This window comes from Cyanistes caeruleus, chromosome Z (assembly GCF_971803275.1).
Source record: "Cyanistes caeruleus chromosome Z, bCyaCae1.hap1.1, whole genome shotgun sequence".
NCBI classification, from domain to species: Eukaryota; Metazoa; Chordata; class Aves; order Passeriformes; family Paridae; genus Cyanistes; species Cyanistes caeruleus.
The window spans coordinates 76971381-77043469 of record NC_141732.1 but is presented as its reverse complement, the minus strand read 5'-3'; the positions used below and the strand labels follow the sequence as shown (position 1 = coordinate 77043469).

Below are 72089 nucleotides of genomic sequence, written 5' to 3'. Positions count from 1 at the left end.
GTTATGCATCTGTACTTGCTGTGTTCACATGGCAGTGGAAAGGATTTTGTCAATGAATCTTTTCTGCACTTCTACCTTTTCTTTTCCAGTCATCACTCAGAAAATATTACTTCAGTCTGATTATTTTTCATTTTTTTTCTGCTTTTGAACCTCTTATGCAGCCTTTATTCAGCACTGGAATGCATTATGCCAGTTTCACTACTAGTATGCAAAATGCACTAGGAAAAAAACTTTGTACCTTGCCATTTAGACTTCGCCATTTTTGAAAGCCATGGTGGTTAAATGTAGAGTCAGTGACAGATATTGTGCAGAAAGACATAAATAGATAGGCAATATCCTTGTCACTCACAGAACATGAAAAATGCCTCATATGCCCAAATAAAAGCTTGCAATCTAGGCTCTGCAGAGATAAGGTTACATATGTGACATTTTGTCATTTTGTTCCAAGAGCAGTGGATATCAAGTTTTACTCCTATATCTAAAAAAAAATCTCTACTTTCTTAGTTAAATTACTGGAACTCGTGCTTGAGACTGACAAGATATTCAATTAAAACTGCAGTCTATCCTCATTTTATTCTCTTTCTTGAACAGAGTAAGTGTTAGGCCCCTCTCTGGCATTCCTCCTTTGCTTTATCCTCTTTACTCCAGATTGCTATTTTTTTTTTCTTTTTTGCCCCCACATCATCTCAGTGGTCTTGTGTCATGAGTTCTCCATTTCCCCATTCTTTCTATACCCTCTTTCCAGTCAAGCCCTCCCTGAGCCGCTTTACTTTTCATTCATGAAGAAAACAACATTTTTCTTCTCTAATTTCCATCTTCTGGTCTACCTGCATTGTGTAATTCATGCCCTTCTAGAGTTCTTATATTCTCCAAAAAGTTCCCAGGGTTTGAAAAACTTCTAACAATAGCTTTTAATCCCCATTTGACTCAGAATTGAAGGATGAAATGTACTGTTTAACTAGGTTCTTAGGTCTTAAAATATCTCAGAAAAATTCAATTCATTTAGGTGTAAAGGGAAGGACTGAAAACAAAAAGAAAAGTTCATTAATATCATTAATTATGTCAGATTGCACAGAAAAATAGTAAGTTAAAATCATACTGAACCTAGGTCTCCCCTTTTTCTAGGAATGTTAGCACATACATAAAATCCACGGCTGTCTGTGGGCAGCTCTCAGGAACATTTGATCTTGGAATTGTCATTTCCCCTGGCCTACATTTTTAATGATAAGGTCCTTTTATATCAGCTCATTTATTTCTGCAGAACCAGTGCTCTGTACTCCTTGTTCCTCTGCAGTCCTTCCTGCATACTTATTCCTCTGAAATAATTTCATTACTTTGAAATAATAGCATCAGTGCAGAGACAAACAATAATAGGCCATCACTGCAGCGTAGCAAGCTCAATCTATGTCCTCCTCAAAATCTTTAACAAAATATAACAGAAGAAAAACAGATGGCTTTGTGGCATGACCAGAAGGTGAACAAAGCCATGCCTTTTCCAGAGAGTTATAAGATTATTGTTTCTTTTCTTGCTAGGTCAATATTGATTATATGTTCCAATTTCATTCGGATATTGGATTTGTTTTATTGGGCAAACAGCTGCAGCCTCTGTTCCCCATCCCTTAGCAAATATTATTTCAAACTTCCTTTGAACTCTCATTGTGCAAGTGTGACTCTGCTGCACTGACAGAAGGTTTTCCATCATATGACCCTGGTCTGGGATCATGATTTTGATCTGGTGTTCCAAACACAAGTCAACACACTGATTTTACTGGAATAAGCCTCCCCTGTGTCTTCCTTGTCATGTTAAAGGAGCTTCCACTCCCATCTTCTCCACAGCTCTGGTGGCCCACCATGCAAGACAGCTGGGTTGCTGTCACTACACAAGAAAACATGCTGCCTTAATATTCTGGTAACAGTGTGAAATTTATGTTGTACCTCAAACCAAAGGACAACAAGCACTGAAATTAGACAGCCAGTAGTTTTCTGTCACCCCACTGGAGAATGCTGCAGTTGATCATTCTTCTTCAATCACAGCTTTAATCTGCTTTTTTTTTTTTTTTCTTCCTTAATTATAAATGCTTCAGAAATAGACCTTTTGACCACCATTTCACTTGTCCTCCTTTAGTTAATAATCTCTAATCTATTCCCTGATTTTTTCCCTCAGTTTTGCCTGACTACAGTAGGAAGCAGACATGGAACAAAAAAGAGGGTACAATTGTAGGTATATTAATGTCATGGAACTGAAGAGATACAAATCCAGCCATTTCCATTTCCATAAAGAAGAGGATGGGAATAAAGATTACTACTGCTTAGGATGTGGTTGTTTGAGCATTTTGGGGTTTGGAGATCAATCATGGCCACAAAGCAGCTGGGAAGTGACACTATGGGTAAGTAACACCACTCTGCTCTCAGGATTTCAGTCTGTTTCCTTAAAATTATAGCAAGTCTGAAGCATTAAGATGATCTCGAAATCATATTTTTTAATGTTTTGAAATGTTTAGATTTCAGCCTTTGTTTAAAAATTATGATATAGGGGAAGAAGAAAGGCTTTGAACAATTTCTTAAAAAACATGTTCAAAACATTTTACTCCTAAGTGTTCAAAGAGGATGCCAAAATATTGTCAGAGCTTCATCCCTTCACCCAACTACTCCTTCCTTGCAGTTTCTTTGAAAGAGTGTTGTCATAATGTGTCTCAGTTAGAAAAGACAAGTGTCCGCTAAGGAAGGCAGGAGCCTCCCTTGAAATGGAAAATGTAAATCCCCTCCCTCCAAATTATCATAACCTTGAAATTGAGGGGCTCTCAGGCAAAGACATGGGAATAGGAATAACAGTTCTTTATTAGGAAAATTAAAATGCTGTAGTACAAAAAAATAAATATAAAAGTAAAAATAAATCCACTGACAGAGTCAGGATGCACCCTGACACCCTGTTGGTCAGGGTGTTGGTAGCAGTCCAATTAAGTGCTGGGTGGAGTCCTCCTGGAGTGACAGATGTGGTTCTGTTGAGGCAATGATCCCATTGAAGGGTATAGTTTTCTTCTGAAGGTCCAGTGGGATCCTGTTTTCCTCTGGGAGTCCAATGGAGAAAGGCTGCCTGTGGTGTTCCGGCTGTCCCATCATATCCAGGTAGGAATGTTTGGCTCCTCCCCCTGGGTGGAGCATCTCCCAATGGGGTGATGTAATTTTATCAGTCCTGCAGTGAGACTCAATGGCCCATTAACAGAAGAGATCCCCCAGTTACGAGGGATGGGTCATGGAAGAGATAAAGAACACTGCCACACCTGGTTTTAACAGCAGGTAATAGAATACATACTTTTGGTTCATCTTGCATTGCAACCTAACATAATATAAAGATAAACTTTTGTTACCATTGGACTGCATTTTTTTGTTCGTGATTTCCAGGAACAATATTTCAGGAAGTTTTACTATCCCAGTCAAATGAATAATCTTTTGATTAAAGTTATTCCAGCTCCTGTGCAAAGCTAATTCTGTGAAATACCAAGAGAGTATAAGAAACATAATAAGGTAAAAGCATATATTTTACAATCTATTCCATTTATTTTTAATTTCATTTACATATCTTGTTGTTTTTTTTTCTCAGGCAGGAACTGATCCCAGAAAGTTCCTCCTGAACATGAGGCAGAACTTCTGTTCTGGGCAGTGACTGAGCCCTGAACAGATTGTCCAAAGAAGCTGGGGAGTCCCCATCAGGGATATTCCAGAGCCCTCTGGACACAATCCTGTGCCCTGTGCTCTGGGATGGCCCTGCTGGAGCAGGGAGGTTCAGATGAGCCCACCCTGGTCCCTTCTGTGGGGACCCATTCTGTGGTTCTGTGAATAATACTTGGATCCTCATAGCTACATATAGGAACCCTACAATTTATTTCTTAATCTCGCCTGCGAGGTTTCTCCAAACACATCTCAATTTTACCTTTTTTCAGTTTTCATGTATGACATTTAATTAAGCAAACTTCAAGTAAAGGATATTCTCTAGCAAAACAAGCTAGATAACTACCTGCTTTCTAACTAACTGATTTCTGCTGTTAACATTTTACTCTATAAGAGCACTCAAACTGCAAGTGACCATCTAAAAGAATTCTTAGAAGGTTTATAGGAGAAACTGAAAGTATTGTTAGGCTGTCTAACAGAGACTTGAGAAATCATTTATTTGAAAGGTTTTCAGTCACTGATAGAAAGCTAGAATGCTTGCAAAATGAAACAAATTGCTGTGGAAATAATCAGCCAGTACAAGCATCTATAAATTACTTGCAGATGTATAACAAAACTGCAAATCTTTGCCTCTCAATATGAAAGGGGACAGACTTAAAGTGATGTCTGTTTCCCATCACTCCTCTGGCATCTTTGTGTCCATGGAAAAGTACATAGAGGTGAACAAAGCTTTCATATTCAGAGTCACCCATGGAATATGAGACTCATAAAATTTGACAGATATAAAAATGGAGGAAATAACCATTACATTCTGAGACATTACTAAAGACACGCAAACAGGGAAAAGACCAACCAGGTTAAGTATTGGCATAAATTAAACAGAAAGCACATTTGCTCTAGCACTGGCCTTTCGAATTGAGAGTGATGACATGATTAAATAATTGAACAATCTCACCTTGCACAGTCAGATGGAATTCCAATAAGAACAGTTATTCCAAAATGGATATGAAGGCAAATCAAACTCTTCTTCAGCTAATACAGAAATCTGCAGCTTGACTTTTTTGCTGCTTTGTGGATGTAAGTGGGATGAGGATCAATGGGTTGTTTATCTTCCATTTTGAAAATGTGTCAATTATTCCATTAGGCCTGATCCTTTCAGCAGTGATTTTCTTAGCTAAGAAAATGTTTTGTGACTGCTCATGTCATGTAGTGCTGCAATCAGGTGCTACTAAATATTCCTAAGAATTAATTCCCATGTTCACCCAAAACATAATTCAAAACCCAAGCATCATGTCTGTCATCTTGAAGGCTTTCTTTTTTTTCTCAAGACCCTGTCATGAGCTCTGGCCATTGCACATGCTATGTAAGCAGCAGCAGTCATACCAGCCAAAGCTGTCCTGTCGCTGAAGTGGGCACATCCCCATTGCAGCAAAAGGCTCAGGATGATGTGTGAGAGCTCTTACACAGTCCTCTGTGGCACAGCACAGGTCCTTTTGAAAGTCCACAACTGAGTTCTCACCTCATATAACCTGTCCTTAAAAACATCCAGTGAATGAAATTGCTTCAAGGATAGTCTGCATAAATTTTTACGTCTCTTGAGTTCTGAAATGTTAGGTTTTTTGGAGTTTTTTTGCTAAAATTTAACCTGACACACTCTTCTTTAGTATTTTTGTGTTAAAAAGGGCACTTAGCAGGGGTTTTGTCTATATACTTGCAATTACAGGTAAGTATCTATGAGGATGAGCATAAAAAAAGAGGAAAGGAGAGTGCTCTGTACGTGTTATTACAGGCAAACAAGACTTTCACTCCTACTCTTTTACCCTCATCACTGCTTCTTGGCTTTCACTGGCTTCACTAAGCTCAATTCCTGGAATTTTATGAATGGGCAACCTTTCTCTGTAATTTTGTGTTTCACCTGTTGATTTGTGTCAGGCTGGGATGAAGTTAATTTTCCCCCACAGCAGCACTCCCACTGCTGTGCTGTGCACTGGGAGCCAGAAGGGTGTTGATGACACACCAGTGTTTTGGCTCCTCTGAGCAGCACTGGCACAGCATCAGTGACATCTCTCCAACATCCCCCTGAACTACTCTCCTGAAGATAAACAAGATATTTGGAGGGGAGACAGCCAAGAAAGCTGACCCAAAATGTCCCAAGGGATATTCCATATCATATGGCATCTGCTCAGGACAAAGAAAAAAACAAGAAAAAAGGAGGAGGAGGGGGTCCTTCATTATTACAGCATTTGTCTTCTGAAGCAACCCTTACCTGTACTGAAGCCTGACTTCCCAAGAACAGGTTGGACAGGGCTCTGAGCAACCTGATCTGGTTAAAAAAGTCCCTGGTCAGTGCAGGGGGTTGGACAAGAACACCTTTAAAGGTCTCTTACAACCCAAACTTTTCTGGGCTTTTCTGTCTCTGGACATCACCTTGCTGATGGGAAGTAAAGGATAAATCTTCTGCTTTCCCATGCTTCTGTGTGATGTTTTTGCTTTTGCTTTATTAAAATACCTTGAACCATAAATCATTTTTCATCCTATTTTCTTCCTCTCTGTCCAGATGACTAGAGGAGTGTTGAAGCACTTTGATGAGAAAGGTCAACCCACCACAGATGTTTTCTCATATAAATACTGGTATATTTAGTTATTCTTTCCAGCCTCATGGGAAAACTAATGAATCATTATTCTTTTCTAGCTATCTGTCTGCTTTTATCCTCTTTAAGCTGGCAAAGAACACTATCTATGGACACTGAAGTTTTCTGCATCAAAGAGATTTTCTGATCCTATTGCTGCTGTTCTTCCTCTGCACTAAATCTTTCTATAGTGCTGTTTTAATGACCACTGCATGAAGAAATATTAGTAAATCTCCCTCTTCAACCTCTTTTTTTTTCAGTTTTGCAGCTTGTTATTCATTCAGGGTTATTGTTTCTTTTTCAGGGTTTCTTTTCCCTCTTCTTTGGAATTTTATAGCAGTTTTCCTTTTAATCAATCTGTACAAAGTTCTTTCTCATCCTTTCCTCTCCCACGGTAGTCCAACAGAAGTCTGAATATGATATTTCCGTGTTCCTGTTAACCCAATCATCTTAGTATTCTTTATATTTCTATATGCATCTGCATCAAGCTGAGAATCACAAAGAATTATTTGTAAATTAATTGTTGAAGAGAAGTGGCCAGTGTTACTTGGTGGATTTTTTTTTATTTTATTTTTTTTATTATTTTTTTATTTCAACAAGCAGGAAGTATGGAAGGTTTATTTTAGACCAGAAAAGGAGGCTCAGGAGGGACCTTATTGGTCTGTAAATATCCTCAAGGGAGATTGCAGACAGCTGTGGGTCCATCTCTCCTGGATAACAAGTGACATAGCAAGAGGAAATGACCTCAGGTTGTGGCAGAGGAGGATTAGGTTGGACATTAGCAAAATTTCTTCACAGAAAGGGTGGTCAGGCACTGGAACAGGCTGTCCAGGGAAGTGGTGGAATGCTTGTGGCACTTGGGGATGAAGCTTAGTGGTGAATTTGGCAATGCTGGGCTGATAGTTGGACTTGATGATCCTAGAGGGTCTTTCTAACCTTAAAGATTCTATGATTCTTTGAGGACAGCCAAAACTTCTAATTCTTTAAACCACTTCTAAATATTGCCAAGATAGTTGAGTACCCAGGAAAAGTAAAGCACCACGGAATTTTTTCCTTTCTTCCTCCTTTCCCATTGTTACAAACTGAAATTTTATCTTCACTCTGTGATTTAACAGCCTGGCCTGTGCAACAGATACCCCCTGAGAAAAGATGAGGACCTCAGGCTCACACCTTTCCAATTAGATTGAAGACTGCATGACTGGAAGTAATCCTGCAAAAATATGGGGGTGGGGGCAAGGTAACCTTACTGTTCTTTCTTCTCCCTGAGCATTTAGGAGTTTGGGATGCACAGCGTGTTCCTCCTCTCTTTGTGATGCCTGTGACAGCTCCCTGGGGACAGAGCTGTCACCGTGCCAGCCTTGCAGCACTGCAAAGCAGGAGTGTCTCCTGATTAGGGAGTGCCTTGGCAACAAATCAGCACGAACAAAGATTGAGTTTATGGGAGCAATGGACTAAAATGGCAAATATTCACCTGGCTTTAAAGAAAAGGTATTTAAACTCCACAGAGGTGTTCACAAATGACATTGAAATTGCCCAGGCAACTACCGATGCATCATGGCCTTCTCTTCATAAAAGCCAATTATTTCCAAGGTTTGACATGAAGCAGTGTATAAGCTTTTGACATTTTGATCAGAATTATTGTTAAACAGAGAATTCTTTACACTTCTGTGTCATCTCCTGTAAGCACAAACAGCTCATTTGTGTTGAGCAGTGGCGGTGAATAGCCTACAAGAAGAAAATGTGGATAGTAAGGTCTTCTATTTAACTTACAGTTCACTTATGGATCTGTTCAGAGTTAAGAAGAAAGGATTAAGAAGCAGTCTGAGATCAAGAATTATGTCCTTTTCCTCTGTCAACTAGTCAGCTGGTGTGGGAATAAATTCTCAACTGCGGGCATTTAGAGAAGTAGCAGGTTTTGACAACCTACATCTTAGTTTCTAAAGCCCATTTACGTTTCACCAGAGAGCAGTTCAACTTAGCTGGCAAATTAAAGGTTTTCCCTCTTCTTGCACCAGGTGGTCATCTGAAACCTAACTACTAGCCCCATGTGACAGCAGACCTTGAGGACAGCTGGCAAATTAGGCCTTAGAGCTGCTTTTGAAACAGTGTGGGTATAATCTTATTCCATAAAATTTTAAGACAACAAAAGCAGTTCCCTATGGAGGAGAATTACTGTCAGAATATCTATAGAAATGATTCTTACAGGCTGAGCTCCAAGTGAGTAATTAAGTACAGCTTGTTTTATGAAACAGTAAAAAGCACGTTTTATTTTTCAAAATCTTTTGGATTTAACACTCAGAGGAAAATGAGTTCACAATCTACCTATTGTTTTTAAAGACTGACTCTAATCTGCTTGAGATTTATTTCAAGATTAAGACACCTAAATGAAGATGCTTATAATTCAATGAGGATCTTCTTTGTATATTCAGTGGAGATGGAGCCATTCACCAAACCAGTGATGGTGTCAGGATTCAGTTATCTCTGTGCAGGTCTCTGGGGGCACAAAACCCTTGTGGAGGGCGGCACCTGCTACATGGGACCATTTCTGAAAGTCAGTTACACAACACCTGAGGACACCTCAGATACTCCTGGATATCTGTGTGTGAACAACTGAGCTCTGAACCACCACAAATCATAGCAGGAGGTGCATCTGGACACCTCCATGTGCAGTGGCTGTTTTAATCTGGAGCTGACTATTGTGCTATTTGGCTCAAGCCCGTATGACTGTAAGAGGGAAGGGTTAGATTAGATATCAGGAATAAATAAGAACATGGGGAAGCACTGCAACAGGCTGCCCAGAGAAACTGTGACTGCCCCATCCCTGGAAGTATTCCAGGACAGGTTGGATAGAAATTTGAGCAGCCTGGTCTAGTGAAAGCGTCACTTTCCCTGGTAGGGGAATTGAAATTAAATGGTCTTTAAGGTCCCTTCCAAACCAAATAATTCTGATTCTCTGACTATGAATTAAGAAAATAGTTTATATCACAGAGGTGTCCTTAGTTTCCAGGTCAAAAGGGTGTCTTCTGAAACATAAAATCCCCAGTGATCTAGGTTTCAATGGCTGTGTTCTTTTAAGAGTGCACAGCTCAAGTACAGGGGGATTGGATCAAACTCAGACTTGGCTGGTGCAAGCTCGTTGCACATACATTGTGTGCAGAGGCAGAGCAAGAGCAGGAGTTGACTGTCACCTTTTTTCTTCTGCCTTTCTACTTGCCCTCTATGCAGTGCAGGACGTGAATAAAATTTAGGTAGCTCAGACTGTCTGAGCATTCATGTTGAAATCAGAACCAAGCCCAAGAAAACACAGGAGTTTTGTGTCACTTCTGCTCTTCATTTTCTCATCCACAAACAGATTCTGAGGGGTTTTACTTTCAACAATAATCTTTCTGAGTTTGTGTCAGCTATGCATTATGTTTTTGTGCAACATTAAGTGAGAAGAGCCCCAAGCACCTTTGTAAACCTTCCTCCTCATTCCACAGATAAGTCAAGGACATAAATTCTCCTGTCCACATTCTGAGGTGGTCTTTGTGCTTTGAGCAGTATCATTAAATCCCATATTTCCCCACCTGGTTTAGGACTTTGCTGATTCCTCCATGGTGACTGCTGCCTCTTCTCAGGCCAAAGGGCAAACAGGCAGACCCAGCAGCAGTGTCCAAATGACTGGAACTCCCTTATTTCCACAGGACTTTCCCTTTAAACAGACCTTTTTGCTCACTGCCTCTTCTAATTCACTTTTGCCAGCTGACCACATGGAGCTGAAGATAACATTTAATTTCAAAGGGCAGATGTCTTTGTGTGCCAGTTTACTCAAAGGTCTGTGCCTCTACCACATGCAACAGAATGAAGTACAAGCATGTTTCAAACTGGTTTGTATTGTCATGTCTACAGAAAGAGCACCTGTCCTCTGCATTGCTGTAATGCAACAAATAAATAACAGAATACAGAGATGGGAAGAGAAGTGAAAAGCTTAGCAAATTGCAGTTTTGTTACACAGAAAGAACTCCAAATCACATTTCTTAAAATTACAAAAGAATAGTATGATAGAATTTACACACTTATCTGAATCTCAGATAGCTGGAAATGCCTCAGTTATTGGATTCTATTCAGTGCATAATCAGGCCCTAAGCTGCATCTCCCAGTCAGTGTTGGGGCACCAGACACTTAAAGAGGACACATCTGGTTAATCATGCCTTCCAGCTGTATCTAAAATCACAGAAGGTGTTATCTATTAGCTTGCATTAGCACATCAATGAACTGGTAGTTGTTTGAACAGTTCTGCAGACATCAGAAAGAGCTATCAACACTTTAATAGGCTAATGGAGGCTGAGTGTCTTTCCTGCCTAAACAAAAAGACCCAGACTAGCATTTCTTCTCTTAGTAGCTAATGCTACACAACAGAAATTAAATAACTGGGCACATCAATTTTCCTGCACCCTTCTTAACACACAGTTATGATAACCTGTATTGGGAAAATAAACAAACAAACAAACAAAAAACAACAACAACAACAACAACAAAAACCCAAACCAAAAACCAAAAACCAAGAACAAAACAAAACAAAACAAAACAAAACAAAACAAAGAAACAAAGCTGTGCTATCACTCTCTTTTTCATCTGGGTTAACTTTAGAAGTATTCTGGTGTTATCACAGAATCACATAATGGTTTGCTTTGGAAGGGACACTAAAGCTCTTCAAGTTCCACCCCCTGCCATGGGCAGGGACAACTTCCACTATCTTAGGCTACTCCAAGTCCTGCCCAGCCTGGCCTGGAACACTTCCAGGGATGGGGCAGCCACAGCTTCTGTGCCTCACCACCCTCACAGAAAGGATTTCTTCCTTATATCTTAACTAAATTGTCCTCTTTTCATTTAAACACATTACTCCTTGTTCTATTGCTACAGCCCCTGATAACTTGTCCCCATCTTTATTATTAGCCCCATTTAGGCACTGGGAGGGGCTCTAAGATCCCCCTGGACTCTTCCCCAGGCTGAACACTCCCAGCTCACTCCACCTGTACCCAGAGGTGCTCCAGCCCTTGGAGCATTTTGTGGCCTCCTCTGGACTTGCTCCAACAGGTCCATGGGGTCCTTGGGGACCACAGAGCAGGATGCAGCTGATGAGGTGGGACCTCACCAGAGAGGAGCAGAATCCCACAGCTTTCTGTGCTGCCAGGGCAGGTGGCTGGGTCATGGAGCTTCTCATCAACCAACACCCCCAAGTCCCTCTCCCCAGGTTTGCTCTCAAGCCATTCTCTACCCAGCCTTTACTTGTGATTGGGATGGCCCTGACCCACCTGCAGGACCTGGCACTTGGCAAAGACTTCTCAGATAAGATGGACAATGGCTTAGCCATTAATTTCACCTCTTCTCTCAGGATGTGCAGCTGTATCTCATCAGACCCTACAGACCTTCAGCTTCCTCAGATGGTCTCAAACCTAATCTTTGACAGTGGAGAGTTCTTCATTCTCTCAGTTCCTGCCTTTGCCTTCTGCAACTTGGGCAGTGTGGCTGGAGCACTTCACAAGCAATGAGACCTCCTGCTTCATTCTGGAGAGAGAGCACATTTCCCCTTATCTCCCTCTAATCACCATCATACCTATAGAATCTTTTCAAGTTGCCTGTGATGCCACTGGACAGATTTAGTTCTTCCAGGACTTTATCCTTCCTGGCCTGGACCCTGTCTGCTCAGACAATCTCTCTGTACTCCTCCCAGGCTACCTGTCCCTGTTTCTACCCTCTGCAGGCTTCCTTTTTTGTGTCTGTGTTTGCCCATGAGCTCCTTGTTCATCCACACAGTGCTCCTGGCATTTTTGCCTGATACCCTCTTTGATATCCCCAACTAAAACATCAGGAGAATAAAAATCAAAACCCAGGGAACAGAAAAAAGAGTGCAAGATCATAACGAAAAGAACAACATGACCGGTTACAGGAGTGGAAAAAGCCTAGGGCATAAAAAACAAGCTTAGTCCTTTGTATTTGTGGTACAATGGGAGTTTTTGACGGGTTATCACTACTATACCAAGTATGTAGGAAATTGGTTCTATTGTAAAACTCTGAGCCTTCAGAAAGCAGCCCTTACAGGCACCTTTAATCTACTGAGGCACACAAAGGCTTCTTAACTCACCCATGCAGTGGTCTGAGTAAAACCTGCAGCTGCAGCTTATGTCCTCTGAGGTCCAAGGTAAGGGTCAGGCTTTTGATTTTGCTTTTTCCCCTCTCTGAATTTTTGCACTTGATTTTTGAAATAAAATAGAATTTTCAATTCACTTCATTATCCACAAACATGGGGCATTTAAAAGTAACCCAGCACTGATATCCAAGATAAAACTGTGAATGGTGGCAACAAGTCGTTTACCTATATCACAGTTCAGAGCTTCAGTCTGGTACAAAATAGGTTTTACTCATGCAGGTGTTCTTACAGATGTCAATATAGTGGGTCATCTTGTAAAAGGGTTACCAAGCCACCAGTGAAAAGACATTAATTTGGAAAGCAGGAACAGAAATATTTATTCTACTTTTGCATTTTTTTTGTGGTTTTTTTTAGCTGCAATTGAAATGGTAGAAGTTAATGTAGAAATCAACACAAGTCCAACAAACTCTTGGGCTTCCACATAACATTATCCAATGTTGATGTAAATAGGAATGAACCCCAAGATACTTTAAAGCATACATAGCTCCACGGAGTACAGTGAAAAGTAAGTTTGCACCAAATGGGGATGAAAAATGTGCCAAGAAATATCCTTGTTGCTTTGTGCTAATGCTGCTGCCTTGCAGATGCACTGGCAAAGAATGAGAGTCTGTTTCTGGACATTCAACCTCCAAACTCATGCTCATGTCATTCACCCTTTCATTTTATATTGCATTTAATAAGGAGAACAAACCTCAGCTGGGATTTTCTGGCATCAAAACAAAAATGTTAAACTATTTCAAACTATCCTGGGACTTTTGTTTTATGGTTTTGGGTTTTGATTGTTAGGGGGTTTTTTTGCAATTAAGTTAACTGAGTTTAATGTAGAGGTGTTTGTTTTTTTTTTGCTGTGATAGCACTAGGAGAAAGGAAACCAACACAACTAAAGGCAATGTAAAAAGGTTGAATTCTGGCTTGGTCATCTCAAAAGGAAACCTTGCACTGGCTCCAAAAAGGGTAGAATTTCACCCTGGAGCACTGTGAGAGATTGAGAGAAGAGAGAGAGAAAACATATCATGACTTGGGAGACAGGAAAGATCCTCACAGGTAATTTCTGCTCTCCTTCATGTACTGAAATCTGCCCACTGATCCTTGCTTTATTTGAAAGCTGCATTTAGCTGCAGTTGCAGGCTGAGAATGCTTCAGGAGATGACAAGGTTGTTAAAGCTCAAAGCCAGAGTGTAGCACTTGGAAGGTGTGCCTGAACACACACAAAGATGCAATGAGGTGTGATACGGACTTTCCAAGGGACTGAAGAGACACCATGTCACGAATGCCTTTTGTACAAAACTCCTAAAGACTTATTTGCTACTTAATCTGCTGATCAACATTCTGTCCCACACTCTTCTAGAGTTTCTTCTGCATTTGGATGTCATCAACTCCTGTTCTTATTCCAAGGAATTTTTTCAGTGAAATTCCTTCACTCTTTAATCACTAATTCCACCTTTTTGTCAAAAATTCCTGGTCCTGCAGGGATGGTAGAACACCTCGTCCTGCCTTCTGGAAACCACCTGCATCCCCCCAGTGACTGTAGCCACAAATCTCTGTCAAAAGCCATTTCCCCTGAATTTATTAAGACTGCAAAAAGATTGCATAGCAAGCAACCTATTAAACTTGCAAGACTTCAGCCACTGACACCTGAGAAATCATTAGCTCCTGTTCTGACACAGAAAGTCACAGGGTGCTGGATGGTTAATCAGCTCTCTGTTTAAACACATTGAAGATATTTAAACCTTAATTTAAGATAGTTAATGGAGAGCCTAATAGTCAGATGGGGAGCTGGTGTGGCTTAATATCACTCTGGTCTCTCCAAAATGTGTTTTACATTGTCAGTGAAATAACCATATTATATTGACTTTATGAGTATGGAAAATCATTTCTCCCAGTAATGATAACTACCAGTTTACATACTGACTCTTAACAGCAGAATTTAACCTTAGAAAATGTCCAATCTATTGAAATCTTCTGATACTGCCTGCAGAAAAATAACAGTTATCAAATACATCACATTTTCTTGGAAATATCTGTTTTACTCATGAGACTTTTTAAGATCAATCTTTACATTCTTTATCTTAAATTTTTTAATAGGTAGCTGGGGGTATCCAATTTTGTAATTACATGAATGAATGTTTTTGCCATTTTTTTCTTTACTCTAAATAAACACTGTAAAACACACACCATGGAAGCAGTAAGATCTATCATGAAAATTTTTGGAAACAAAAGTAGTGGTTGAGCTTTGGTAAGGTTCATTTCTTAATCACCATGTCACAGAATGGTCGGGGTTGGAAAGGCCTTTAGAGATCATCTTGTTCCAACACCTTTCACTCTCAGGGCAGCCTGGCCTTGAACACTCGACAAAGCCTGGCCTTGAGGATTAAACACCATGAGGTTTTAGGACTTTCCGGCTTTTCTTCCATGTCAGCTGTATCATAATTCAATCACAGTGTTTCACTACTCATTATTTACTTTCACAGACCTTCACAGATATATTCTTACTGTAGAGTACTTTACCTCTTAACTGCTTCAGTATGAACGACACTTTGTCTTTAAGGGTCATTTTCCCTCTTCTTTTTGTCCCTGAAATGGCAGAAAATGCATTCACCTCTCCTCTGAAAATACTCACACACACTCTTGAAAACACATTATTGAAATCAGCAGTAGTAGCAGCTACAAACTTTTTCTTTTCATATTTACAGCCCTGAGAGCTTCAGCCTACAAATTAAATGAGAGACCTACCATGGCAATCACTTATTTTATTTTTGACAAAGTTTGACTGTTGTGAGGAACATATCCATGAGATCTATCACAGCAAAAACATCAATTTTCTAATGATTTGCAGATGCATTAAATTTAGTGTAAAAGAAACTGATAATCATGAGACAAAGGAAACAACACAGAATAAAAACTCACCTAGGGAGTTGAAATTCCTACTGTTGTCAGCAGAGGTGGATAAGGATTATGATTGCAATACTTTTGTAAGTAATTACCCTCTTTAGATAATGAAAAAAAAACTCTTCCTAAATGGTAAACAAGCTGCAATGACAGTCTGCATTCCTGTAGCACATTACAGCTCAGAAGTGCACAATTAAACTTCATAATATCCTGGAAAAAAGATGTGTTTGGATTAATAAAAAGATTATTAGGTACTCAAAAGTAAACAACTTCCGGTTTTAATTTTGAAGAGTGAAACATCACCCTTCATTTCACAAAGACTCTTTGATTCTTTCCTTCCTGCTATTTTGTGCTTCAATCTATTTGAATTCTCTGCTCGAAATATTAAGTGAGAGAGACCTTACTTGGGCTTCCTACAGGTTTTTTTTGTTTGTTCGGTCTTTTTGGTTTGTTTTCTGTTTTTTTGACTATTTTCAGTGAAAAGCTTGGAACTGGAATTAGAAAATTCTTTAAGGAAAGTATTGGAAACACACAGAGTATTTTCTTATCAATTCCTCTGAATTAAAGGAGGACTTTATTACTGATTCCAATGAAAACATCCTGTCATTACAAGGATATTTTGAAATATTTGAGATATTTAATAAAAGAAAAACATTTCACAATTTATTTCATGCAGTAAATTAGGCAAAGTAGAACCTGGAGCTGAGTATCAATAAAAAAAAACTAAGCAATTAACAAAATAAATACTATGAATCTTTTCAGCTTTGAAATTTCTCCTTTTAGAAAACGAACCAAGACTGGTTAAGTAATGTAAGGGGTGTTTATGACATTCAAAGCATGTTGCCTGAGGTTGCCTTCCTGTCAAGCTGGCAGCTTGCAATTTCCCAACCTGTTGGCGCAGTCCTTAAGGAGGTTGTTCTGGGGGTTTCCAAAAGAGCTGCCAAACACTCTGGGAGCTTGACACCGTGCCCATTACCCCTGGCCTCACTGCTGGGCACTTTTTCCAGCGGCAGGGCTGTCCCTCAGTGCTGTGGGTACAGCTGCCTGATGGAGTGGCAGATGCCTGCTGCAGATCTGGCTCCCTCCTGGCATCCCCTGAAGCGCAGCCTCCACCTCATGGCAGTGCTGCTCTCAAATGCCCTAAGAATTGTGATCTGGTTCACCCTGATTTGAGGATTAATTAGTGCTACTACAGCTTGCTTTTGTAACTCCTAGGGGCTAATTAATTTTGGTTTTTTTGGGTTTTTTTGGGGGGTTTTTTTGTGGGTTTTTTTTTTTGGAGCTGACTGGAGCCACTTGGTGACTTGGAGGGGAGAGGAGAGTGAGACTCCTTCATGGTCTGGTAGGTTTGTCTCCTTTGGCTTTGGCTCTTATCAGAACTTTCCACCTACCTAAGCCCCTGAGTTTTGTAGTGGGTAAAAAAACCCCAAAAAAACCCAAGAGAAATAAATCAATAATCAAAACATTGCATAATTCTAAATTATTTATTGATTTGATTATTATATATCTTGAGTGTTTGATTTCTATTTTATATGTTTCTTTTAACTAAAAAGAATTTAATTTTACAGAATATGCCTTGTGAAACAACTGGAGTTTCCTTGCAAATGCTTGTTAATATTCACATTTATGCATTCACTATTTAGCTCTATCCTGAGACACATTGATTATTTTTTTAACTCGTGTTTCATGTTTCTGCTGTCTTCATTTCAGACTAGTTGTAGTTGAAGATTCAGTAACAGAGTGGAAATTATAATACCTTAAGCTTTAACATTTTACTGTCAAAAAAAAGGTTTAAGAGAAGGTTATCCCTGCTATCCTGTCCCACATAGGTGGGCAGCTTAAAGCTTGGCACCTGGGGAACTGTGTATCAGGAGACATGTAGATTATATGTGGCTCAAAGTACCCCATATTCAGCTAGCTGAAATGTCCCTAAGCTACACTGGAAACAACATAAATATGATTTTTTTGCCTGGTTCTTCTCCACCTTAAAGTACAAAGTGGTGAAGGAGGTCAGTACTTGTGAGGCATCTGATTTTATAGCAAGGGTAAAAGATTTACATACTCTAATCAAGGTTTTCCTGTGATTAGTGCTTGTAAAAGGAACAAAGGAAAATTAAAAGTGCTTCCAATATTTTTAAAGGAGCCAGACATCAAATTCAGAACTGTGTTGCCTAATGCACTTCAGCTAGAGGAAAACTGGAAGAAGAAACAATCTGTTTTCTAATATTTTTGGATGTAACCACATGGAAAGGAGATTTTCTGACAGCAGATGACAAGACTTCAGAACCTGACTTCACCCTGAAGACTCTAGAAATCAGCATCATCTGGAGGACTTCCCATATTTCACTTCTTTATTTCCAAATCTGATGTTTTAGTCTCATTCCACCCAGGCATTCTTTCTGTGCCATTCCTCTCAGGCAGCTGATCTAAGACAAGCTGATCTGAAATGCACTGCAATAGAAATACATTAGTTTTCATCCTATTTCTGCATCTTTGTTCAGCTAGTCCCAGTTCCCCCTTAAAAGCACTATCAGCAGACATGTCTCCCATCTTTTCCCATATCTCTTATTCCAATTCTCTAAAAGCAAGTGACCCAATACAGGAACAACCCTGGGGATGTTTCAGTCCATTGTTGGGCTGTGAAGTTTCTCTGTCTGTACTCATTTTGGAGCAGATGTGAGTCCCTATCTTTGTATCTACAAGCACTGAGCTGAGGTCACTAATGTAATTATTTATTTCACCGGGCTGTGGCCACAAAGTGGGGATGAAACTCTTTTTGTGTCAGCAAAATTCCATGAAGTGACACAGAGAAATGTGCGTTATGGCAGGCTGTGAGGAGCTTAAACTGAGGGATAAAGAGCTACAGAGGGCAGCTGAGCCCAGTCTTCCAGAAATACTGTCAACCACAGAGATGTTAAATCTCTGAGGGATGCTTAGTCTTGCTTCTGACACTCTCAACTGAATTTAATAAATGCTTCCCTCCCCATGTTTCTCAAAGAACAAAACAAGATCTGAACAGCAGAGCCCATTGTCACTCCATATGGTGAAGCAAGGCAAGATGGACAGAATCCAAAACACAGAGCAGATGATTTGCTTTGTTCTTCTTCCACCAGCTGCAAAAAGGAAAGTGTGAGGAAGAAAAAAAATCTATGCAGAAGAGAAAAAATCTTTGTCGGAAGACAAAGAAAAGTTGTTAGGCAAGCCTGTATTACAACCTTTCTGATAGTGAAGGCCTGGCTTTGTTACAACTTCCACTGCATAGGGCATAGAATCATTAATGTTGGAAAAGTCCACTAAAATCATCAAGTGCAACCATTCCCTCAGCACTGCCAAGCCCACCACTAAATCTCACCCACAAGTGTCACATCTACATAGCTTTTAAATTCTTCCAGGGATGGTGTCTCCACCATCACCCTGAACAGTTTCTTCTAACAGCTAACCACACTCTCAATGACAAAATATTGCCAATATCCAACCTAAACTTTCTCTGGTGCAACCTGAGGCCGTTCCCTCTCCTCCTGTCCCTGTTCCCTGGCAGCACAGCCCGACCCCCCCGGCTGTCCCCTCCTGGCAGGGACTTGTGCAGAGCCACAAGGGCCCCCTGAGCCTCCTTTTCTCCAGGCTGAGCCCCTTTCCCAGCTCCCTCAGCCGCTCCTGGGGCTCCAGCCCCTTCCCCAGCTCCGTTCCCTGCCCTGGATATTGTCCAGTCTCTCAATGCTCTTGCAGTGAGGGGTCCAAAACTGAACTTCCCAACAAAATTACACTAACTCTGCTGCCCAGCCAAAGCAAATCATGCAATGGAACTATTTCTCACTCTCATGGGATAATGAATCTTTTAATGGAAACTGGAAATGTCCTATCTACCATCATGCAGGTTCAGAAATTCTTAATGTTTCCTGAATAAAACCATTTCCCCCATATCCATCCCCCTTAATTTCATTTCTTAGGGGCAATAGGTTTGCATAGGCAGTTTTCCAAAGGAAATCTTATAAAGCCATAAACGATCAAAGACATTTTAAATCCTTGACAAGGTCAAAAAGACATCTAGAAAAGTCTTCCCTCTCAGTCTAGAGAAGCAGTCAGTCCCTGGGGACATTTTTCTGACTGCTTGCTTTTCCCTTGTCTTTTAATCAATAAGTAGAAGTTGTTGTTTTCTATTGCACTCACACATGCAAAAAAAATCCCCAGCCCAACACAAAACCAAAATAAACAAACAAAAAACCAACCAACCAAACAAACAAAAAACAAAACCAAAACAAAATAACCTTATGGAAGAATGACAAACGGTACAAGCAGCCAGAAGCCAACAAGAGGTTGTACTGAAAGTTAGAGAGCAGCACTTTCTGGCTGTCAGCTGGAGCACTGCAATTCAGTCCAGCAATGGCAGAGTCTGACAGGCTCAGAGATGTTACCAAGAAGGTTTTATCTATTTATTATTTATTTATCTATTTATCTATTTAGATATTTTATCTATTTATCTATTTATCTATTTTCTTCTGTGCAGAAGTTAGGGAAGATGCTGTAAAATTCTTTAGCACCTCATGTACAATCCCTATATTTGTGGGTAATGCCTAGTTTTGTACCACACAGTGGTTACTGCAAATGCCAGAGATTAATGTGGCCTTGTGTTAACTCCCTGCATTGTGACTAATAAGTCTTGTGCCAGCTAATGCTTCCTTGTTTACTTGTATCAGTGACTAATAGGTGCTCGCTGGTATCTTAGTTTTGAGAACAGAGATAGAGTGTCAGAGTAAAGAGTGATAAAAGAAGTGCCTCATAACCACATAACAGAGATACTCTCAAGGAAAAAAGATTCATCAGAGGGTGCAGTGCCATAGAAGGGAATTTTGAGGAATAGGATGTTCCCAAACCAGCAACACAGACCCTCAAAAGACCCCTACTCATATCAAAATAAGTTCATGGTAAATAATTAGCATGTATGCATCCAGGAAATGTAATGAGTAAGTGACAGAAATGTGATGAACAGGTTCTAGTTTCATTCAGGTTTCAACAGGTTCTATTACCTGGTCTGTCAGACTGCTGTCCATATCCAGGATAATTCCCCATGCATCCAGCACTGTTGGATTTCTAACACAGCAAATTGTTTGGAGAGTTTATTTCCCAGTTTTCGGTGCCAGACACACTGAAGCTGTCACCTTTCCCAGATTCACTAGTCACAGAGCAGAAATATTATATCAAGTTTTTCAATGTGACTGGCAATGGATATTGACTCAATATCATCCCTGTTCTAGTGTTTCTTTGTTATTTGGTTGGTTTTTGGTTGGTCAGAGATTTTTTATGCAAACGTTAGAAAGAAAAAATAGAAAAAATAGGTGAATGGAAAAGGTGAATGAAGTCAAAATCTTCATTTCTATCTGTATTTGGTTTGTGTGACCAGATTTTGGTGGGGGGGAGTGGAGGGGTGGGTGGTGCTGCAGAGAGAGAGACTACAAGTGTGGCTTCTTTGAGAGGCTGCCAGAAGCTTCCACCATTTCCGAGGCCAAGAAAACCCAACTGGAGTAAAGCCTCTGAGATAAGAGGCACAACACCAGGTATTTGAGAAGAGGAAAACGTTATTGCACAGATTTAATCGCAGACAGAAAAGAGCAGACTGGAAACAAGTTCGAGGAGCAGCCCTGCAGACAGGCAGGGCAGGGCAGAAGGAGGGGCAGGAGCTGCTCCAGGCTCTGGAGCTCAGATTCCCCTGCAGCCCCTGGAGCAGCCCATGGTGAGGCAGCTGTGCCCCTGCAGCACAGGGAGGGCACGGGGGAGCAGAGATCCAAGTCAGCCCCTGCAGGAGCCCAGGCTGGAGCAGGGAGACCACAAATCCACAAAGTGAACCTATAGGAAGCCCATGATGGAGTAGGGTCCTGGCAGGATTTGTGACCCTGTGAGAGACCCACTGTTGAGGCCTAAAAATCACCGTTTCCTGTTTCAAACACTATTAAGAGCACAGAAGGATTTTACTGCGAGTTAAGCATGGAAAGGAGCAGTGAAATGGTGATGACTCCAGGCCTGGGGAAGCCTGGCTGGCACATATGAGTAATATACCCAGAGAAGGGTCTCCACCATGGCAAACAGTGTGGAGGGGCAACTGGTTGTACACATATAATTGGCCAGGCAGGGTTGTTATCTGACCCTGAGTTACAGGACAGATGTCATCTGCAACCACCAATAAACACTGATGCACAATCTCTCACCCCTGAATATGCTTGGAGTACAGATTCCTGGAACTTGGACTGTAAATTAAGCCAATACATATTCATTCCTTTGTTTGATAAAATGTATAAATAGTGGTAAGCTTTGAACAAGCTCTGGACCCCCACCACTAAGAAGCCTAAGGTGAAGAAGGACCAATGGAACACTGCTGAATCCATGGGTGGTGATATCTCTTCTTTCTATTTAATCTGTCTCATTCTCCTACTCTGCCTCCCCTCCCCTCCTCAGCCCCTTCTTTTTTCCTTATTTCTCTCTAACTCGTATTTGCTGTTAAATAAAATTTATACTATTGGTTTTGGGATAAAGTGTTGTTTGCACCTCAATGAGGGTAGAGGCGTCTCTCTAAAAGTAAGGTCACAACATCCACGCTGGAGCAAGCTGTGCACAAAGGATCAGGGCCCACGGAAAAGTGACCCAAGCTGGAGCAGCTCATGGGTAACTGCTGCCCATGGGGAGAGACTCACACTGGAGAAGTTCATGGAAAACTGCCTGCTGTGGGAGGGACCCCACATCAGAGCAGGGAAAAGATTCCTCCCCCTGAGCAGCAGCAGGAGCAATGTGTGATGAGCTGACCATAACCCAAATTCCCATCACCCTGCACTGCTGAGGGGGAAGACCTAGAGCCCAGGAAGGAGGGAGGGGTGGGGGAAGGTGTTTTTATGATTTGTTTTACTTCTCATCATCCTGTTCTGATTTTGATTGGTAGTAAATTTAGTTAATATCCCCAAGCTGAGTCTGTTTTGACTGTGACAATAACTGGTTTGTCACCTCTCCTGGTCCTTATCTCAATTCATGAACCTTTTGTTACACTTTCACTCCTCTGTCCACATGAAAAGGGGAAAGGGAAAGTGCCTTTGATGGGTGCCTGGCACCCAGCCAGGGTCCACCCACCACACTATGAACAATAAAATCTGTGCTTCTTGGACCACACTACCATGCTGTTGAAACAATGGGCAAAGCCATGATTACAGCTATTTCCTTCATTTTAATGTGTGAATAAGTAGTTTTCTACCATCATTCTAACTAATTTACATTTTCTTAGGCAATAACCAAACATTTTTTAAGCCTTTGTACATGCTGTGAGACACAAGTCACACGTGTCTCTCAAGTCATGCCTTAAATCCTGCAGAAACACATCCAACCCAGCACAGCATCATGGAGTGATAGAGTATCTCATCATGAGGGTACAGACTGAATTGCAGGATTGGATCTTAATAAATCTCCCAGGATTTCTTACAAAGCTCCCCCAGCATCCTGTAAGGGAGGCACTTTGCCATCCAGACTCATCCAGGGCTGTGGTCTAGCTGTGTAGCTGTGACTGGCTCAGGCTTTCACGTACAGACTGAGTCCTACCTGTTGAAAGTTGTTTTGCAGAGGGATAAGCAAAAAGTAAATAATCCATGACTAACATTCCCAGTTCTGCGGGAAATGCAGCCCCTTTAATGATCCAGCAGCTGGAACAAATGACTGCTCACTCATAACATACACATTTCAGTTGTCATAGAAACGCACTTAGCAACAAAGAATCCTTGACCTTTTCCCCATCTGTTTTGAATCTTCACAAAGGCGCATTAATTTCTATATATTGATTTTTCCTGTTTTTTTCCCTTTTTTTTTCTCCACACCCAAATACCACACTCTGTGTGGCTTCCAGACGTCAGCAGAACTCTTCCATAACTTCAGGGGCAGTACTGAAGAAGTCCTGCCTCTCCTTACCCCTGTTCACTGCAGGGCACCAGCTAGCTTCTGACAAAAAGTTGAGAGTGGATATCAGAAAACATTTCTACACTGAAAGGGGTGGTCAAGCCCTGGCAAAGGCTTCCCATGGCAGTGATGGAGTCTCCATGCCTGGGTGCATTTAAAACCCATGTGGATGTGGCACCTGGGGATTTGGATTAGTGCTGGGCTTGTCAGTGCAGGAGGAATGGTTGGATTTGGTGGTCTGAGAGGTCTTCTACAACATAAACAATGCTATCATTCTATATAAAGATGACTGCAAATTAGGCTGTGCAACTGACTACTCCACCTGAACCTGGAAACTTGAAAAACAATCTGTTTCAGTTTGGGAGGGGTGAGGGAAGCTCAGGGCTCTGTGGTTTTGGATTAACCAGAACAGTAAGAGTCTGTAATTAAATCAGAGCATCCTCTTCAAATGGATGGAGATAATCCAGAAAACAAGAATATTATCAAAGGCCAACATGTATATAGCAACACCACCATGATGAGAACAGCCTTAATACAAAGGGCATCACTAAATTCCAGGAAGAAACAGAGATGGATGAAATTAATCCAGACTCTGAGTAATGGTGAAATCACTGCATGTTCTGAAGGCACAGAGATTTTAGATAAAGCTTGCCTGATGTAATCAGATTAGCCATCAAATTAGATCCCGAGTTTGGGTGTTTTTTCAGTATGTATCATCAACTCATGTTTGCCATTTGAGATAAATAGAATAAACTAAATCACAAATTATCTTAGATTTAAATAAAAAAATTTTTTTAATTTTTTTTTTTTTATATAAGTGATTTTGGGCAGGTCCTAGTGCTCAGTTTACTTTTTCTCTTTAATTCTACACTTTCCCTCAAACTGATGATATTTACAGCAAGATCTTTTTTCTCCTCTTCTCTCCCCAAACAATTATGAATGAGAAAAAGAAAATAGTGCTGCACATACATGCATAAATGAACACACACACATGAACACACACACAGAACTCAAATATCCACTAAAAAATAAAAAAAAAGAACTTTGAAACACCTAGTGTTTCTTGAGGAAAATTATTAAATACATCGTTTTCCCATTAAAACAGATTTTTGAAATAATTGATTGACAATTTTTATCCATCTTAAATGTTTTCCAAATTACACAACAGAGAAAGGATTGTGTAACAGCAATAACAAGGCAGTTGCAGCTTTATCAAATCTCTCAAAGCAGTGGATCACTGTTAAAATTCAAAACACTTCCTGCAACACCTGACACTTTCTTAGTGTCGGAATTTATTTTTTTTTACAAGGAACAGTATGGGTTGTTATGATTTGGGAGGTTGGTTAGGGATCACATCCTGGGTCATTTGTTGTCTGCAGACCTCAGCTTAAGTAATGCTGGTGAAGAAAACTTTTGTGTATGTTGGAAAAAGCAGTATGGATACAAGTCACCTTCCATTTATCTACTCCGACTGCACTAAAAGGTAAATAAAGGAGATACAGAGCTGTGAAGGCTTTTGGAGAAACAAACAAACAAAAAAAGAACATTTTTAGAATTGAGAAGTCCTGAGTTCTAAGTTCTAAGTGGCTTGTCTGTAGTTTAGCTAAAAACAGATGGTGCATGTCTGGGTCTAATGTATTTTTTTTTATGCATTAATAAATGCAATGAAAAACAAGCAGAACAGGTGAAAAAAGAGCATGGCAGTGTAGAGAGAGAAAGAACTGGTGTATTTTCAGAGCTGATGATTGCTGATTTTTACATGAGCTGGCTCGTATTCGACTTTTTTTTTTTAAATGTCTGGGTTTGTGTGTAAATGGAAATATCAAAATCATTATTTGGGTTCCCATTTAAAATTTATCATAGGGGTGTATCTGCAAATCAGTACCTGAATGTTGATTTTGGGCAGCTCCTTCTACAGAACTCATAGTCAGAATCTTAAACCCCATCAAAATTGATTGATTTGGCTAGCACTAGCATCAAGGCTAATTCCATGTGTTAATACAGGTCAGAATCCTCTGAAGACCTCTGACAAGCTGGATGGGGCTCTCACCAACCTGGTCTAATGGAAGGTGTCCCTGTCCAGGGCAGGGAACAAGATGACTTCTAAGATCCCTCCAAACCCAAACCATTCTGTGATTCTGTGATCCAGCTCACCTTTACATCACCAGGGGGCTGAAGCTGAATTTTCCATGTGCTTTCCTGGAGCTTGGACCACCCTCTGTCCAGAGATCTGAATGAGCCAATGTGCATTTTTCCTGCTCTTCAGCTCTACAGCACTTTTAATCTTGCTGGTGTTTAAGCTGTGAGCATAAAAAACAGTTACAGCAATTGCAGATATCCCTGTTTATAGGAATTTAATGAAAACCTTCAGCATAAAATTCACCAAGCAGCATCTTGCCGTTGGAGCAGTTGCATTTTAAGCACCAATAAACTTGATGGAAATCACAGCAACACCACCTCACATAAACCTTTTGGCAAACTTAAAATGTGGAGGCAAATTCCTCTCCAGGATGGGTGGGATATTTTTGGCACAATTTTCTTCACTTTTTGTCCTTCCCTGTAACACCTAATTAGTTAATCATGCCCACAATTAGTTAAAACATGTCACCATAACTTCTACTCACTTGCCCAACTCTCATTGCCACACACTCTAAGATATGTTCTGTATTCAGGCAGGTAACACAAGGCCACACAGAACCCTGTAACATTTAGTCTGAAACATTTTTGGGGACAATTTATTGGTTTTCTCCCTTTGGCAATGTTCAGAGGAGAGACAAAGGGATAACCCCTTTCCTTTGATGGTCTCAGGAATAACCAATTGTGTATCCTTCACCTCACCTTCTGCAGAGCTCTGCTTACCATCATTTACGGTTAATGAAGAAAAACCTAATAAAAAGGCCTAAAAACTCTCTTCCTAGTGCAAATAACACATAGAGAATCTGTGCTGGAAAGAGAATATTTGCAGTGGACAGTGAGTTCATTCTCTGTACAAACAGGAAAGGCCAGGCCAGTCCTGACATGAGATGAGTCACATCCACTGCCTGCTACCCCTCCAGGCAATATTTAACTGTTCAGCCTCACAGACCCATGCTCCAGCACTCCCAGTGGGGTCAGCAGAGCCACCTTGAAACAAAGTTCTTTGTTCCCTTCATCAAGACTTCATCCCAGACTGAAGGAGGGAAAGGTAATTTATTTGTCTGAAATCACTGTATCAAATAATTGCATTTAAAATGCTTGCTATAATCCTCAGGGCATGAAACATGGGCCTTGGAAGAATGGTCCTAGAGCTCTGTTGTTTTTAAGGGCTGGTGAGGGCACAGGGAATGGCAATATCTGTTATGCATGGAGAAATAGCCAAGCTTTTTGACACACAAGCTCTTCTCTTAACCTGAAAGAGAAGCAGCACCTGACAGTTTTAAATCTGGGTGGAGAACAAACTGTTCTGTGTTACATCTGATATGGTAAGCAGTTAAATCATCTGAGGGAAAATGTCACTGGTATCTGTACAGCAAAAATTAGTGTTCACAGGGAAGAAGGTGATAATCTTCCATGGGGAAAAGCAGAGCCAGGTGATTCATCATCTTTAGGAAAGGTAGGAGGAGGCAAAAAGAAGGAGGAAAACAAAGCACACCTCAAGCCAGTGTTTTTCCTGAATCCAGTATTTTTAGTGTTCAGTGCAGTGTTGAATTCCAATTCACACATTTGTTTTTTGAATGATTTTGTGTGGAGGTTGTTTGGAAGGAGTGGGGTGCAGAGTCACTTTCCCTTGAGATTCAGGATTGAGAAGCCAGAGCTAGAAGGGTTATTCAGTGAGAAATCCCCTCTCCCTGAGTTTCTGGTGCTTCTGTTCCTTTCTGAATGCCTTCAGAAGCCTGTGCTTCTGCACGAAGCTTCCAGGAGAACACACTTTGCATGGGAGGACATACCTTGCTTTCAGGTACTACCCAGGTGTCCTAAAAGAAAAACTCACAAGTTTTGAATGCTGTATCATCAAAGTAATTTACTGTGGTGAATATGTTTTCAAACAGTGTATTTTTACTGTGAAAATATGTTTTCAAACATATCCACACTTCCAGAACAGTCTGCCTCCATCCAGAGGGCTGGCTTTTGGGAGAAAGTTTTGAGGAACTCGGGAGTGCTTTGAAAAGGCTACAGAAATCTAGGAAAATCCATGGAAAGTCATTGTTTATAAAAGACAGCTAGCACAGAAAGCACAGTGAAGCAGAGAATGATAGTCTGTTGTTGAATCTAAGAAACGATTCCTACTATCTATGTATATTATAACCACAAGCAAATACACAAATAATTGTGTACACACAGTTTTGTTACACTAGTGGATGACATCAAGTGGCTCCAAAACTAAACACAACTGAGCCAAAACCCAACTACAAGCACCCTTCCAGCCCAGACAAGTGAGGTGATGAAGAACCTTGATCAAGCTGGACACAAATAGTGGTGCAACTTCCCAGGGACAAAAATCCACAGAGCTGGAGTCCCCCTGCTTGCTTGAGAACATGGAGAGGAGTATCCATGACCAGCTCCATTATTCACACTACTTTTGTTCCTGTTTATTTTTCTAGGCATTACTGAAGTGACTGACTGTCACATGTTGGGATATGACCCTCCTGACAAAATGCAGCAGCGTATGATAAGCTACTGATGGAGCATATTCCACCTCCTCAGGAGCATCCTGCCTGACTTGTGAGGGGAAACAGCCCTGACAGGTCCCTCTGACCCTCCTGGTCACAGCTGCACCAAAACCAAAACAAAGCCATGAAAGAAGATCAGTGTGAGTGGTTTCCTGCCCTGAAATGCTTTGATTAGTCCAAGCCCACTATAAACCTGCTCCATAGGGGAAAATTGAGAGAAGCTCTATAAAGCTGAAACTTCAACATGTTTTTATGAAAGAGCTAGAAATCCACAGGGTTTGAAGTTCCATTGAGTTTTTTTCCTAGTCTCTCTTTTTCTTTCACAATGCAAGAAATTAAAAATACATCGGTCATAATTCTGACTTCACCTTATCAGCACTCTGGACTGTTAGAATTACTCCCTTTGACACTAGTACAAAAGGATATTCTGACAGATCCAAGAAAACTCACTTATTAAAAGCAATAAATAGTAGTTATGATCCCAGAGAAGCAAAATCTACTACTCTACTTGTTTTGTGTATGACTTCAGAGATTAGGGGACCCTGCTACTTAATTGCTCAGAGGGACACTAATCTTGTAAAGCTCTTTTCCTAGCAGAAGTTATCAAATAGAAGCAGGACTCCTTAATAAAATTACAGTTATTAAATTCTCCCTTTTTCTGGGAAGTTACTTGGTCCAGAAAAACTTGCCAAAAACACAGAAGAAAAAAATCAGGCTGCAGTATCAAGATGTGAAAAATTCAGATAAATTAGAACTGAGGGTTTATTTCACAGTCTGTTCTGTATGTGTATGTTACTTGGTCATATATACTTTTTCTTTCCCACAAATTAAATTTTCACACCAAGCAACAGTTGAGAAAGGGAAAATTACTAAGGGGTATGTTGTATCCAAATGGAGGTGTCAAAAATATGGTTTCAAAAATCTCTTTTGCACAGGTGGCATTTTTCAGACCCAACATATACAATTTCTGATACTGCAGTTATTTGCCCGGTGGCATTTCAGAGTCTCTTTGAGAAATTCAGAGCAATTGCATGTTTTCAATAAAACAGTAGTAAGAAGGGGATTAGCCTATTGAAAAAAAAAGAAAAAAAAGTAGTATTTATTAACAGTTTTCCTTGAGATTACTGTGAGACATGGCTGTAGATACCTGGGCTGGAAATGAGGCTGAACAAACTTTGGGGAAGTCATTGGTAGCTTGAAAATATGGTGCTGTAATAGGAGTACCCACCACAGAATCACTGAGGTTGGAAAAGACAGCCAACATCATCAAGTCCAGCCTTCAACACATCATCCACCCCCACGACTGTCTGTTGGCAGATGACTGGGGAGTAACAGGACCAGCACTTTTGATCCACCCTCAAAATGCTCTCCCGCTGCTTTCTCCATAAGGCAGTGAAGGCACCTTTAACTGCTGCAGAGACCATCTGTGCTGCTAATAGCAGCGACAGAAACTGAGGAAGGAAGCTCCTTGATCAGGCTGTGGGCTGTGTTCTGCTGGCAGCTTCCTCAGAACCTGTCTGTGCCTTTCCCAGGACCGGTGCTGTTGGTGCCACCACGTCACAGGGGATGCACCAGCCGGAGCTGCCTGCCCAGGCTCTGTTCACTTCAGCCTTGGCTCCATCTCTCAAACTGTGACCAAAACAACCCATCTGACTGCAGGATGGAATGGGATTTGCTGTGGAAAACACAGCTCCTGTAGGCCACTCATTATTAATAATTATAGCAGAATAGAAAGCACACAGCTAATTGCTGATCCCCCTGCTATAACCTGATAGATTAATAGAAGCAGCTTTTTCTCCTCCTGAGAGTAGGCTCACTTTCGCATTACAAAAATAATTAAAGTGTAATCAAGTGCTGAGAAGTCACCCAGGAGGTCTGTGCATAATAGCCCACACACACGTTTTGTGTTTTGTGCCCAAAACTGCTCACAAAGCACCAAATCTGTCCTGGCATCAGCTCCTGATTCCCCACTTTGCACGGGAGAAAGGGGAAGAGTGTCTTCCACAGGAGAGCTCTGCACTTTTCACACATTTCACACAGGAAACAATCACTGGAGACTACACTTTCCCTCAGCATATTTTTCCCTCTCCTGAGTCACTTCAGCACTAAATTCTGTTTTGGTGCAGGTGTTAAAGAATTAGGTGCTTTCCCAGCACCTAAAATAAACCCTAAAATTGCTGCAGCTCTGGAAAAAGCAGCACAACCCCAAGCTCTAGACTAACAGACCAATAAATCTTCTTGTGGCTTTTTTTTTTTTTCCCCATTCTAATTACTCTTTAAACTCATAAATAATTTTAAGAGAGAAGATCAGTGGAAAATTTCAACTCACACACGCTTACTTCTCTCTCCATAATTCATTTGCAGCTTCTTTGCAATCCAGGGTGAAAATTACTGCAATTCTTATTGTTTTTCTTCCCTATGCCTGGAGGCAAAACTCCTCTGCAATGACCACGTTTTTACTCACAGGCTTTCAGACTGGAGATCTTCATCTTCTTAAGCAAGAGGCAAAATTATTCACGTATCGGTCTTCTTTTTAAAAAAAAGTGCAAAAGAAAGCAAAATGCATATCTAAAAGTTAATTCTGGTCCTTACAATTAGGAAGAGAAGAAAAATGTCACCCTCCTCATTTTGGATGTGCTGTTTAGGCATTTGGACAGAAAGAAAAATATTACAAAAATATTAACCCACCAAGAGACCAAAGTTAACAGGTTGAATTTCACTGATTTTAAATGGGAAAGAAAAGGAATAATTACTTGATCCTAACTAACTTCTATAGACCATTGCACTTGTGTTCCATATTTTATCTTGAACCCACACACCTCAGTTGGAAGTAAGCATTTCAGTCATTGAGAGTCTGAACTATTGTCTTTCACAGAGGAAAGAAGAAAAACCCAATAGCACTAATGCCAAAGGCCCTTCAGATACCATACCAAGATCTGTTCAGTATGGGAGTCATAAAACAAAGGGGGGGAAAAAAAAATTAATGACTCAAACTTCCCTCGAAATCTGAACCAAAATGATGATTCCCAGAAACAAAGCCTAGGGAACGCATCTTGCAAGACCTGAAGCCAGCAGATATTTGGTTCTGGATATGTGGACAACAAACAATCCAGGACTCTGGAGTAAGAGGCTTCACCTTTCCATTCTTCAATACTACTCCAATTTGTCCAATGCCCTTGAGCTATGGCTGTGCTGAGATGGTTTTCATATTCCAAATCATCTTCTATAATGGTTGTTGAAACTTCTGATGGATCTGACTTCTTTGGCTTTATGTCTTTACGATCCTTTACCTCTGAGATTTTTAAAAAACTCTTGTTAGATGGAAAAGTTTTGAAATTGCACTTTGAAATGCAATGCATTCAGTATCTCGCAGAATTCCAGAATTGGTAAAGGCTGGAGGAAACCACAGGGGGGTCATCTGGTCCAGCCTCGCAGCTCAAGCAGGGCCACCCCAGAGCACAGGGCACAGGATTGTGTCCAGAGGGCTCTGGAATATCCCCAGTGATGGAGACTCCACCTCTCTGGACAATCTGTTCAGGGCTCAGTCACTGCCCAGCACAGAAGTTCTGCCTCATGTCCAGGTGGAACTTCCTGGGCTCAGTCCCTGCCCGTGGCTCTGGTGCCATTGCTGGGCCCCCAGAGCAGAGCCTGGGCCCTGCTCTGCCCCTCCCTGCACACAGGGACAGACAGGGATGGGGTCCCCTCTCAGCTGGGGCTCCTCTGGAGGCTGCACAGCCCCAGCTCCCTCAGCCTTTCCTCATCAGGGAGATGCTCCAGGCTCTTCCTCATCTTTGTAGCCCTCTGGACCTGCTCCAGGAGCTCCCTGTCTCTCTTGTCCTGATGAGCCCAGACCTGGACACAGCACTCCAGATAAACATTTTCCAATGTACCTCAAAGTTCTCTCATGAGCAGGGAAATTATCCCCACTGTAACTTGTCCCAAGGAAGTGTTTCTAATGAATATGACTACAGGTCAGGAGAAAAGCGTTGAAGAGTGGCCTCCGGTATAAGAGTCTTATTTTGATGTCATTAGGAATATCTTGTTAGAGTTCTGAACAGAATATTGATTTTGATTTGGGTCAAGAGTCAAATACTTTTTTCCCACAAATGGGAATTAATACATCCAGGGAAACTCCTGAAGTCTCTGCATAAGAATGCAACTCCCATTTTTCTGGGGTTTTCATAGGGGTCTAGAGAGCATGTACAGGGGATGGAGAAGGCAGCAATGCACCTGAATACTTTTTAAAAAATAGCACCTACTTGACTTCAATTTCATCCAGTTTTCACCTCCTACTCTTCTGGAGTGAAATGGTGGTGCCACACTTCTGCAAGACTAATAGCACAAGAATTATGCACAATATGGGGATTCTTCTGTAATCTTTTTTGACACAAATAACATGCTGACTTTCACATCCCTTTTTTTTTTTTTTTTTTAATTACTGTTTGGTTGGTGATTATTTGCAGGAGATAAAGAATGTTTGAAGGCTTCTACATTAATTAAGTTTCATCTTTTTAGACTGTTCTTTACATGTAAAGGTAATTGGTTTTAGTTGTTATAAATCTTGTGTAAAATTCCTCAAGCAATAAACACAAGCTGTATCTCAGTAATTGTCTATTGACTACACTTTCCAGTATGAATTAATTTTCAATTACAAACTTCCTTTCTTACAGTATCAGGTTGGAAGTCTGCATTTTGAACACGTAAATATCCTCATCCTGTGCAAATTTGTCTCACATTATACTGGAAGAAGAGAGAGATTCATTGAGCAATCACCAGTCTGAATATCAATGCAGCATGACAATAACAGTGTATGTCAAAATTCAGGTTTCCTCTGCAAATTCCCAGACAGCAACAAAGACACGTTTCCAACCCTAATTATTTTTATTGCGTTACATTGTGCTCTTCTCTGCTTCATCTTTAAAAGTTAATGGCTTGATTAGGAAGGGGATCCTAAACTCAGTCAAACTTTTACAACGACCACAAATGACATCTATCCCTACTTAACGGGGAGAATTTTATGAGGAGAGTATAGAAGTGAGAGGGATAGGAAAGTCTGAGCTATCACATCTCTTTCTGCACAGGGCTACAGCAGGACTTTCACAAGTGTTCATCTGGAGTTGAGTGCCTAAAGTTTCCCAACGCTTTCAGAAATGTCTTGATGTACCTAAATGCCATTTTAGCTGTGGGATACTTTCCGCAGAAAAGCAGTTGAACCCCATCTTAAAAATCTACATGACTCACCCAGCACCACAATGTTTGGTGAGCAGATCCTCAGAGGGTATAAGTCATGATGAGGGAAATGACAAAAATCCTCCCATATCATATCTGGGGGAGAGATGCTGGCTTGGGGCCTGAAAACTGCCAGTTGTCCTGCTGGAGAGAGCACCAAAGCCCTCCGGGGGAAAAAAAAGAGGTGCTGATTCAAATGGATAAAATGCCATAATGGACTTCTGCTGCCAGAAGTGGAGGTGTCCATCCTTCTGTCCTGTCTCTTCCTCACAGCCAAGGGCTCCCCACCCTCCCCTGTGCTGACTCTGGATGTAACCATTATAACTATTTTATTAAATAAAAGAGAAAAAAACCCCTACCACTCTTTCTTCCCCTGAGACATGGGGTTCTAAGAATACTGAAGGCAGCACCACACAAATGGACAAGAGGAGAAGCTGGAAGGAGGTCCTATCCCAATGCCAGAGAAATGTGAGCAGCCTTTGAATCCTCTCCCTTGAAGGCTGAGACATCCTGACTTTACACAGGTCTTGTAACACACAGAGAGAGGTAATCCCATGTGGTTTCCCACTTGGTGCCCATAGTCTTTCCAATGGGAAATCTGGGTGCCCCAGATTTTCTCTTTCCCACAGGAGTGTCTTGGATGCCCCATGCTATCTAAAGGGCCTGGATGTGTATGTTTAGGCACCTGAATCTCTCCACCAGCCAGCTCAGTTGATGCCACAAAGTTTCAATAATATCAGTGACTTTAAAGGGCTGTACTCCCTCCAAGAAAACGGGATATAGTCACTCTTAATAATTACATAAAGAGTGAAAGAGCAGAAGTGTCTTTACAAGAAGTTCCAAGTAGGAGAATATCAAATTATTTTTAAGGTATAAAATAGAAACTAATAAACAAGATATTTCAAGCTACATGTTCAGCACAACTGCATTTCAAATTTCTGAGTTTCTATTCAGGAATGCTAATAAGTTTTACTGGCTCAGTGCTACCATATTTCTGTCAGGAAAAAAGAGAATATGTAATATATACACATATATCTGTAGATTTCCATGCACTTGGGCATTTAAAAATAGATATTTTTCTATTCTCTGGTATTTGCTGTAACTGAAAAAGGAACAAGAAGAAAAAAAAAACAAGAAAAAAACCCAGGGAAAAGTAGAAAGATCAATATTCCCTGTGCAGGAATCCTGGCAATGGGACTGAAAAGAACATGATGGTACAGGCACATAAAGTGAGGCTTGACCATGTCACTTGACCACTGCAACATGAAAAGCTCTATTAGCGAGATTTGTCCTTTTCCTTCTCTTTTCCTCCCTGCAGGATTTGTCCTTTAGTCTGTGAAATAAAGACTTCAGCAAACAGTGCCACCAGATGGGCCCTCAGTGGAACTGTATTCACTCAGTGATAGGAGAAAAAGAAAACCCCAAACTTCAGCATTTCTATTAATTTCATCCTATCTTTTCATCTCTGCTCTGGAAATTCTCCCTCTCTAGCGAGAAACTGAAGGTTTTATAGTGTCTTACATAATAAGGTGAAAAGACCTTGGTTTTACTTTTCGGTGCAGTAACTTTGTGCTTGCAAATTTCTCATTTGAGGTTAATTTTCTCTTCAGATCATGTGACCCGTACTGCAGACAGGCAGAGTAAGATAGTTCTGTATACTTCTAATGGATTTATTTAAAGGGATGATGTGAGGAGCCAATTTACTTTTGATTTGTCTCAACCCTGGTTGTCAGAGGGTTGTGGGGGAGGAGTTGGACAAGGAGACACGGAGGAGAAGATGGAGGAAAGCCTTGTTTCTGGGGGGACTTTGCCTGGCAACCAGTTCATGTCTCACATGGGGTAGGCAACAGCAGGGGAACACTGAAGCTGAACCCTGCAGAGACACTCTGCAGCTGATGGCAAATGGTCTCTACCAGTGGATGGCACTGAGACATTGGACTGAGCCAATGGTCTCCTGTTAGCAGGCAGACTTTGGGAGGAACCAGCAGCATAAAAGTAACTGTGTCACAAGCCTTGGGGGCTTCTGAGTCTCATGCTTCTGCACTGGCCCCAGCCCACCTTCTGGCTCTTCTGCCCTCGCTGGCTCTTGCTTGCCCTCATGTCTGTCCTGCCTCCCTGCATATCCATATCCAATCAGAAACAAGAACTAGAAAATTGCTTAATATGCAACGATATTGTTGTAAGTGTTATAAGAGAACTAACTGTTGTAATATGTTGACCAATCGTTAATGATTGAGTTATAAGTTATGTACCTAGTTAATAGTTAATATATTTGTTGTTGGAGATTAGAGGTTGTCTTGGGTTTATAAGGGAAGTGGGGGAAAACCAGTGATTGGTATGGGATGTAGTCAAGTGGAGATGCGGATGGTCCAGGGATGGTAGGGTATTGCATGGTGATAAGTTAAAAGAATATTCCAGAATATGATCTCCCAGAGGTGACATCGACACCCAAAACCACCTTTGGTGGAGAAAACAACCGATCACTTGATGCCCTGGGAGAATGACTGGTCTGGAGTGCACCCCACTAAAGACCAAAGAGAGCTGGATTGAAGGGCTAGGCCTCAAGAACATCTGGGCTATAGAATCCTGCGAGAGTTGAGGGGACAACAGGTGGCCGGGTTTAGAGGCCTCAAGATCATTTGGGCTTTAGGACCCTGATGAGGATCCAAGTTTGAGTTGATTAGAGATTAGTTTGCCTGTCTTTAGTTCTTTCATTTGGGTAGAGGCATCTTAAGGAACTTTTAGTGTGAAGGGCCAAATCAGTGTAGGTTATTTATAGATTATATTGCCCGTCTTTAAGTTTTTGTTTGGGTAGGGGCACAGAAAGTTTGTTTCTAAGGCCTGATTAAGAGATAACGATGGGGAAGTGTGTAAGTAAGGAAGTAAGACCCAAGAAAAAGAGTAAAGCACAAAAGAACATCCCTCTTGACAGTCCACGGGGGCAATTGTTAGACAAATGGGAGACATATAATACTACAAACAGCCTAGATCAAGTTAAAATAATTCATTATTTCATAGAGGTTTGGCCCAATCTAGAACTGCAAGCGGAGTGGTCGTGGTATGGGTCCAATGGTCCCTGGGTTTGTTCCAAACTTAACTGCTATATATAAGGGGTCAAGGAAACCCTAATTTGGAACAACTAACCTATGTGGCCTGTCGGGAAAGAGATCTCACTAAAGAAGAGACAATTAAGATCTGTAAACTTAAGAACTGAGAACAGGAGAAAGGGGATAAAGAAGGAAAAGAATCAGAGAAAGAAGTTCATGGCAAATGGGATCCCCTAGACTATCTTCCTCCTCTCCCTGTTTACCTGTTTACCCAGCAGCACCCCAAATCCCTCTATCCTAACTTCAAGCACTTCCCCAATTAACACTGTAAGCCTGAGCCCTCCACCAGCCCTGGTTATCCCTTCACCATCTCCTGCCTCAAATGTAAACATCCGTGTCCAAGATCCAAAGTCCCTACCTGTCACACCTTCAGCCTCCTCTTCAATCCCTTTACAAACTTCCTCGACTCTCTTTTCTCTCTAGCTCAGCTTCTCTCCCTTCTCTGCTACTCTCCCACTTCCACCTCCTAATTGGGAACTAAGTTTATCCACCTCTTCTTCAAGCCCTCTGTCTAATACAAATCCAGCAGAGGGACCATATTACAATACCCAATTTAAAACCTCCAAAGCAGAAAAGCTCTTTCCCCTTAGGGAAGTTCCTATGGGAGGAGTAGCTAGGGGAGCTGGCTTTGTAAATGTGTCCTTGACTGTAGAGGCTCCCAAGCCAAAAGCTATCATGATGTGGAAGGAGACCTCCAGAGTGTAAGATTTTCCTCCATTTTTAAGTTAATAAGAAGGGCTTTTCCCATAGTGCTTTGCATCTCCATTTTGTCATACAACAGTTCAGATACCCGGTTAGCCTTTTGGCTGTCCCTCCCTTTTTCACCTTGTATGTTCTCTCCCTAGAAAGTTCTCCTCTCCCTGTTCCCTGGTTGGCCCCAGTTTGGTGCAATCCTCCACCTCTGTAATCCCATTGGCTCTCCCTCTCCCTGACCCCGCCTCTGCACCACTTTCCCCTCTTCCCATTGGACCCTGACCCTTGGATCCATCCCCTCAAGATCCACATATATTCCTGGACCCTCCATTACTCCCTGTCTTTGTTCCTGGACCCCTTTGGCGTGTGGTTGGAATAAATCCCACTGGAACTCCACACAAAGACCCTTCCCGCCTCTCTGTTGACCTGAAGCGATCTGTGGTGTGTCAGTGTGTGTGTGATTGCAGCCTGCCCAGACGCTGACCTCTCTGGAGGTGCTTTTGGGAAGGTAGCATCGCCTTACAACCTGCACACAACACTACAAGTGGTGCCCGAACAGGGACCTGACTTTGGTCTATCCCTGAAAGCGTCTCCAGGGGCTTCTACCTCTGGAAACAAGCCACATTTGGGCAATCCACTCCCCTGACAGTGCTTCCAGGTTTTATTGGAAGTACCTGAAAGGAGCGAGCAGCAACTCTCCGGGGGTGAGAAGGATCGATTGTGCCAGCAGACCTCCCCAGGACTTTTCTTATGACCCACCTCAGGTGTTGGGTGAGTGAATTTGGGGTGTTGGGTCTTTCTTCTACATTTTCTTTCTCATTGTAAGTCTTGTGGGGAGATAGTATCATGAGAGATGGGCACAAGAATTAATCCTCTCACAGTGGGAAGTTTACACCCAAGTTCTCAATACCCTTGTTGGGAAGAAGCGGGTTTCAAAAGGGGACTTTCAACATTTTATTCATTGGTTGTTTGAGCATTTTCTTAATGTTATTTCTGATTCTGTTATGTTAATTTAATTTTGGGGTGCTGTGGGGAGAAAGTTGTTTGTTTCACAGTCACAAGGGGATTTTAAAGTTGCAAATTTTTTCCCTATTTTCAGTTTGATTTATGATTCTGTTCAGGGATTGTTGAGGGATCTGGGAGTTCAGGAAATTGTTTGAGTTCAAAATCCCCAGTTCTACCTTACTTCGCTGTGTCCCTAATCCCTCTTCCCTGCAGAGAAGCTCAGGAGACAGAAACCACCAAAAGGCGCAGGAGAGCCACCCCCCTTTTGCCCTCTCCCATCCTCTTTTGTTCCCTCTCCAGGGCAGTTCTGATCACACTGCTCTGGATCCTTCCCTTGCCCTCCTGCCTGCCCCCACATTTCCAGTTGTAAAATCCCCAGTTTTATCATCCCCAATGGCACAAGATGTTGCTGACCTCGTGAGGGGAATGGACATCTTGTGCCTTCCAAGTTATTCCCTTCCCGCTCCTGAAATGGATGCTTCTATCACCCCTTGTGACCCTCCTCCTCTTCTTCCTTTCCCCACTCTCAGTCCGTCGTGCTCTGCCCCCGTGGCATGCTCCACCCATGCCCCTGCATCAGGATCTCCCCTTTCCACCAGGACACCCCTTCCTGGCGTGGGCTCTGCCTCTCCTTCCGGAGTCACCTTTTCCACCCCTGACTCCGTCCCTGGTAGGCATACCACATCTGGATCCCGTAACACCAGAACTGGATGTGGTGATGACAGGGACTGGGAAGGCAGCCATCTTGGTTGCCCGTGGCCCACACCATCAGGTCACACCGGTCCACTGGCGGGTAGTATCTCTGCCACTAAGCCTCCTTCCTCTTGTGAGGACAAGAGCAGCTCCTCCTCCAATACTGAGGAGGAGAAAGACAATCACTGGGCAGAGGTACAAAGGCAGGCTACCAGAGATGGGAATTGGGAGGTGGTGGAAAAGCTACAACTCCTGGCAGCCCAAATTGATTATGGGGGGGAGCAGGAACGGACGACACCCAAAGTGGGACTCCATCCCTTATGGGGAGTTAATGGAAGTTTTTAAAGTGTGCAAAGACCATGGGAGGGGGTCACCTTATTTTAAAAATCTTCTGACTGTAACCTTTGCTGCACATGTGCTGATGCCACATGACATCAAATACATCATGTTTGTTCTCCTCTCTACTGCTGAGTTTCTTTTATGGGAAACAGTATGGAAGAGGCAGCTAAAACCATTACTTAAGATTTACAAAAATGAGGATGGGAGGGCAGGCATCACCTTGGACCACCTAGCCGGTGAGGGGGATTTTGAAAAACCGGAAGACCAAGTGCAGGATATCCCCCGACTAATGCCTGAGGACACAAAGAATGCAGCCAAAACTGCCTCCTTCAAACACCAGACAGCACAACACTGCAGCAAAATTTTACAAAAATCAAACAGGGGCCAGAAGAGACTTCTATTAAATTTGTGGACAGACTGCAAAACTCCACAGACAGACAGATTGAATCAATAGCAGCATAGGATGAACTGCTCTGTAAACTTGCCATGAATAATGCCAACACAGAGTGTAAGAGAGTGTTGAGGGCACTCCCCTTTGAGCCTGAGCCCACCATTGAACAAATGATAGAGGCGTGCACCAGGCTGTCTGCTCCAGAATGCACAGTGGCAGTGGTAAAGCGGTAGGTAAAGCGGTGGCAGAAGCCATGGTGGCAGAATCCATGGTGGCAACCTAGGGTTCCCCAGTACCAAGTAAAGGGAACTTGAGATGCTATAAATGTGGAAAAATGGGGCACATAAAGGTGGAGTGTAATAAACGGTTCACGGAACATCATCCCTCATCTGCCTGTCATTCTGATGACTGTTGGGACTGTAGAAAACACTTCAGGTACTGCCCCCAGTTCCAGCACCATTGCCACATGCAGCACTATCCCAACTCCCATTGCCATCTAGGGAACTACAGGCCGAGCGCAGGACGTCCCACACAACAGCAAATGCCAGGCTGTTCTGTCTTGTGGAGGATCACCATTCCCAGCCCTCAACACCAGCTACGGTGAGGAACAACAACAACATCTTCTCCCCGAGACCCTTGGTCAGTTTTCTGGAATCAGGCACACACTGGTGAGTGGACTGTCATTCCATTTTAATGACCCACACGAATATGTTACACCTACAGGGAAGCACGGACCATATTCATGGTCACGGGATGTTTTAGTCATGGGGGATTCTCTGCATAACACAGAGACACTGGAAGTAGTCCCTGAGGTCCAAACTGTGACATCACATGAAGATCACTATGAAGGTCATATGTTTGGATTCTCCGTACTTTTTACCTAAAGGGGTTCCAATTGCAATGGCCTATCTCCTACCGGACTGAACTTATTCGGTTCCTTCAAATCTGATAGTGTACTGGACAGAGTCTGTGAATCAGGACAAACCCCTGATTGAGTGTGCCCTGTTCTACAGAGGTAGTAGGATCTACCTCCCAGGGATGCTGGACACCGGAGCCGATGTCACCACCATACCATGCTCTGACTGGCCAGCAACATGGGAACTGGTTCCCACCAATGGCATAATCTCGGGCATCAGAGGAGCTGCCACCCACGGAAGAGCAAGCACACCATCCTTATTGAAGGGCCAGAGGGTAAGGTTTTTATAAGTGATCTTCTTGTTGAACTTGGGAGGTTAATTAAAGTTGTTATTGTTGGATAGTTAATTGATGTTATGAATTACCAAGTTATAAGGGATAACAGTTAACTATGTTTAATTATGTTGTAAAGTTGTTAAGATGATGGTTTATAGGATTGTTCAGGATTTGGGAGTGTTCGGGGTTGATACTGGATTGGGGTCGGGTGGATAGAATGGAGGATTGGTAAGAAATATAAGGGGGCTTATGGGGGCCTGGAATAGAACATTCAAGAACATGAAGTAATGAAGATGTTGTCATCACCGTGAGTAATGATTCGAAGAAACATCCACCAATCATTCGATGCCCTAGGAAAATGACCAGGATGAACGCGGTTATGGACCAATCAGAGCCCAAAAAAGCGACCAGTCCTGAAGAGGATCCAAAATGGAACAATCCAGGAGGGTTTAAATCACAGTGGTATAAATCACAGTGTTGCGGGTTAGCAGGGGCTTTTTCTGTTGGGGATTCCATTGGGATACTTCGTTGCTATCCTGGTTTGTAGAGTGGGACACACAGGATTAGCCTGCATCCTCTTTCTGCTTCAGCTCAGTTTCAATAAACAGGACAGGCTTAATTTACCTCAGAAAGTCTTGAGTCTCATTTATAACAAGGTGGCCGCAGTTAGACCATTTCTGGTCAGGGTACCATTACATTACTGGGGGGAGACCTTTTGTCTCAATGGGGAATGCAGCTAGAAATCCCATTAATATCACAGGATTTCTAGTCGGGGCCACTGTGGAGCACGCCACCGCCCCTAATTCCATTGAAGGCAATGAAAGTTTTTATCAATGGCTCTGGGAGATCCCACAAGTCAGTTATGACTTGGAAAGATCCAGTGACACGGAAGTGGGAGTCTGATGTCAGAATTGTGCAGGATCACCTCAAACTGCAGAATTAGCAGCTGTTGTCAGAGCCTTCTTGAGGTTCCCAGAACCTCTCAATTGGGTCACTGATTCGGCATATGTAGCTGGTGTAGTGGAAAGGGCTGAACATTCTTTACTAAATGAGGTGTCAAATCCCAAGTTGTATGAACTGCTCTCGAAACTTGTCTACCTTCTCTCCCACTGAGAGCAACCATACCATATAATGCATGTCAGGTCACACACTGACCTTCCAGGACCCATCACAGAAGGCAACCAGAGAGCAGATGCTCTGGCAATGGTCGCACAGTGCACTTCGCCAAACACTTTTCAACAGGCAAAAATGTCGCACAATTTTTATCATCAAAACATGCTTGTACTTGTGCGGATATTCAAAATACCAAGAGAGCAAGTCAGAGTGATAGTAGCGTCCTGTCTGAACTGCCAGAAATACGCCCTACCATCCCTAGGCATAGGGGTTAACCCATGAGGACTGGAGTCATTACAACTCTGGCAGACGGATGTGATGCACTATCCCTCGTTTGGCAGACTAAAATACATTCATGTTTCAATTGACACCTTTTCAGGTGCCATCTTTGCTTCTGCACACACTGGGGAAAAGGTAAAAGATATAATAAAACACTTTGTTTTAGCTTTTGCCACCCTAGGTATCCCCAAGCAAATAAAAACGGATAACAGACTTGCTTACACCTGACAAAAGTTCCAACAGTTCCTCAATCAGTGGGGTGTAAGCCACAACACAGGCATCCCTCATTCTCCAGCAGGACAATCTATTGTGGAATGGGCCCACAGATCACTGAAACAGATCCTTGACAGGCAGGGGGTGGGGTTGAGTATCTCAGTAACATTGAGAGACTTGCCAAAGCCACATATGTTTTTAAGTTCCTAAATAACTCCTTTATGGAGCCGGCATCCCCCATCGTCCGGCATTTTGCCAACAACACCAGGGCACAAATAAAGGAGAGACTGCTGGTGCTTGTCAAGGATCCAGAGAGTAAAGAAATTATGGGTCCGTTCCCATTAATAACGAGGGAGAGGGTATGCCAGTGTCACAACAGGTTCGGGTCCGAAGTGGATGCCTGGGAAAAACATCAAGCCCTATGCCCAAGAAATGGAAGCAGCACCTGAAAAAGGATTCTGAAAAGGACAAAGAAAACTCCCAAGAGGACACCCAAAGCAGCCTGGAGGCGCAGGAAGAAAAAGCAGACAAGCACACCTCCTCGGACAGATAATGTGGCTGCAGACAGTGGAGATGTTTCTCTCATAGACTGTTTCTATGGCAATGGATAAGTTGTATCCAGCATTTTGTAAGGACAAGCTTTAAGTTGCTATATTGTTAATTCTTTTTCTTCAAGAAGTTTTAAAACTACCTTTATGTTGCCACCCTTACCCTACCTCACCCTACTTTCCCCCTTATCATTCTGATAATGATAATAAATCATTAAATAAATGATTAAATAAAGAAAAGGGGGAGTAGAGGAAAAAAACCAAGCTGTTAAGTTAAAGATCTAGATTTTAAAGTTTTTGTCAATTATTTCTTAGGTTCATATGTTTATTTTGAGCCTGCCTTTCACTGTTCCCCAAGACATAATGATGAAGATCTGGATGCTGCTGCTTCTGCTGAACATCACAGGATGGATTGTGCCTCAACCCTACACAAAATGACCCTTACCAAGACTCTTAACAAGACAATTTATGCATGGCCACGGGCGAATTCGGCAACACACTATCATCGTGTCTGGTGGGAATTCCTTAGACAGAAAGGCACTATCCCTATGCAGCTAAGGAACCCAATCCAATGGATACCTGGGATGAGTGGACAAGGTTGCTGCCACATTCACAAGAACAGCCACATGAAAAGGACTTTTCTTCCTAGATTTGCCATCCCATCAAACAGCAAGAGGCTTTATTATTTAATATTATTCAAACTGTGTTAAATAAACAGCTTTTTCCACTTTTCTCCAAGGAATTTTTTCTCCTTTCCCAGACCAGTTGGTGGGGAGGGGTTATTTCCCTGGGGAAACCCCCATTTGGAGTTTTCCTCCCTAATTTTAATTTGCCCTAAACTAGGACATATACCCAGTTAGCCTGTTGGCTGTCCCTCCCCTTTTTACCTTGTCTGTTCTTACCCGAGAAAGTTCTCCTCTCCCTGTTCCCCGGTTGGCCCCAGTTTGGTGCACTCCTCCGCCCCTGTTATCCCATTGGCTCTCCCTCTCCCTGACCCCGCCTCTGCACCACTTTCCCCTCTTCCCATTGGACCCTGACCCTTGGATCCACCCCCTCAAGATCCTGGACCCTCCATTACTCCCTGTCTTTGTTCCTGGACCCCTTCGGTGTGTGGTTGGAATAAACCCTGTTGCCGCCTGTTTGTTTGGTGTTGTCAAGTTTAAGTTGGTCTGTTCCAGTTGTCCCCCTGCTATTCCCAGAATGGTTCGTCCCTAGTTATCAATCATTGTAAACCCCTTCCCTTTTTCCAGAGAGTTCCCTATCCATCACCCTCATCCTGCCCCCAACCTATGTCTGTCAGTGTAAACCCAGCCCTTTGCTCTAGATCCTTCCCTGCCCATCACCCCTTCCTCGACGCCCCATTGATTGTATAGCTGCCGTCCCTCCCCTGCGTCCTTACCATTGGCCCTTAATATTGTAATCCACTCCCCCGACTCCTCCTTCGCAGCATTCCCATTGGTTCAGAGTCTGACCATTAACAGCAATCCAAAGACTTTGGCGGACCTCCATTCGCTGTGTGGGACCTTGAACTGGGTCAGGCCTTGGCTGGGCCTCACTACTGAGGACCTAGCCCCCCTCTTCATACTTTTGAAGGGGGAGAAGGAGCTAAGTTCTCCCAGGACCCTGACCCCAGAGGCGAGAAAAGCCCTGGAGAAAGTGGAAGATGCCCTAGTCGAAAGACAGCCGCATCGGTATGAACCAACCCTACCATTCGAGTTCATTGTATTAGGGAGGCTGCCATACCTGTGTGGGCTGATTTTTCAATGGGACCAAGGCTCTAAGGATCCCCTCTTGATCATAGAGTGGGTTTTCTTGAGTCATCAATGGTCCAAAAGTGTCACCCGGCCACAGGAACTGATAGCTCAGCTTATCAGGAGAGGTTGAGCCAGGCTTAGGGAGATGGCCAGGTGTGATTTCGCATGCATTCGAGTGCCGGTCAGCTTGTCTCGGGACAAGGCGTCCCCGGATAGGCTGACAAAAGAGATGTTCAATCAACTGCTTCAGGAAAACAAGATCCTCCAAATTGCATTTGATAGTTATGAAGGACAAGTTTCAGTCCACGCCCCTGCGCACAAATTTTTCAACGCCAAATTTGATGTGATCCCTGAAGAGGTGCGGAGCAGGAAGCCCTTCAAAGCCTTAACTGTTTTCACTGACGCATCTGGGGCATCTCACAAGTCTGTGGTGACTTGGCGAGATCCCGAGACTCAGCAATGGGAGACAGACGTTAAATATGTGGAAGGATCTCCACAAGTTGATGAGTTGGATGCAGTCGTTAGGGCCTTTGAGAGGTTTTCTGAACCTTTCAACTTGGTAACAGATTCGGCCTATGTAGCAGGGGTGGTTGCAAGGGCTGAGCATGCAGCCCTAAAGGAGATCTCGAACCCAAAGCTGTTTGAGTTGCTTTCTGCATTAATCTACATTGTTTCCCACAGAAAGCAACCTTTCTTTGTGATGCATGTGAGATCACACATGGACCTCCATGGCCCGGTAGCCGAAGGGAATAGAATGCTGATTCCCTCGCTACCCCTGTTTCAATGGCTCAGCTCCCCGATCTGTTCCAACAAGCCAAGCTGAGCCACCAAATGTTCCATCAGAATGTGCCTAGTCTGGTCCGCCAATTCCATCTGCGGTGAGATCAGGCCAGAGCCGTTGTGGCCACATGCCCGCATTACCAGACCACCGCCATGCCCTCCCTGGGGTCAGGGGTTAACCCTTGGGGCCTGGGGAACTGCGAGGTGTGGCAGATGGATGTGACGCACATCCCTGAGTTTGGGAGGTTTCAGTTTGTACATGTTTCCATCGACACTTTCTCGGACGCAGTCTTTGCTTCTGCCCACACAGGGGAGAAAGCTGAGCAGGTCTGTAAACACCTCATGCAGGCTTTCTCTATACTGGGGGTCCCCAAGGAGCTCAAGACGGACAATGGCCCAGGAAACTGGAGGAATTCCTGCAAGAGTGGGGAGTAGAACACAAAAGAGGTATCCCGCACTCCCCCACCGGCCAAGCAATTGTCAAGCGAGCCCACCAATTGCTCAAACGTGTCTTAGCCCATCAAAAAGGGTCCATGAGAGGCTGCACACCTCAGGAGAGGTTGTGCAAAGCCTTGTTTACCATGAATTTTCTGAATTGCAGTGATGATGACCCCCATCCTCCAGTGGCCTGGCACTTCCAGTCCACCAGCAACTATAAGCTCCAACATCGCCCTCCAGTGCTGGTCAGAGACCCAGAGACCCAAAAGGTCCTGGGTCCGTTTGATCTGGTGACCTGGGGGCGAGGATACGCTTGTGTTTCCTCGCCCCAAGGACTAAGGTGGATCCCGCAGAAGTGGGTGAAGCCTTATGTCCCAAAACACCCTACCAGGCCGCCAGACGAACAAGAGGATAATGTCGTGTCCGTACAAGCCACCCTCATAACCCCTGAAAGAGAAGAAGAGGAAGAAAACCTCGAATCCCCTTTCCCCTTCGATGCATTATCCCCCTTGTTATGATAAGCAAGATACCTATCTCTTTATTTCAGAGAGCCATCCAAAGACTACATCGAGCATCACCCTGGGATTCACACTCCTGATCCTGCTGGTGACCCAAGCAGTCATGTGGATCGTGCCCCAACCTAAACAGAATGTTTGGGTAATGTTAGCGAAGTCTCTGCAGCGAGATGAGCTATGTCTGTCTACTGGAGCAGCGGGAAACCCGATGACCACTTGCATGGTGGGGATCCCATTGAAGCCAGAAGAGTACCCAAAATCCTTAATGGAATTAATAAAAGAGGCCAAAAAAAGTAGGCCAGCTCAGTGAGTAGTCCGCTCTATTTCATCTTATAGAGTAAAAAGGCCTGTCTAGAATCCCCTCCTCCTTTGGAGAGACTGGCAGGCCCACCTAGAGCGGGCAGTCGCTGAGCCTCAAGAATTTCATTTGTTAAATTCTTCCCCAGCACCCTTTTGCGTTCAGTTCCGTTATTACCCAAGCAATCCTGCCCTATATCCACAAATGATACAATATAATAAGCAGTTCCAAGCAGCTGCATGGTGCAGAAACATCGCACATGTGAAAATGCCTTCCACCCTAGATTCTCATCCCCTTAAATTACCAAAAGGCATGTTTTTAATTTGTGGAGACCAGGCATGGGCTGGCATCCCCTCTCACCTTCTCGGAGGGCTGTGTACCTTAGGCCGGTTGTCCCTGTTTTCCCCCAATACGACCCAAATTGAGAACTGGACTCCAAAGAATGATTCGGTCATTAAGAAACGCAGTCTGGAGGATCTAGATCCAGACTGTGATTCCGAAATTTTTCATTGGAGCAAGCCAAAACGGGTAGCAGTGTCCGTGTTTTTGCCATGATTGGCCGCTGCTCAAGCCCTACGTGAATTAGGCCAGTTTGAGTGTTGGGTGGTCAAGCAGGCCAATTTAACGTCAACTGTGCTGAGCGACCTCCTTGAAGACGAGGAGATAACCAGGCGAGCCACTCTTCAAAACCGAGCGGCCATCGATTTCCTACTGCTCCTACATAACCATGACTGCACAGACTTCGAGGGGCTCTGCTGCCTAAACCTTACTAGCAAGAGCCCCGACATCCGGAAGACCATCTCCGAGATGAAAGGCATGATCCACCAGATCCATCAGGAAACCGGCGACTGGGTCACCAACTTGTTCTCAGGATGGGGTGTGTCCGGATGGCTCTCCTCCATTATTCGGACTGTGTTATGGGTTGTTTTTGTCGTTTTTATAATTTTCGCTGCTTTCGCAGTGTTAAAAAAATGTTTAGTTCAAGCCGTCCTACACCTTGTATCCCCTCCACCTCAAGTCAATTGTGTTATTTCCCATCCTCCTCCTCAACCCTCCTCCTCCAATGAATGGTTTACTGTGCCATCTGCTCCCCCAGACCCCACATCTTCCTCTTCTTGAAAAAGAAAGGGGGAGATGTTGCCGCCTGTTTGTTTGGTGTTGTCAAGTTTAAGTTGGTCTGTTCCAGTTGTCCCCCTGCTATTCCCAGAATGGTTTGTCCAGTTATCAATCATTGTAAACCCCTTCCCTTTTTCCAGAGAATGCCCTATCCATCACCCTCATCCTGCCCCCAACCTATGTCTGTCAGTGTAAACCCAGCCCTTTGCTCTAGATCCTTCCCTGCCCATCACCCCTTCCTCGACGCCCCACTGATTGTATAGCTGCCGTCCCTCCCCTGCGTCCTTACCATTGGCCCTTAATATTGTAATCCACTCCCCCGACTCCTCCTTCGCAGCATTCCCATTGGTTCAGGGTCTGACCGCCCTTTGTCCTTAAAACCCGAGGCACAGAGGTGCTCGGGGAGTCTCGGCTAAGCTTTCTTCGCGTGTTTCTGGCCCTATTCCTCATCCTGTTCCCCATTCCTGCAAATGAACTTGTTCCTGGGAAGCTGAAGAAGTTGAGTCCTCTCAGATCCTTTTGCCATGACCGCTGACACCCTGAGACGTACAGAGCCCTGAGTGCGTAGAGCTCTGGAGGTTCCATGCTGGGAGACATAGTCCCCACGTGGTTCCCCACTCTTGGCACTGCCATCGGCCAAGAACCAAGGAGCTAGCCGGAGCGCCAGTGAGCCGAAGGACGGGCAGTGTCAAAACCCCATTGGAACTGTACACAAAGACCCTTCCTGCCTCTCTGTTGACCTGAAACGATCTGTGGCATGTCAGTGTGTGTGTGATTGCAGCCTGCTCAGACACTGACCTCTCTGGAGGTGTTTTTGGGAAGGTAGTGTCACCTTACTATCCACACCCAACCCTACAGGTACATTCCCAAGTGCTGTGACCAACAGAAAGGACTCCTTTTCTTCCAGCAACAAGGACAGCTAAAACAAGCTGACCGAAGGGTGTTGGTGAGTAGACTTTCAATCACGTTTGACAACTAAGTTATAGTACATATTCCTTCTGGTCAGTTTGGGCCAAATGAAGGACCCTATGATATTCTTGTTGTTGGGGATGTAAAAGATACACCACACTGCCTTCAAGTGATTCTTGAAGTTGTAACAGTAAACCCTAGGCAAGAAAAAACTGTAGCTGTTATGTGCCTCAATCCACCTTTATTTCTGAACAAGGTAACACTTACTGCCCAAATGTATGTTTTACAAGGATAAGACTATTCAGATATGGACAATTGTATGTGTATCTGACCAGAGCAACGGGGAGAGACAAGAAAAAAATAGTCTGCCACCTGTCTAACAAAGGCAAAATAGTTTCTGTTACAGGCATCACTCATACTGCAGCAGATGGCACACTTGTTGCCATTCCCAATGGCCGAGTACTGGGAATTGGTCTCACCCTGTGGTAACATAACTGTCATGTTCTTACAGAGCAAACATCTGATCATCATCGAGGGACCTGAAGGTCAGGTAGCCACAATAAAACCTTTCATAGGGCAATCCAGAATGACATTGTGGGGCAGGGACCTATTGTCCCAATGAGGGGCTTGGCTAGAAATCCCTTCAGGATCATGGGATTTCTAGTGGGGGCCACCACACCATTAACTTGGGAAACTGATGAGCCAGTGTGGGTGGATCAGTGGCACCTTCCTGAACAAAAGCTAAAGGCGCTTGAATCCCTCACTGAAGAGCAATTGTGTAAGGGCCATATAACATCATCAACAAGTCCGTGGAACACCCCTGTCTTCCCATTAAAAAAAAAACAAAAACAGCAGAAGACAAGTGGAGGCTCCTTCAGGACCTTCAAAAGATCAGTGAAGTCCTGGAAGACATGGGGCCCTTGCAACCAGGCCTTCCCTCACCCTGCATGCTCCCTAAGGACTGGCAGCTCACAGTCATTGATATTGAAGACTGTTTTCTTGGCATACTGCTCCATCCCAAAGATGCTCCCAGATTTGCATTTTCGGTTCCATCATTAAATACACAGGTCCCTTTAAAGCGATATCAATGGCAAGTCCTCCCCCAGGGTATGAAAAAAACACCTGCCCTGTGTCAGATGATTATGGCACAAATCCTATCACCGATTCGTAAAAAGTTTCCAGATACAATGATCTTCCAATAGATGGATGATATATTAATTTCTGCCCAGACTGAGGCTTATTTACAGACTATCCATAAAAAGACCATCACAGCAATTGAAAATACAGGATTTGAAATAGCAGCAGAAAAGGTGTTGTGGGGCATTTTTGTTCATTATATGTGATTCAATTACTTTATTGTTAAGTTGTACCCCAATGTTAATACTTTGGTCCCAGTTATGCCCTCCTACCCCGGTTGCCAGTCCACCCTGATACCTGCCCCTTGTTCCTGAATGTTTCCTGTTCCCCTTCCATTAAATTGTCAATCCTCCCTTGTGTCAACCCCCGCTGGGACTGCCCCCTTTGGAATTCCCCTATTCCTCCGAGCCCCATTGGCCCATGTGCCCCACTCTCCTCCCCTTGTGTTTCCCATTGGTTTATGTATTATGTAACCCCACCTTGTTCTCCTCCCCTAAGTCTTCCCTGCTGGTTTATTACTTGTACGCTACTCTTGCTCCTCCCCTGCATGCAAGTTGCTGTATCCCTGTATCTTTTGTCTTTCCTCTCTGGAACCTTCAAAAGAATAAATCCCTTTTGGAAGCCACATGAAGACCTCTCCCTCATCCTTGCTCCTGCCCTTGACTCTGGACAGCCTGTGCTATAGAGCGTAAGCCCTAAGCTGTCCTGCTTTCCAGGAGCAGCCCACTCTTGGCCTGGTGCCAGGAGCTGGCACCATGTCAAAAAGGTACAACACACATGTCCTGGATATACCTTGGACTGTGAATCACAGAACGAACCATCGTACCCATCTGGAGCTGTCAGCTGCCCATCCAGTGATGATAATGGACTCTGTTCAGCACACTGTATCAATAGGACAGCTAGGCCCAGAGCAATAGCCACGTGAGTTCTCAGTTGTGGGCATAAATAGAGCTAGTGACCACACCAGCAAACTTTTACCTCATCCCCTATACCCACTCCTTTTATTTAGTTTTTAGAAGAAAAAAAGGGGGAGTCCCTCCTTTGAAATCAGAATTCAGAATTAATCTTTTTGTGTTCCATCACAGAACAGAACATGGGAGGCAGAGCCATCCTCGAGTTCCTGACCCTCTGGATACTTCTGAGAACATCAGTCGTGGATGCCTGGCTGGTAGCACAGCCCAATCCACAATCCACTGTGGATTACCCTCACAGACACTCCAACAGAACATGGGCCTGTCCATGGGCAGTGCCAGCAATCCCCTCAGCTCACACCTGCCCTCGTGAGCTTTCTCACCTGGAGTGCTGGCTTGGTAAGCAGGCCAACTTAACATCCGCTGTGTTGAGTGACCTCCTGACAGCTGAAGAGACCACTTGACATGCTACCTTTCAGAACTGGTCTGCAAAAGACTTTTTGCTTCTTGCCCATGGACATGGCTGTGAGGAGTTTGAGGGGCTGTGCTGCTTCCATCTATCAAGCCACAGTGAAGGCATCCACACCTGCATCCAAGTTACCCAGGGATCAGGCCAGGGCAATAGTTGCCACCTGTCCCAATTGTCAAGCTTTTCAGATTCCAGCCATGACTTCCGGGGTTAACCCCCGAGGACTCAATAGCTACCAGATATGGCAAACTTACGTGACTCACGTCCCGTCCTTTGGGAGACTCAAATATGTCCATGTCTCAGTGGACACATTTTCTGGTGCAGTGTTTGCTTCAGCACATCTCATGCAGGAGAAAATGCCAAACACACTATCTGGCATTTCCTCCTTGCGTTTGCTACCCTGGGAGTCCCAGAACAAATTAAAACAGATAATAGACCTGCTTGCACCTCTCACAGATTGAGAGACTTTTTCAACCAGTTGGGGGGTAAAGCATACCACAGGCATACCTCAATCTCCTCTCGGGCAATCAGTTGTGGAAAGGACACACCAAAATCTGAAAAGAATCCTTGATCAGCAAGGAGTGATGTGGTTAGATAGGGAAAAGCCGATCGGAAGATCTCGTGATGTACGGGAAGACAGGGCCCCTTTTTCTCCAAAGTTCTCTAACCCATAATAATACGGTGATGACGTAAGCATAACTCGATCATATAAAGCCGTGCTTACCGGAAATAAATGCTCTTCACCATCCACCATACTGGTGTTGGCGTGTGATTAGCCGGACAGGCCTGTAAGGTTAGCCATCATGTCACTCATGAACCGGGTCGCTACACCTCATCTGAGGCAACAGGGGAGGAACAGAGATCATTCCTCCCATTGAGAGGCTCTTCAAGGCTCTATAGGTTATGAATTTTCTAAATTGTTCAACCACAGAGCCTGAACCCGCTGTAATATGGCACTTCTCTAATTCGACCCATGCCAAACTTAAAGAGAAGCCGCCAGTGCTGATCAAGGATCCTAAATCACAACAGACATCAGGACCTTTCCCATTGATTACCTGGGGAAGAGGATATGCTTGTGTGTCCACGCCGTCTGGTCCTAAGTGGCTCTCAGGGAAAAATATCAAACCATATTTAGGTCCTGCAAACCCTGCACCGGACTCAGACATCACAAAGTCTCCTGAGACCCATACAGGTCCAGAAAAACAACAAACCACCGCAGACTGGAGACGGAGATGTCGCCAGAGTCCACCGAAGCAGCCTATCACCAGACCACTGACCAAACAGAACCCAAACCGTCCTGCTACCAGGGCCACTACCAAGACCACAACCAAGACATGAGCCTACATCCAGGCACATGAAGATGCACAAGTTCCTTTAACTCCCTTCCCCTACCTCTTCCCTCTCTCCCTTCCCTTTCTTATCGTCATTATCTTTCTCCGATTGCTATTTTGCACAAAGATGCAACTTAATGCTGGTACTGCTGGTGCCTTGGCCATGCGTCCCCCTCTACACAAAATGGCCCCACCAGCAACCAACTGCCCCATCCCCAATACCCATTCCTCATTTATTTTTTTTTGATAAAGTGGGGAGAGACAGGAGTAGAAAAGGGGAGAAGGAAAAATAACATCTTTCCTTGTTCAGCCCTAATTTGTTCACATTCATTTACAGACCATGGAATATAAAACCATCCTTGCGTTCCTGACCACCTGGATGCTCGTGACAACATCAGCCATGGATACCTGCCTGACTAGTAGCACAGCCCCGGGAGAATGTGTGGATCACCCTCGCCAAGACTCTAAGACAAGACCACATGTGCTTGTCCGTGGGCAGCGACACCAACCCTCTGTCATCCTCCCTGGTGGGGGTTCCTTTGAAGCCCCACGAATACCCTTTCACAGGGAAAAAACCCAACCCAGTGGACACTTGGGACAAGTGCACCATGCACCAGAGGAACCCCAGGAATTGGAGCTTTTGGGGTCCTCCAAGGCTACCTATTGTATAGATTTTGACTATCGCCCAGTAGTAGGCCAGGCATGGCCTGCCTCGGAATACCACAGGGCAGTGAAATCAAAGAAAATTGTGACTCCCAATAGTAAAATTTACAATCAGTTTAAATGGTGCAATTTCACCAGCAGTACATGATCCGCCTCCTCTCGCCATCCCAGAGTGCTGCCCTGGGGAGTGTTCTTGATCTGTGGGGATAGAGTGTGGACAGGAATCCCTCCCCGACTCCAGGGAGGTCCTTGCATGCTTGGACAGCTTACCATCCTCACTCTAAATTCAACCCTGATGTACAATTGGCAAAGAAAGAATGAATTGGCCCGCCAAAAGAGAGATCTCACCCAATTAGATGAAAATTGCAATAGAATTGCAAATTGAAGATTGGCCACATACGAAGAGGGTAGTAATGTCGGCATTTTTGCCGTGGGTAGCTGCTGCTAAAGCCCTTGGTGAGCTTTCTCACCTGGAGTGTTGGCTTGGTAAGCAGGCCAACCTGACCTCCTCTGTCTTGAGTGACCTCTTGGCGGATGAAGACACTGTCAAGGCATGCCACTCTACAAAACCAAGCTGCCATAGATTTTCTTCTCCTGGCCCATGGACACAGCTGCGAGGAGTTTGACGGGCTGTGCTGCTTTAAGCTATCCAACCACGGTGAAAGCATCCATGCACACATCCAGAAGATCAGCAACATGATCCAGGAACTCGAAAGAGAAAAGGAGCCCCAGTGGTTCGAGGACATTTTTGGAAGCAGGGGACTCAAAGGATGGGTTGCCTTCCTCCTTTAGAACATCTTTTGGATTCTTTAAGTCATCATCGTCTTGTGTACATTCTCCTGTTTTAAAAAGTTGATAACTAGGTCTCTGGGAGATGCCTTTTTACTAAATAAAGAAGGGGGAGTTGTGGAGGCTGGGGAACTGGCCAGTTCAGAGATCCTGTACTTGGATACATGTATCCAAGTTTCCCCTGCCCCTCTCCTTCCCTATAAATATCCCAGTTTTTCCCCTGTTCGGGGAGCTGCTGTCACTGGCTCCCTTCACTGAGGGCCCTGCTATAATAAAGGTTATATATATAATAAAGGTTGCAGTGCCTAAACACTTGCCTTTGCCTGTGATCTGACTCAGGGAAATTCCTCTCCGGGGGTTGTCCCACCTACACTGGTGCAGATTCTCTGCTACTGAATAGCTGAAAGAAACATCAAGGGCAACACCCTCATAAAAAGGGGGTTTTGCATCATAACACAGCCAGCACAAGTTTGCAAGATTTGGGTTTGATTGGTTGGAATACTGGCAGTAGTAACCTAGTAATTTGTATGTTTACCCAAATGTTGTGATGGGCAAGAGCAAACACCGACCACACTTTACCTACTGCCCAGCTTGTGTGTGGGTCAGCTGCAAAATTGTCATTACGTAGTCCCTTCAAGTGTGTTTCCTCCCGTCTTGTGGCTACATTCTTTAGCAAAATGTCCTTTTCTCCCGCAGACCCAACATGATCCCCTAGGTCAGTTCAGATGTGGGGAAGGTGCTGTTATGTGGCCCCCGCCCTGGGGCAGTTTGCTTCCATACAGCCTGCCTGTCCACATTTAAAACATGCCATCACATTAGCTATTGTGGTACGGACTGCTACCTGAACTGGGGCTAGATGTTCCTCTTTTGTGACATGTTTAATCATGTCTGCGGTGCTTGACCCTGCGGGCAGAGACCGTAGGATCTCTAGCTGCCGAATTACACTGCTGACACAAGCAATTTGCCAAAACTGGGCCTTTCACTTCTGCAGGCAGGGTCGAGGAGTCGACCGCTGCTTGCAGGCAATCTACAAATTACGTGAAGCTCTCACTCTCATTTTGTCTTATTGTGGACCATGGTGATGGCTTGGCAATAACCCTCGAGGCTGTGCAAATAGCTTCTCTGGCCGCATGACTGGTTGTCATAACTTCGTGGGCCAGCAGACCCTGGGCCTGCGCCTGAGGTGTAATCATTGTTGGGTCTATGCCCATCAGCTGCTGCAGGCTGGAGCCATGTAGTGGATGATCTGCCCCGGTGACTTGGGCTAGTAGCTTCACACAGTTGCCTTCCCACTCTTGTTTGAAAACAATCATCCCTGCCCCATCAGAAATCAGTCTACAAGTTTGCTTTGTATCAAACAGGAGCATGTAGCCTGCTCCAAAAAGACCATCTATGAGGGGTGGAAACCATGGCAGAATTAAGTCCTTTCTCTGCAATTGCATTAACAATCGCTTGTACATCTTTAGGGTTTATTGGTGAGTGGATCGTCTTGTCCCCCATCTGTCACCCGGACTGGGAACGCTAGCGCAGCTGAAGAGACCCAGGTGGCACATGCAAACTTTACTTCCCTCCACTCCGTGAGGGGGGTATCCCCTCTCAGTTCCTTTTTAAGGTGCGGTGGGGGATATTCTTGTTTATCTTTGTTGCTTCCTCTTCTAAGGAAATCGGTCACGAACCACTCGTCCCCGCTGGTTTCTGATCCAGAGTCGGAACTCGACTGACTGGCTACTTCTGGTTTCCCATACCTTTTTGTCAGGCTCCGACCCCGCCTATGTCCCTTGTGGGCCGGCCATTTCCTCCTTCCTGGTTCGCCCCTTTCTTTTGGTCTGCCCCACCCTCTCTTTGACCCTCTGCTTCGCTCTCTGCTCCTCTCCCCCTCTTGAATCCCCCCCCACCTTTCTCCCTCACATTCTCCTGTTCTCGCTGTGCAGCACCCCCGCCTCTTACCTCCTTCGCTTCACATTCTCATTCCCTCCCACGTACTTTATCTTTCTCATCCTCAGTCTTTCCCCATCTATGTACGCTTGTCAATGCCACTATTTGTTCCCTGTTCTTGCCAAGGACATCCTCCCTTCGCTCTTTGTCTTTTTGCCCGGTGCCATCTTGGGGTGCATAGGGCGGTGGTCCCACCCGGGTTCTCCTTGCAGCACCCCTGGCTGCTTCTGTTAACTCCCTCCAGAAAGTTTCTGCTCTCTGCTGTCTCTCTGTGAGCGGATTGGGATTTGGGAATTGAGAGGACATATCGCCTTCTTGTGTCCCCTTCAGCTCAGCAGAGCTGCTCTCGTCTGGGGGCTGCAATGTCTGTGTGGCTGCCCCAACCCCTAATTTCGGGGTGGCCAACAAGTATTTTGCTGCCCTCCAGGTTTCCTGCTCTTGTATAGCCTTTTGCAGAGCTTTAACAACTTTACCCCACAACTTAAGCTGTTTCCCACAGCCTGAGGATATGGTTTCCTTGGCAAATGCTTTAGTACATCTCTCCCACACCTCAGGGTGGAGAATATCTACTGGCTGATCTATGACCCCAATATGCAAAAGCCTTGCAACCACGAGAGTAAAATCCTTAGGCTTACATTCAATCCCCCACTGCTTACGTAATTGTGATACGACCTTCCCAAGGGCTTCCATTCTCCTTGATGGTTGGGGGCATCCTCCCTGCCAGAGCTGGACCAGTGCTCCAACCGCCGCTCACCTGTCCAGGAGACTCCCGTTTCCCAGACACATTGTTCTTCCCGGGTTTCGGCACCACTTGTTGCCTTTGAAAGGTGCGGCAACCTGATTCAGGGACGACACAGTGACCAACCCCAGGTCACTGGGTCCATTCTGCACGCTGACACCAATGTGGTGGATGGCAAAATGGCATTTATTGGTGAAGAGTTTGACACTTTATAACCTAAGTTTACAATGTCACTCCCATTTGCTTTTGTCACAGCTAGGTGCCACTGGCTAATTAGGAGGGTAATTACCATAAACTGTTGAGGGGGGATGATTCTGTCTTCCCGTACATTGCGATATCTTCCGACCGCCGGGCCCTAGCTAAACACAACAGTATTGGCAGATCAGTAGCTGCTAAACAAAGAAAAAGTAAGGATGCTTACTTAATGAGCTTGTGGAACAGCAGCTGGCCGAAGGTAACATCATACCAACCACAAGTTCTTGTAATTCCCTGGTAATTGTTATCAAGAAGCCAGGGAAAGACAAGTGGCAGCTCCTCCATGATCTCAGAGAAATAAACAAAATCACTGAAGACAGGGAGTCACTTCAACCAGGGATGCCTTTGCCTGCGATGCTCCCTCAAAACTGGAAATTGGCCATTTTTGACATTAAAGATTGTTTTTTTCCAAATTCCCCTTGACCCTGCCAATGGCCTGCAGTTTGCCTTCTCAGTTCCCTCCATCAACTGAGAAGCCCCAGTGAAGTGCTACCATTGGTGAGTACTGCCATAGGGCATGAACAACAGCCCCAGTATTCGTGAATGGTGCATTGCTTCACTTCTGTGCCCAGTGCAAGCCAAAGTGGAGGAGGCAATCATCCTGTATCATATGGATGATGTGACTGTGTGTGCCCCTGATACCAATTTACTTCAGTATGTGCTTGACCTAGTGATCAATGTTTTGATTGCTGAAGGGTTCAAGCTCCAGAAGGAGAAGGTTCAATGAGTGCCGCCTTGTAGGTATCTGGGACTTTAAATTACAAACTGGACCCTTGTTCCACAGAAATCAAAAATTAGAGACAATCCAAAGACCTTAGCAGATCTCCACCAGCTGTGTGGGTCTTTGAACTGGGTCAGGCCCTGGCTAGGTATTACCACAGAAGACCTAGCCCCCCTTTTCAATTTACTGGAAGGGGGAGAGGAGCCAAGTTCTCCTAGGGCTCTGACCCAAGAGGCTAAACAAATAAATCCCCTCTGGATAACCACACCGAAGTCCCTCTTGCTCTTTACTGCTGCAAGTTGTGTGTGTTGGAGTGTGTGTGTGTGTGTGTGTCTGCTGCCTGGCCAAGTGGCTCCTTGCTGGAGACAATTTTCACAAAGTAGCATCACCCTACCACCCCCTGCGTGACGCTACAAGTGGCACCCAAACAGGGACTTCTGCAAAGAGGTTCCTGAAAGCGTCTCCAGCAGCGATCGGTTGTCTCTGGACTTAAGCCGTGTTGGAGCAACCACTTTGTGGAGGCCAAAGAACCGGCCAACAGGGAGCTTGCTGCCGTCCCTTGGAGAACATATCCATGATCTTCAGTCCCTGTTGTTACGGAAAGCAAAATTTCTCCTCCAAGAGATCTTTGCAACCCTGTATTAATCCCTGGTTCACCATTGGTTCTTCCCTTTACTCTCTGCCCCCATGCCTGCATCCCACTGGTTACTGGTTTCTCCCCACCCCTCACCTTCCCTGTATCTACTTCAGTTTTTCCCCAGTTCAGAGAGCATCTGGCTCCCTTCACATAGGGCCCTGCTCCAATAAAGGCTGATTTCTCTGTGGAATCACTAGCCAGAGTTCCAGTCCTTTCTTCCCTGCATTGCCTGGGAGAAGCTACTGCCGAGCTGGAAATTGCTTGCTGGGTCAGGAGAGGGATGTGCCTGTGCCTCTGAGAGCTGCCCTTCTCAGGACGCTTCCTCAGGAAGGTCGTAGGACTCCTGCCGTCCCAGCCGCCATGGCACCACTTCTCTAAGGGAGACTCCTATGTTTTAGTAGGATGATTCTGAGGAGTGACTGGTAATCCTCCTGACACAGGATGTCATTGCTGCAGACTTCCACAGGCCCATTTTGTTGACCTGCTGCCATAGGGTGAGTTTGTTGCGGTACAGGCTTTTTGTTCTGCTTTATTTTAAGTTTTAGGGTTCTGTGGATGGGAAGACTGCAAGATGGGAGCAAAATGCACCATCCAGGAATGGGAAGTTTACATCCAAGTTTTAAATACCCTTGTTGTAGGGAGAAAGAAATTTTCAAAGGGGGATCTGTTGTATTATGTTGTTGTGGGGATCTGCGAGCCCTCTATTCAGGAGAGCGGTAAATCCCCCTGCAGAGATGCCACAATGATCTAAACTGGCTCACCTTAAGGAGAAAAATGGCTGAGGCTTCTCTTATGATACATGTATACATGTACTCCAGTTCTACCCTTCCCCCCGGCCTGTTGGCTAGTTCCTTTGCCCTCCCCCTGGGCTGTTTCTTCCCTGCCTTTTTTCCTCGGGCCTTCTCTTATCCCTAGAACCTTCTCTCTTCCTCGGTTTCCCATTGGCCCAAGTTCTCTAATGCCTCCCCCACCTCATACCGATTGGTCCTGACACCTTGGACCCTCCTCTGTACCACCCCTGACCCTAGTTTCATTGGGTTGCTCCTCACCCCTTGCACAGTCCTGTCTCATGCTTTTTGTTCCTGGACCCTTCACGAGTCGGAAGCAATAAACTCCCCTTGTGGAACCCATACTGATATGAATAGGCCCTACGTGGAGTCCAGGTTTCGCAAGTGTTCTTTCCAGCCTCTGTTCCAGGTTCTGAAGCGTTCCGGTTCTGAGTTCCATGCCAAACTGTTCCTTGTTAACCCTGTCCTATCGACCGGAGTCTGTGGTGGTGCATATTTCTGGGAGTTACTTTGTTTCTCTGTGACATGTCTTTCCCCTCCCCTCCCTGTCCCTGAAACGTTACCCCATTGGTTGGTGTTATATGTTCCCCCGCCCCTCTCCCGAGGTTTGAAAAAGTCCGGGAAAGAGGCACCCAGCCTCTTCTCTCTTCTGGAAGCTAGCCAGAATAAACATCCTCCGATCCCCCGGAGGGAGAAGCAGCACCTTTTTGGTCTTTTCTTGGTCTCGAAGGGCCTCCCTGACCCCTCCATTCGACAGAGCTAGCTTGGATTTACTTCAGGGGGCAAAGGGAAGGTCTCTTCAGGAGTCGGAGACTTCCCAACATGGCGACGGGAGTCGGAGACTTCCTGACACGGCGACCGGGGTTGGAGACTTCCCAAGACGGCAATCGGAGCTTATGCAAATCACCGAAAAACACCATCCCGGACGAAAAACCCGATCTATGAAGCATCGGAACACGAAATAAAGAAACCAAGAGCGATGCCCTGGAGTAGGGATCAAAGGACACTATCCACCAACTCCGCTCTCCCATGGCTAAGTCTCTCATGACTGATAAGAGACTCGCTAGGGATGACACCCCTGGACTTTCGAGCCAAAGGGGACTCCGGGTTTACCTGCGAGGACGGAGATCCCGGCTTTACCTACATTGCACCACGTAGGAAGAGCCGCATTCCTCCTCCTCCGAGCCACTTCAGGGGAGCAACGGCGGTGTGCGCGACCCATCGGGCCCCCACCCCATGGTGATTCTAATAAAGGCTTTAAAACAGGAGTAGAAGGTCTCCTAGCCCTGTTTTTGTCACATACAAAGGTTCCTCTCAGCTCTTTGTCGCTGACACTGACTGCATCCATCCGGCAGTGTGAGTGGCTGTGTGGGTGTGTGGCACTGGCAGAAGCGACTTTCCCAGAGATGCTTCTGGAAGGTTGCAGCATCTTACCAACAACTCAATGCTGCAGTATGTTGTTCTTTGTTTTGCTCCCCATGGTAACATGTATAATGGTTTGTCCCCCTCTCCATTCTGCTTTCATTATAATGTGTTATCCCAATTGTCACTCCTTCTGTGTTCCCCCTAACCCCCACCCTCTGGGCCTTGTCTGTCTCCCAGCTTCTAGAAAGCTTGGGCAGAGTCGACAAGTGACAGGGCAGGGACAGAGGAGGTCCCTCCTCAAGCTTCCTCATTTGTTCTCCCAAATGCCCCTCCAATCCTGTCACACTCCCCCCTTGTTCCCTGTTGGTTTGTGATCTGTCCCCTTTCTTTGTTCCTCTGATGTACTTAAGCTGTTGTCACTCCTGACTCAGGAGTTCTCTTGGAGCAACACCCCTGAGGTCTGAAGTCCCTCTAGAGACAGAATAAACCTTGGATTCCTGCCCTCCTTGAAAGAACCTGACTCCTGCCTCCTCCATCATCGTGACAGACTCTTCTGGTAAGGGAGAAATCCCTAGTCACTCCTCCAATCCAGGGGATTCGGAGGGGTGTCCACCCGCAGGTCAGTGGTGTTTGGCTAGCTTGGGTGGGTGGAGTGGTCACTCCAAAAGGAACACCGCAACACAATGCATGTTGAAGTTTGTTTTACTGATGTTTAGTGTTAATGAGTGTTTTGTTTAAGAAAAACAAAAGGGGGAGATACTTAAACAAACAAAAGGGGGAGATATTGAAGTCCATCAGGGCAGGGGGTTGGTAACAGACTTTGCCCCAGGCCCTGAGAAGGATCTCCTGTAGTTGGGGTGAATAGAGGCTCACCCACAATACTCCTTGAAAAGTTATATGTGAATCATGCTAGAAAATTCTATGGGTTTTTTTGTTACAATTGGTTAAGTTCTGTCACATTATTTTACATATTTGTAATCCCCAGTTCTTATTGGTTCCTTCCCCTCAAACTCCACCCTCAACCTGCCTTATACAAGTTATTTTCTAGCCTGGACTCTAGCCTTTTGTGTGCATCCCCTGATTCTGTTCAGTTTACGCATTTGTTATTTTACTTATTAAAGATCTTGATTTCTTGGGTCACACGTTCCTGCCCATCTCTCTTTGTTATCACCACCCTTGGATGTCACGTTGATTACCTCTGAGGTAGCACCTGGCCAGACCATCCGGGAACATTAGTTAACATTAGCAGACCTGAAAGACTGTTTTTTTAATATACCTCTCCACCCTGACGATGTCCCTCAGTTTGCCTTTTCCATGCCAAGTACCAAACATCATCCTTTAGTTAATTGCACAATTAATCACAAAATGCCATCAGACATGCTTACAATTAAGTGCAAGAGATCCTTCTTGTGCAAAGAAGGCTCTGTGCAAACCTATCAAAGAGATTCCATTTTATCTCTACCAGGAGATAAAAACACAGCAAGCTGGGCTTAAGAGGCAGGACAAATTTAGTTTAATTCCAAAGGTAACAAGCGCTTTGGATGGCCACCACAGCTGTCACCATGAAATTCCAGCCTGCAGTTCCTAAGCTCTGCATAGCTTTATCAGGTGCCAGGAGGAATATACTAATTCATGAACTTCCTAAACAAACATCAAAACAGATTTGAATGCAAGAATGTTTTATACTATTATATTAAATTAAATCCATGATAGATAGCCAAGTCACAGGATGCCACTTGCAAGCCTTTGCTGCTATCAAGTGATTAATTTCAGTATGAAACCGAAGACAGGAAACAAGGAAAATGGATGGGATGCTTGCTTCTGTGGCAGAGAGAACAGTGGGGGATTTTGGACACATTAGAATTGCAGCCCTGTGCTCAGAGCTGCCATAGCACGTTGTAATTGCCATTGTATTGGCTCCACATAATCTTGACAAGGAGTTAAACTCACTTTTCTTTGGATTAGCATTTAGAGGTAGAGGCATTTGAGACAGTCTGGAAAACAGTACTGGTCTTCCCCTTCCCACCCTAAAAATGGTGACATTAAATTTAATAATCATAACATTTTAAAAATAAAATCCTTGTGTCACAATTTGGAGTCTCCAGTTTCCTCTCAGGTGGAAATTGTGAATTCTTTACATTGAGAGAGCGATTTTAATCTTTAAAAAAATAAACTGAAGATTGTTATCGTGATATCAAGGATTTATATACAAAGGGACATGGGAGCTCATAACACTTCTCTCACTTCCTATACATCCTCCAGTGTCATTAAAATTCACAGGAAGGTGTAAAAAAAGAGGAATATGAGTTACTATTTCTTTTCATGGACCAGTGAAACCTTGAGGTAACAGGAAACGACCTACTTTGCAGACAGAGGAACATCTGAACTCTGATTCATATTGTACTTGTACTAACAACTTCAGGAAGAGCACAGGCTTCACTGAAGATAAGGAGAATGATAATTTTAAAACGGAGATCATGGGTGTGTTGAGTTTGTGGGGTTTTGTTTGGTGCATGTGTGTTTTTTTGGTTTGGTTGATTACTTGTGTTTGTGGCGGGGGACGTGGTGATTTTTCTTGGCTTTCTTTTGTCTGGGTTGTTTTTCGGGGAGGGAGGGGGCACAGCATTGCCAGCCCAGCAGGGAGGGGATTGTCCCGCTCTGCTCTGGGGCAGCCTCACCTCTAGTGAGTTTTGGGTGTTACAGTATGAAAAGGATATTAAAACATTAGAGAGAGTCCCAAATGGGGGGAACACGAGGGTGGTGAAGGGTCTGTAGGAGAGGCCATGTGAGGAACAGCTGAGGTTTCTTGGTCTGTTCAGCAGAGGAAGAGGAGACTGAGGGGAGACCTCACTGCAGTTACAATATCCTCATGAGGGGGAGAGGAACCGACACTGATCTCTGCTCTCTGGTGGCAGTGCCAGGATCCCAGGGAATGGCCTGAAGCTGTGTCAGGGGACATTTAGCATGGATATCAGGAAAGGTGGTTCATCAGCTTAGCGGGCAGGAGCGTGTGTGCTGCGAACCGCAGTGTTTTCGAGTAACCCCCGTGGCGTTCTGGGCGCGATTTCCAAACAGCAGGAGGCTGCGTGTTCCTCCCGTCGGCAGGCAGCAGGCTGTCGTGGCCACAGGCAGGGTCCCGGAGCAGCTGCAGGTCCCCAGGGCTGCGGGCACGACCGAGTGCAAGCGGCGGCGGCAGGCGGGTCACCACGGGCTGGTGCTGCGGAGGGCAGCGCAGGATGTGCGGTGTGGCTGCAAGTGGGCTCGGCTGCGTTCAGGCTGCCAGCAGGGCTGGGACGGCGGGGCCCGGGAGGGACGGCGGGGCCCGGGAGGGACGGCGGGGCCCAGGAGGGACGGCGAGGCCCGGGACGGACGGCGGGGCCCTGGAAGCACGGCGAGGCCCGGGAGGGACGGCGAGGCCCGGGAGTGACGGCGAGGCCCGGGAGTGACGGCGGGGGCCGGGAGGGACAGCGGGGCCCTGGAAGCACGGCGAGGCCCAGGAAGCACGGCGGGGCCCAGGAGGGACAGCGGGGCCCTAGAAGCACGGCGAGGCCCGGGACGGACGGCGAGGCCCGGGAAGCACGGCGGGGCCCGGGAAGCACGGCGGGGCCCGGGAGGGACAGTGGGGCCCGGGAAGCACGGCGAGGCCAGGGACGGACGGCGGGGCCCGGGAAGCACGGCGGGGCCCAGGAGGGACAGCGGGGCCCTAGAAGCACGGCGAGGCCCGGGACGGACGGCGAGGCCCGGGAAGCACGGCGGGGCCCGGGAAGCACGGCGGGGCCCGGGAAGCACGGCGGGGCCCGGGAAGCACGGCGGGGCCCGGGAGGGACAGTGGGGCCCGGGAAGCACGGCGGGGCCCGGGAAGCACGGCGGGGCCGGGAAGGGAAGGCGGGCACGGCTGGCTGTAGCGGCCGCTCCGTCGGATTGTCGCGATGACAAGATGGTTTGCGGGAATGATGAAGCAGGGAAGCAGGGCCACAGGGAGGAAAAGGCGGGGGAGAGAGGAAAAGGCCGAGCGGACCGTACAGGCAAGTCCCCTCTCTTTCAAAGATCCCCCAGCAAAATGGCCCTGTGGTGTCGCAGTTGGCTGATTTTATGTGCTAAGGCTCCTCCCACAGCCCGACTTGGCGAACATAATTTTGGCGGGCATCCGGGCATTTAGCTCCACCAGAAAGTGGCTGGGATCGCTGACAATCTGGTCATAGAGGTTTTCCCTGCCGTGACTGGCTGCCAGGAGAACTCTTCCTTGGGACAGGGCTGCAAGCACATGTAGAGCCCTTGTAAGATTATGACATATGTTGAGGTATAAATTAAAATCAGATTGGTGCCTCTCACACTGGAACAGGCTCCCCAGGGAATGGTCACGGCACCAGGCCTGATGGAGTTCAAGAAGTGCTTGGACAATGCGCTCAGGCTTGTGATGGAATTCTTGGGCTGCCCAATTCCCTGCTTGGGAAGGGCCAGGAGTTGGACTCCTATGATCCTTGTGGGTCTCTTCTGACTCAGGATATTCTATGATGCCTAGTTCTTTGGATAAACTCCACCAGCTCAGACAGACAGAGTTTGCACTCCCATTCCTGAGTGATGGAACTCAGAGTATCAGATACAAGAATGGAAACTGTCACTTCATTAGGTTAATAAGTAAGAAAATAAATAAATCAGCAAGCAAGAAAACAAACAAATAAATAAAATTAGTCCCAGAGCCGGACTTTCCAGGGACGTACATGCCCACTGCTTTCAGACACATCTACTGTGGGTTCTCTGCTGCATTTGCTCATTGATTGGATTCTCCTAGATGTGAATCCAGGCTGCAAGGGTCCAAAACTCATTTGGATGATGGGATACAAGACTCCAAATTTGAAAGAGCCTGTGTCCAATCTCCACTTCCTGCTCAACAACAGGAAACAAACAGGATTTAAACTTTTAATGCTATAACACGAATCCTAGGGCTTCAGCAACCTGGGGATGCCTAGGTGGCACTGCAGTCTGACACTGTATTGAGATGTATGTTTTCAAGGACAGCTTTTGAGAGATTAGTACAGCTGCAACTAATTTTACATACACAGGTCTGAGACTTCATTGTGGTGGCCAACAGCTGGCCTGAAGGCCTCACAGTTATAATTAATTCCAGTTCTATAACTTAAAGGTTATAGAATTATAGAAGTACGTTGCTCCGGTGTGCACCATTGGAGACGTGGGCTGCTATTGGCTGGTTGGCCGAGTGGCAGCTGGTTCAGCCAATGGGGATTGAGCGCGCGGACATTCAAATCTAGATAAGGAAAAGAGCAGTCCGTAAAATTGGCTGTTGTGCATGAGCTTCCGTGTGTTTGTGTCACATCACTGTCTCCAGCATCAAAGTGACGGGACTTCCCTCCACATATTCAGTGAAACACAGATCAAATGGAAACCTGAAACACTTACTGGCAAAGATTCATAGATCTCAAAGGAGAATTGATCATAGTCCTCTGCAAGCGTGGCCTGCTGTTTAACACAGGCCATAGAATTTCACCTACTGTGGTGGGGGGAATTATTCTTTCTTTCTCTCTGACTGAACACTATCAAGCCAAATAACTTGCTGGTGGCTGAGCTATAGCTTATTATTAGGTAAGACATCCAGTCTTGGTGTAAACGCTCCATTATGAATTTACCACCTTCTTTGCCAAGCTTACAAAGTGCTTAAACACCTTGACTGAATTCATTCTTTTCCATTTGAATTTATTTGACCTAACCTTCCTGCTATCCAATTTTATTATGCTTTAGTGCACTGGACTGAATACTCCTTAATATTATTTCCCTGCTTAAGACTGTTAAAAAAACTATCACGTGCCAGACACCAGGAACCAAAATGGGCACTTTTGGTGTAAAAATCTGCTGTATCAACAGTCTGAGGTAGTTCAAAGGTTCTGTTCCACAGCAGGATAAATTAAACTGGAACTACTACAGAGAGATATCCTGTCCCACTTGCACCACCCCTGGTGTTCCTGAGCTTGCTGAGTAAATCAGTTCAGTGAGTTTAGCCATAAGAAATCCAATACTATAAAAGTGATGGATCAGGATTTTGTTGGCTTGCTGCCTGAATTCTGTAGGCACAGGCCTTACCGAGTGCTGGGACAGGGAAAGGCAGCTCTGACAGACTGAGTTAGTCTGTGAGGAATTCAGAGTTTTGGGGAGCTGTGGTAGATTTGCACCATCTGTGCAGAATGGTCACAAAAGTCACAGTAGCCACTAGGTTAAAGCTGATCTCAGGATGTGAAAATGCCATCCTGAACTTAACGTGTGGCTTCCAAATAAACCAAACCAAACCAAACAAAACCAAAGCTCCTTGCTTCAACTAGTGATTCCTGAGTTAATTTTCACTATTGGTCAGGGAATTCACCCTGGAATGTGTGGACTTCTGGTAACAAAAGAGCATGGGAGGAGTGACAATTTATAAATAGAGTTTGAAAACCAAGATGGATGATCAATCCCAGAGTGCATCTCTCAGACACTATATCCTGAATAAACACCAAAAAGAGCTGCTGTGTCTGAAGGGAACTAATGCAAGGCAGATTAATGAACTGACCTGAATAAAGGCGATCCATTTTTCATTTTCTTTTAAAATATTATCTTTCCCCCCTTTCTAAATAAGCAACTGGAATGTTAAATCAGTTAAGTGCATCAATTTGATAAAAACTATGCAAATTTTAAAATACATAAAGGCACCATCTATAACACTGACAGTTCAGATAAAGGGCTTAGTTTTAGTTGAAAATAAAAGTTCCCAGTATTGAATGTAAATGCAAACATTTGTTTTATTTATTTTTTTAAAGTACTTTGTATTTTGTATTCTGACAGTTACAAATTGCATGGGTAATTTATTAAAGTTTTCTCTCACCACAAACACAGTCCTCCCTTCATGAAAAGACTTGTTAATATTATAGGAGGCTGGATAGAAATGCAGAACTTAAGGGACAGAGGGAAGGAAGATAATAAACACAGAGCAATGACACAGATTAAAGTAAAACAAATAGCAGGCAGCAGTTCAAATTACAAAATGCTGGGGGTATTAAAAAGAAATCTATCATGTGCTAGAAAAATGTGTACACTACACAGCATTCCTGTGCTTCCTTTCTAACTTGGGAGTGAATATCCATCTTGTTTTCCCTTTGAAAGAGGAGAACTGGCTATTACTGATGTGCCCAGTTCAAACCCTTGCCTATCAAGAAAGAAAAGCACAACAAAAAAGGGTGGAGGTACAGACACTCCTTCAGTTTTCTTCTCTAAAAGAAACTCCCCTTTCCTCTTTCCTTTTCCCCTTTCCCTTTCCTCTTCCCTTCTCCTTTTCCCCTTTTCCCCTTTTCCCCTTTTCCCCTTTTCTCCTTTTCCCCTTTCCCTCTTTTCCCCTTTTCTCCTTTTCCCCTTTTCCCCTTCCCTTCCCATCTGCTGTACCAGCATGACAGAGTCTACACTGATGTTGAACAAGGCAAAAACATAATAATGATGCAGTAAAAAAGATTTTGCTGTTTGTTTTAACCCAAATAATTCCACAGACCGGGTTTAAACTGCAGCTGTATCAACAGGGCTGAAGGGATGGCAGGGAACTTCATGTGCTGCAGAAAAAGATGTAAGATATAACTACTCCCAGGGGAACCATTCAGACAAATGGTTTGCTGTGCCCATTCTGCCTGGGGAGAACAAATTTTAGGACAGATTCAGCTCAATGAGATTTCATGGCAGTTAGGACCTTGCTCAGTGCCAAAGTGTTGTGTGGTGGGGTTTTATTTCCCTGAGTTAATGTACATAAATAGTCTTTTAAAGCTAGACTCTCTAATCTATTTTTGACTTTGCAGAATCTAAATGAGGATGAGAAGAAATTATACAGGTGATGTGGAAATCTGAAGAGTCACCTAAAGACTTAAGACAAAGTGCTATGAAAACTACTGTTAATTAGATTAGTGTTGAGTTTATTACTGGAAACACTTTTGAGCCTTTCCACACAACAAAGTAGAAGGCAGGTTAGAAACCCTACCCTCTGAAGTCCACTCCTATATAAAACAATAAAAAACTCATCTTTACAGGATCTTCTGTAAACTAGAAATATGGAGCCCAGCACTTCACATGTCTGCAATCAAGCCAGCACTATCAGTTGCCTATGATGAATGAGAAGCTGAATGTATTTGATATTTATGTGTCAGAAACCACATAAGGGGTCTAATTTAAAAAGACAGCCCCATCATATCCTCTACAGAACCTTTTTTTAATTTTTTTTTTCCAAGAAACCACTGTTTCTTGAAACCTCCTCTTCCTGCCTTTTGGGTATATTTTGTTTTGAACTTTCTCCCTTAAAGAACGTAAAAAGCCATACAAAACCCAGTGCACTGATGTCTAAACCACTTCATTAGCTTTTTCTAGGGCAATACTGAATAGTTATTACTTAGAAACACAGAATCATTAAGGTTGGAAAGACCTCTAAGACCATCAGATCCAACTATTAACCCACCACTAGCAGGTTCACCATGAAAACATCTCCCCAGGTGCCACATCTGAACAATTTTTGAACATTTCCCAAGACAGTGATTCCATCACTGCCCCAGGGCAGCCTGTTCCAGTGCCTGACCACCTTTTGGAGAAGAACTTTTCCCTAATACACAATTTAAACCTTCCTTGTCTTAGCTTCATTTCTTTAGGGCTGACTCTCTGCTTCTAAGACAAGACTAGGATTCAACACGTTTTCTTCAGTCTGCCAGAAAAAAGCTGAACATTAGAAAGGTGGCTTGATAAACTATCAGCCTTTATCTCAACAGCATGCAGTTTTGAAAGTCAGTAATGCAGACAGATGGTGGCAAAACAAGCCAAATTCCATGGGAAACTCCGAACGGACACTGTTTTCACATCATTATTAAGTTAAATCAGAAAACAGAAGCAGTAAAACAGCTTAATATGCACAAAGCATTTGCTCAGTCTGCAAACAGCTCAGAGATTATAGTGGGTAACTCCACAGACCAAACAAACTCTCTGGGCAGATGTTGCAACATTCTCCTGCAACAGGAGCCTGATGCAGCAAAGAGTTTGGATAGCTAAGCTTTTCCCCTGTGTGGGATGTGGCTCATTTTAAGCTGGCATCAGAGGTGGGAAGGACCCAGTCCTTGTTGTGCCCAGCTTTCCACATCTTCCTGGATGGAGGACAGGTCTGTTCTCCAGCAGCAGCTCAGAGCAGCCTTCAGACTGCCCCTAAAATGAAGGAAATGTTAAAATGCCTCAAAATAGGCATGAAATGAGTGCTTTAGACACCCACCTCTATCGGAAAGGCAGGACTCATATCCTGTCTGTTCAAGGAATATTTCAGCACAGTGCTGGGTTAGTGGTTGGACTCAATGATTTTAGAGGTATTTTTCCAACTTCAGTGATACAATGTGGAATGGAATGTGGAGCACATCCATCCCTGGAGCTCCCCTGTCCATTCCTCCCCTCCCAGACTGCACGCTGGGCTCTCATGGAAGGAAGTAAATGCTGCAGCTGAGCTCCTGCTGAAGCAGCACCGTCAGCAGCAGCACCAGGAGCATCAGGGAGCCTGGGCGAGGAACAGCCCTCCTTGTACGTCATCAGGGGGTTTCCATCAAATCCTACTGAGTGCCCACTGAGCCACGCTCTGTGCATTTATTTTCAGCATTCCTTGCTTTAACAAACTCCTTAATTATTCTTCCCTTTTGTGTTTCCTCCCTCCCAAGCCTTCTGCCTCCCCTGTCAAAGCCTTGTCTTTCCTTCAGTCCCTGATCCAATTTGTTCCTGAAGCACAGCTGGGTCCCGCGTGCCAGGCTGGCGATTCCTGCAACGCTCCGATCTCCCACTCAATTGCCTCAATTAGCTCTCACTGTACACTTGGGTACAGCATTAATGTGGCACCTGAGCAGCTCAGGGAATGTCTGCTCCGTTATGGAGCTTTTCCATCACTTGTAGGAGAGAAAGATTACTTAACTGTATCACTGCCTGAGCCAGAGGGATCGTCCTCTGCCTCCTTGTCTAACCTACAGCCACTCAAGCTCCTCTGCAGTTGTTGAAATTTGGGGAAAATGGGTTCTCTGTGAGGGAGGTGAAATCACAGACCATCAAGACTGTAGAAAGAGTAATTTCCAAATCACAGAGACTGCACAATGCTGTTATAACTGCTGTGCCTTGATTGAACTCAGTGTAATCCCAGCCAAGTGCAGCTCTTTGCCCCATTTCAGCTGTCTGTAAAGCTGAGGAGCTCCTCAGGCTGCAGAGCAGGACTTCAAAACCTTCATTGGGCTCAGACTGCTCAAGCGGCTTGGAATAAAATGTAGACAAGAATTATCTTGTAGGGGATAGGTCCAGACTTTATCATGGATATTTTCCATTTGAACCCATAAAAGTGCTGCCCAAATTTGCCCCATGGTCTGAAAACTGAAGGACAGTGAGAAGGGCATACTCATAAGGTGAAACTAGAGACAATGTGGATTGTTTTAATTATAATAGGAGCATTAAAGTGTCTAAAAAAGTAGTTTGTTCAGTAGTGGTGATGAGAAGTGAGGGCTAATGCTTTTTTACAAAGGAGATGGTTTTGCTCCTGGATGCAAGGTGCCAAAACATCATTTTTCAATAAGACACCATATTGGGTTCAGAGGTTTTTTTTTGTTGTTGTTTGTTTTTTTTGTTGTTGTTGTTTTGTTTTGTTTTGTTTTAATATAAAATCCAAGCTCATAATATCCCTTATTCTGGGAATTGATCAAGGAGAAATTAGCTAGCATCATTTTATTTGACAGACTTCAAAGATAAGAACATTTTCCGTGCAGGAATGTTTATGTTATCACGTTTCATCTCTCTGAGCTTCCTCACAGTATAACTGCTGAAGCTGCCAGCTGGTTTCAACTGTATCGGGTGGACTGGGGAGGTCACAAAAAGATTTTATGATTGTATGTTTAATGGAAATGAATCTTAAATCAAGAAAGGTGACCATATTAATTTATTTGCTGATTAAAACAGCTGCAGTGTGAGAGCAAGAATCATTAAAAAGAGAAGGCAAACCAGAAAGTTTTATAATCCCTCTAGCTTTAGCAGACAAAAACACAAAACTAAAACAAAAAATACTCTCACCATGTGAAAATTCAGCTGACTGACCACCCTATAGCAGACCAGTCTCTTCCATTCTTCAAACTTCCAATGTTCAAAGAACCAGTCGTTCCAATGCAGTATTTTGGGTGTCTAAGAGATTTCCCCTTGGGTTTAATCTTTACCTAGAAGGAAGCAAAACCAACACTGTCTTTTTTCTCCTTTTGTAACTGATTCTGATTTTGCTTACTTTCCTTCACATCTGCATGTCTCCTAGAAGACAGCTTCAGTTCACTAAATTCAAACTCCACATCAGGCTCCAATAACATTGCTGATGTGCCTGAGGCAAATTGAAAAAGCTTGATGACCTTTAATGGTTATTAAACCCCTTGTTTCCAAGAATTTTAATCCATATAATTAAATGTTTCTCTGCCATTCATTTATCCCACTAGATTATTTGACCATATAAAAGATCAGACATCAAGATGAATGGGCACCAAACTTCTAAACCACCCTCAGCCCACAACAAAATTTTTCCAAAGCCTTTCAGCCCTTCACTGAAAGCCCTTAGAAGGCAGTGGGATCATGGAGACTGAACTGGACTTATTCTGGAAGCTCATCTGCCTTTCCAAAATAAAGAGATATTCCTCAAGGTCTGGGAAGGACAGAGCTCTGTGGTCTCTGTTTCCTCACATAGTACTGCTCAGCAGGTATGTGCATTCCTCAGCATGTAAAGAACTTTTTT

At 44.3% G+C, this 72089-nt stretch overlaps 2 long non-coding RNA genes and 1 pseudogene across 3 annotated transcripts; 1 reads left to right on the top strand and 2 right to left on the bottom strand.

Annotated features, from left to right (window-relative positions):
- Nucleotides 1-24573: 24573 nt before the first annotated feature.
- Nucleotides 24574-32284, bottom strand: LOC111941093 (uncharacterized). Of its 2 annotated transcripts, XR_002869844.2 has the most exons (4): nt 32210-32284; nt 30415-30479; nt 25456-25601; nt 24574-24777 (listed from the first exon to the last, which is right to left on the bottom strand). It is a non-coding gene; the product is annotated as an uncharacterized LOC111941093 (long non-coding RNA). The 2 variants fall into 2 exon arrangements; XR_002869843.2 differs by lacking the exon at nt 30415-30479.
- A 5514-nt stretch (nt 32285-37798) lies between these two features.
- On the bottom strand, nt 37799-49678 carry LOC147648610 (uncharacterized). The gene is made up of 2 exons (XR_015280996.1): nt 49241-49678; nt 37799-41397 (listed from the first exon to the last, which is right to left on the bottom strand). It is a non-coding gene; the product is annotated as an uncharacterized LOC147648610 (long non-coding RNA).
- Nucleotides 49679-52310: 2632 nt separating this feature from the next.
- Nucleotides 52311-59901, top strand: LOC147648609 (uncharacterized; annotated as a pseudogene).
- The last annotated feature ends 12188 nt before the right edge of the window (nt 59902-72089 follow it).